Source organism: Strongylocentrotus purpuratus, unplaced genomic scaffold (assembly GCF_000002235.5).
Source record: "Strongylocentrotus purpuratus isolate Spur 01 unplaced genomic scaffold, Spur_5.0 spur5_scaffold_2, whole genome shotgun sequence".
NCBI lineage: Eukaryota > Metazoa > Echinodermata > Echinoidea > Camarodonta > Strongylocentrotidae > Strongylocentrotus > Strongylocentrotus purpuratus.
This window is the reverse complement of record NW_022145605.1, coordinates 38837799-38909887: the sequence shown is the minus strand read 5'-3', so window position 1 is coordinate 38909887 and position 72089 is coordinate 38837799. Positions and strand designations below refer to the sequence as shown.

At 38.3% G+C, this 72089-nt stretch overlaps 3 protein-coding genes and 1 long non-coding RNA gene across 4 annotated transcripts in view; 2 read left to right on the top strand and 2 right to left on the bottom strand.

Moving 5' to 3' along the window:
- The first annotated feature begins 22202 nt into the window (after positions 1 to 22202).
- LOC588031 (organic cation transporter protein) lies at positions 22203 to 47846 on the top strand. The gene is made up of 12 exons (XM_030992393.1): positions 22203 to 22453; positions 30992 to 31122; positions 31680 to 31851; positions 34172 to 34275; positions 39262 to 39416; positions 40512 to 40680; positions 43491 to 43632; positions 44123 to 44238; positions 44616 to 44830; positions 45410 to 45518; positions 46358 to 46567; positions 47349 to 47846. Exons 1-12 carry the CDS (start codon positions 22304 to 22306, stop codon positions 47446 to 47448), a joined length of 1773 nt encoding a protein of 590 aa, XP_030848253.1. The 5' UTR covers positions 22203 to 22303; the 3' UTR covers positions 47449 to 47846.
- Positions 47847 to 51808: 3962 nt separating this feature from the next.
- On the bottom strand, positions 51809 to 56501 carry LOC764232 (protein CutA homolog). The gene is made up of 2 exons (XM_030992392.1): positions 56203 to 56501; positions 51809 to 53875 (listed from the first exon to the last, which is right to left on the bottom strand). The coding sequence occupies exons 1-2, from the start codon at positions 56436 to 56438 to the stop codon at positions 53620 to 53622; spliced, it is 492 nt and encodes a 163-aa protein (XP_030848252.1). The 5' UTR covers positions 56439 to 56501; the 3' UTR covers positions 51809 to 53619.
- A 7608-nt stretch (positions 56502 to 64109) lies between these two features.
- Positions 64110 to 65930, top strand: LOC115926864. Its single transcript, XR_004065317.1, has 3 exons — positions 64110 to 64259; positions 64629 to 64802; positions 65913 to 65930. It is a non-coding gene; the product is annotated as an uncharacterized LOC115926864 (long non-coding RNA).
- Positions 65931 to 70192: 4262 nt separating this feature from the next.
- LOC753985 (anaphase-promoting complex subunit 7) overlaps positions 70193 to 72089 on the bottom strand; it is a 23229-nt gene continuing 21332 nt past the window's right edge. Inside the window, exon 15 of the mRNA XM_030992391.1 lies at positions 70193 to 70461. Coding sequence (XP_030848251.1) covers positions 70450 to 70461 — 12 coding nt within the window. The 3' untranslated portion in view covers positions 70193 to 70449. The remainder of the gene's footprint in view (positions 70462 to 72089) is intronic.

The following is a 72089-nucleotide window of genomic DNA, read 5'->3' as shown; positions in this document are numbered from 1 at the left end:
CTTTCATAATATTCCACATATTCTTACAAACAAATTGATACCATGTTTGTCTCTTTATGACTATAAATAATTGAATAATCGACCGTTTAACATAAATTTCAATGCGCGCGAGCTCTTGTAATACATAGCATATATGGGCAAAAACATGCCTTTGCAAAATCCATTATAGCTCTTTAGGATGCAAGGTGACCCCAATTTTTTTTTCATATTTTGAGCGAGTATGAATCAGAGATATGATTTCATGTCTCATTTGACCCTCAATTAACTCATGACGTCATCATAATGGCCTCCGAACTCAAAATTTCAATTGGCCTATTATGACGTCAGCATTTTTTTGGAAAATTGATTGTATCTTTCTAAAAATTGATTAATTTTCTTTAAAATTTTGATATGTTCTAGCTGAGACAATTCTCTACAAATCCAGTTGTCACAATTTTTCATTTTGACAAAGGCATCATGGCGTATTTTTGCAATTAAAGGAGGCAAGCTAATTTTTTGACATTTTGCGTGTATTCTCTATGGGACATGACTTTTTCTCAAAACTTGATTCTACATTCCCGTCTTTCGCGAGCAATATCTACGTCGTTTTAGCTTCATTTACGCTGAACTCCGAATATGTTGTAGCTGAGACAAAAAGCTATTTCAAATGTACCCTTTATTTTGTCTCAATTTTTTGTTGGATCAGCCCACCTATACTTGTTCCAAACAAGTATTACAAATCTAGTTGTATTTTTATTTGTGTTATATTTTGAAGTTACCCGCACACTTGCACTTCGTACACACACAAACGCACCAGCATCACACATGCAGTTGTTCATCCTCCAAATTTTCGGTACTTTACATAATACGTATCGTTAAATGAATTCGCACGCGCACACTCCCGATATTCTTGTCGACGATATAAACGAGAGCAAATACTACACACCCCAAGAATTCAAAAATTCATTTTCTTACAAACCAGACAATATTTCACTTTTACATATAAACTCCAGAAGTCTGAACAAAAATTTCGAATACGTTGAAAACCTTTTACACTCTTTAAATAATTTTGCATTTTCCGTCATTGGAATAAGTGAGACATGGTTACATCAGAATTCTCCAGATATGTTCAATTTGCCTAATTATAAGTTGATTAGGGCGGACCGCAAAGGAAGAAGAGGTGGCGGTGTTGCGTTTTATATTACACAAAACATAAACTTCAAAATCCGTTCAGATATTAAACTAACACAAGCTGAATCTTTATTTATCGAAATTAATAACTCAAATGCCAAAAATGTCATCATAGGTTTGATTTATAGACCCCCTGATTCTAATTGTGATTTATTCTGTGACGAACTGGATTTTTATCTTCATAAAATAGGGGATGAAAATAAACACAATTTTATCCTTGGTGACTTTAATATCAACTTCTCACCCTCATCTGATAACAGTAACTCAACCAATTGTATGCAGTTGATGCATTCATACGGCTTTTTTTCGATTATTAATAAACCCACCAGAATAAATCCACATTCATCAACTCAGATTGACAATATTTTTTCAAACGTACATAACAACAAAACCATCGGTGGAATATTGTGTTCTGAAGTGTCGGATCACCTACCCATATTTTTAACTTGTGAATGCAAACTATCTGGCCGTAAATCATTTGATGAGCTTATATATCGCAAAGAATCCAAACGTAATATAGAATTGCTGAAACAGGATTTATTTTTCGAGGGATGGGCTGAGGTATATAGTGTAAATGATGTCAATACTGCATATAAACATTTTAGTAACAAATTGCAATATTATTATGAAAAGAATATTCCTTTAGGCAAAAGGAGTAATAAGCGAAATAAACCCAGGAATCCTTGGATAACTAAAGGTTTATTGAAATCAATACAAACACGCAATCGCCTCTACAAATTACATTTACACAATCCAACTGACACTAACCTAAACACATATAAAATTTATCGAAACAAATTAACAAAACTTATCCGTACATCCCGTAGATTGCATTTTTCTAATAAAATAAAAAAGGCCAGTTCAAACACAACTGCAACTTGGAAAATTATCAAAGAGGTAATGGGAAAAAAAACGAATCCCCCACCCACGGATAATATCACATTAAATGGCACTAAAATACATGATCCTAGTCTTCATGCAAATTCATTTAACTCATTTTTTACGAATATCGGCCCTGAACTCGCCAACAAAATTAATAGAACTCACGCTCACTTTAAAGACTATCTTTCCAATCAAAACCAAGAGTCTCTCTTTTTAAATCCGACAAATCCTAGCGAAATTATTAACATTACCCACTCTCTTAACAACTCAAAATCGCACGGTTTTGATAAAATAAGTATGTCTCTCCTAAAAGAAATAATGTATCCACTTGCAAAGCCTTTAACTCACATATTTAATCACTCGTTATCGCAATGTGTTTTCCCTGATCTATTAAATCTAGCTAAAGTCAACCCCATTCTCAAAAAAGATGATCCTCACGAAATTAGTAACTATCGTCCAATTTCCCTACTCCCAAGTATATCTAAAGTCTTAGAAAAGATCGTTCATAATAGGCTACACAAATTTATCACTAAACACAAAATACTCAATTCAAATCAATATGGCTTCAGAAAAAATTACTCAACTGACTTAGCATTAATTCAAATTTATGACAAAATTACAAGTGCCATAGCTAACAAAGAGCATGTTATAGGTATATTCTGTGACTTGAGTAAAGCATTTGATACGCTCAATCACGCTATTCTACTCTCCAAACTCAGTCATTACGGAATTCGGGGTCAGCCACTCTTATGGTTTAAAGATTATTTAACAAACAGAAGACAATATGTTACATTTAATAGTTATGATTCTGATCCTCTTTTAATTCAATGCGGTGTTCCTCAAGGCTCCATCTTAGGTCCACTGTTATTTCTTCTTTATGTAAATGATATTATCAATACATCCCCCCTTCTTTCTTTTATCTTATTTGCCGATGATACAAATATCTTTTATTCCCATAAAGATCTTAATTCGTTAAACAATACTTTGAATTATGAAATTAACAAAGTATCAGATTGGTTTAAATCCAATAAACTTTCACTTAATACAAAAAAGACTCATTTCATGTATTTTAAACATCATTCTCATAATACAGAAACACCTATATATATTAAAATCGATGGTATGCTACTAGAGAAGAAAACTAATTCCAAGTTTTTGGGTGTTCTTATAGATGAAACCTTGACTTGGAATGATCATTTACACCAAGTTACAATGTGCATTTCCAAAAGTATTGGAATAATCTCCAAGTTAAAGTTTCTTCTACCCCATGCAACCTTATTCCTACTATATAATTCGCTAGTTCTCCCGTATATAACATATTGTAATAGTGTATGGGCAAATTGTGGTTCGACAAAAATCAATTCTATTTTCAAACTGCAAAAGAAAGCCATACGTATTTGTACAGGTTCGCATTTCTTAGCTCACACTGATCCTTTATTCTATAAACTTAAAACACTAAAAATTTTCGATCTGAACACTACTCAAGTAGCAGTTATTATGTTTAAGTACATTAATAATCTGCTTCCACCATCCTTTGATAACATGTTTAGGTTTAATAATTCCGTTCATTCATACTCTACTCGCATATCTGGAAACTTCCATCTTACAAACCCCAAATTATCAATAACACACAAATCTGTTAGACATTCTGGCCCGGACATTTGGATTGATTTACCCGACAACATAAAGTCTTGTTCAACCATCTACTCCTTAAAAGCTACACTTAAACGACAAATAATACAATCATATGCTCCCCCTCTCTAAATTAGTATAACAAAACCGTGACTTATTTATTCTTTATCATGCAACTGCTCACAGCACCTGCACTTGCACCGCACCCTCTTGGTCACTCAGTTTTTCGAAGAGAGTTATGTCGCCAATTCTTTTTACGAGGCCGCCATCCATCTCCAGCCTAACCGCTCACGATGGTGGTCTCCTGCGTTCCGAATTACCTCTCTAATTTATTGAAAATATTTCATATTTCTTATGTTATTGTATGCTTCGTACATGTTTATCGAATGATATAATTGAACATGATTTTTCATTTAATTACTTTTGTAAACATTGTATTCATTGTATTTGTTATTGTTCGAAATTTTGTACTTTGACTTTGAATTTGTATATTTTTGAACGCAGAAATAAAATCAAGCAAACAAACAAAGAAACAAACAAACAAACAAATATATTGCACATCAGTTGGGTAAAACATTAAACATTTGCTGGGTAAATTTTTAGCCAACCACCCCTGTGTCAAATTTTACCCAACAAACATGCATGTTCCCTTTTTACCCTCGTAAAGTGTAAAATTTTACCTAATATTGGGTATCTTTTTTTTAGAGTGTAAGAGGTGAAAATGAAGCATTTTTTCACCTGAAAAGAGGCACTCACCAGTGATGAAAAAGAGGCGTTTACGAAAATGGGAAATAGGCATTTGTTGACGGAAAAGGGGCATCCATCAGATTTTGATAGGGGTACTTATAAGAGGTGAAAAGGGGATAGGTCCCTTATTAGAAAGGAAAAGGGGCATGTATCATTAAAAGGGGAATTATCAGAGTTGAAAAGGGGCACTGACCAGATATGAAAAGGGACACTTATAATGAAGGAAAATGTGCATTTGTTGAATGAAAAGGGGGCACCGTTCAGATTTTTAAAAGGGGCAGTTATGAGAAGGGGAAGGAGCTCTTTCTTTTTAATGGGGGCACTTATCAAAAGGAAAAGGGCACTTATTAGAAAGGGAAAGGGGTAGTTATGAGAAGGGGAAGGAGCTCTCTCTTTTTAATGGGGGCACTTATCATAAGGAAAAGGGGCACTTATTAGAAAATAAGAGGGGCACATGTTAAAATGAAAGGTGTGCTCATCCGAGTTTAAAAAAGAGGTAGTTATTAAAAGGAGAAGAGGCACTTCTTACAAAGGAAAAAAAGGGGAAGTTGTCAAAGTAAAAGGAGCACCTCTCAGTTTTAAATAGGGCAGTTATCAGGGGTGAAGGGGACACTTATTAAAAATGAAAAGGGGCACTTCTCGTACCTGAAAAGAGGCACTTACTAGAGATTAAAATGGGCACTTATTCAAGATATTTTCAAGATTTATGAGAATTTAAAAATGGACACTTATTGCAAAGGAAAATGGGAACATGTCGAAGGAAAAGGGCCACGTGTCAAAAATAAAAAGGGCACTCGTCAGAGGTGAAAAGGGGGAAGGGGCACTTTAATTAAGTAATAGGGGCACTTGTCAAAGTAAAAGGGGCACCTTTCCTATGTAAAAGGGGCACTTCTTATAAAATAAAAGGGGCACTTTTCCTATGTAAAAAGGGGCACTTTTGGGGTATCTGAAAAAGTGGGGGGCACTGTGCCCCCTGCCCCCCGGGAGGGCCGCCTCTGTGTAGGACCTGTTTGGTGTGTTTACATCTAGTTTTAAAGTTAAACTTGAACTAAAACCTCTGATCGCCATGTATTTGGTATCAAAAGATGGATGATTAAAATACCTTCATTCTGATATCAATTTCAATGAGTGATGTATAGTGTGTGAAATATAAATTTTGAGCCAAAAAGGTGCTTTATTGTAGATATTCCTCTCAGCCTTCTTGCCAGTATATCGGTATATTAACTGGAAAAACGTGATTAGACATTTAGTAGTGCAGAAAGTTCAACAGTTTGGGATTGGGAAAGGGGGCAAACATTCCAGGGGGCTCACCTTTCAGGGGCAGTGGCGTAATGAGCAAAAACGTTTTTTTGGGGTAGAAGAAAACTCTGCACCACCACCACTCTTACACGTTACATGCCGGCCCCGCGGAACGTTTTTCAAAGTGGAGTATTAACGATCAGGTAGAGCGGAGCCAGTGCAGCGTAAATTGGCGTGGGGTCCAGTGTCTTTGCCCCGGCGGGGTCAAGAGGCGAAGCCCTCGGAAGCTGCACGGGTTTTAGGCATTAAATACGGTCAGATAAGCATATTAAGATACCTTATTTGCAGCGCTCAAAATACACGGGGGCGGTGGGCGATTCGCCCCCGTGAGCTACATAATCGCCCCGTCAGGTTGCTCACGGGGGCGATTGCAAAATTAAAAATCGCCCCCGTGGAATTATAAAATAAAGATTATCTTTTCTGTTATAACTTTAACACAATATTGAGTTTCAATTTTCAAACATGAAACCAATGAAACCCAACTTAGATTAGCGTGCAAGATTTCTCGTTCTATGAGTAGGCCTATTATTACCGATTCAGCTTGCAGTGCAGTGCCGCCGTCAGCAGTGGTTACAGGCCTACTGCGCCGTTAGTAACGGTACGTGTGCACGCTACCGCGCCATGTCTGCTGGAGCTGGAGGCGATCGCGCAATGGCAGAAACATGGTCATGGAGAAGTTTTTCGTTGTGAAAGCGTGAACGCTGAAATCTGGTGATTTCAAATGACCAGCAAATAATGAACCTCGACCGGTAAATCAATATTAGGGACTTTTAGATTTGCACGATAAGAACGTGGATGCAACGTGTGACCTCCTTTTAAGACACTGCCAGTGCTTAAAAGGAAGTCACATGTGACTGTCAGTGCCTTAAAAGGACGTAACACGTCCACGCCCACGCAAATCTAAAAGTCCCTATTGAGAAGAAGAGGAAGACCAAGATGTCGTGGAATGATATGGTAACATGAGCAGATCTACGGGGGGGGGGGGGGGGGGGGGGGTTAGGGGGTTTAATCCCCTCCTCCCCCAGTCCCCTTGGGCAGCCAAGTGATGTGATGTGCAAATGTGATTTGCATAGAAAAACGCCATTATGTGTCCAGATCGACCCAAACAGTAAGATGTTAGTAGATGCCAGGAAAACGGGTCAATGTCGCTATTCATAAGGACCGCTATTCATAAGGTTCGCTATTCATAAGGGCAACTATTCATAAGGACCGCTATTCATAAGGTCCGCTTTTCATAATTGGAGAAAAGGTCATTATTCATGAGGGTCATTATTCATAATGAACGCATGCATCATTAATTTTGTATAATAATCAGAAGATTCAGCCCACGAATCCAGTCATAAAAATCATCGTTTAAAACCATATGAATAATTATGCGTACCAATTTGTCACTAGCTGCAGTCAAAACTCTTCTGAATCCAAGATATAAGACGGCGACGTCGCGTCGTCGATCGGGAATTCAAATATAGCTCGAGAATGCGCATTTTGGATGACGTCACGAAAGCATGCGCGCGCATGCATACAGCCTCACTTTCAAGTTGACTCACTTTTTTCTTCTAAAATGCTCTTATGTCGATCTTGACTCATTTTTTACGACCATGTGAGTCAGTCGAAGCATTTTGCAAATGCGTCAGCTCATGATTGACACACTGGTGAAATATAAATGAGTCAATAGAGACTCATTGGTTGTTACTAATGAGTCAATTTACACCTGACTCACGAAAATTATGCTTAAATGTGTCAAATGACTCACTTTTTGTTGTGGGTGTCTTTTTCTAATAATTAAAGAAAGTTCAAAGCTTTCGCGTTATGAATAGCGACCCTCATTTCGTATTATAAATAGCGACCCTCTTCTACTATTATGAATAGCGAAACTCTACTCCTATTATGAATAGCGACCCTCTTCTCCTATTATGAATAGCGACCCCTACCCCTATTATGAATAGCGACCCTTTTCTCCTACTATGAATAGCGACCCTCTTCTCCTATTATAAATAGCGACCCTCTTCTCCAATTATATATAGCAACCCTCTTCTCTTATTATGAATAGCGACCCTCTTCTCCAATTATGAATAGCAACCCTCTTCTCCTATTATGAATAACGACCCTCATTTCGTATTATGAATAGCGACCCTCTTCTCCTATTATGAATAGCGACCCTCTTCTCCTATTATGAATAGCGACCCTCTTCTCCAATTATGAATAGCAACCCTCTTCTCTTATTATGAATAGCGACCCTTATTTCGTATTATGAATAGCGACCCTCTTCTCCTATTATGAATAGCGACCCTCTTCTCCTATCATGAATAGCGACCCTCTTCTCCTATTATGAATAGCGACCCTCTTCTCCAATTATGAATAGCAACCCTCTTCTCTTATTATGAAAAGCGACCCTCTTCTCCTATTATGAATAACGACCCTCTTCTCCAATTATGAATAGCAACCCTCTTCTCCTATTATGAATAACGACCCTCATTTCGTATTATGAATAGCGACCCTCTTATCCTATTATGAATAGCAACCCTCTTCTCCTATCATGAATAGCGACCCTCATTTCGTATTATGAATAGCGACCCTCTTCTCCTATTATGAATAGCAACCTTCTTCTCCTATTATGAATAGCGACCCTCTTCTCCTATTATGAATAGCGACCCTCTTCTCCTATTATGAATAGCGGCCCCCTACCTCTATTATCAATAGTGACCCTCTTTTCTTATTATGAATAGCGACCCTCTTCTCCTATTATGAATAGGGACCCTCTTCTCCTATTATGAATACCAACCCTCATTTCGTATTATGAATAGCGACCCTCTTCTCCTATTATGAATAGCGACCCTCTTCTCCTATTATGAATAGCGACCCTCTTCTCCAATTATGAATAGCAACCCTCTTCTCTTATTATGATTAACGACCCTCTTCTCCAATTATGAATAGCAACCCTCTTCTCCTATTATGAATGACGACCCTCATTTCGTATTATGAATAGCGACCCTCTTATCCTATCATGAATAGCAACCCTCTTCTCCTATTATGAATAGCGACCCTCATTTCGTATTATGAATAGCGACCCTCTTCTCCTATTATGAATAGCAACCTTCTTCTCCTATTATGAATAGCGACCCTCTTCTCCTATTATGAATAGCGACCCTCTTCTCCTATCATGAATAGCGGCCCCCTACCTCTATTATCAATAGCGACCCTCTTTTCTTATTATGAATAGCGACCCTCTTCTCCTATTATGAATAGCGACCCTCTTCTTGTATTATTAATAGCGACCCTCTTCTCCTATTATGAATACCAACCCTCTTCTCATATTATAAAATAGCGACCCTCATTTCGTATTATGAATAGCGACCCTCTTCCCGTTTTATGAATAGCGACCCTGACGAGTAATGAACCTCATTTCGTATTTTGAATAGCGACCCTCTTCTTGTATTATGAATAGCGACCCTCTTCTCCTATTATGAATAGCGACCCTCTTCTCCAATTATGAATAGCAACCCTCTTCTCTAATTATGAATAGCGTCCCTCTTCTCCTATTATGAATAGCGACCCTTATTTCGTATTATGAATAGCGACCCTCTTCTCCTATTATGAATAGCGACCCTCTTCTCCAATTATGAATAGCAAACCTCTTCTTTTATTATGAATAGCGACCTTCTTCTCCTATTATGAATAAAGACCCTCTTCTCCAATTATGAATAGCAACCCTCTTCTCCTATTATGAATAACGACCCTCATTACGTATTATGAATAGCGACCCTCTGATCCTATCATGAATAGCAACCTTCTTCTCCTATTATGAATAGCGACCCTCTTCTCCTATTATGAATAGCGGCCCCCTACCTCTATTATCAATAGCGACCCTTTTCTCCTATGAATAGCGACCCTCTTCTCCTATTATGAATACCAACCCTCTTCTCATATTATAAAATAGCGACCCTCATTTGGTATTATGGATAGCGACCCTCTTCCCGTTTTATGAATAGCGACCCTCTTCTCCTATTATGAATACCAACCCTCTTCTCATATTATAAAATAGCGACCCTCATTTCGTATTATGAATTGCGACCCTCTTCTCCTATTATGAATAGCGACCCTCTTCTCCAATTATGAATAGCAACCCTTATTTCGTATTATGAATAGCGACCCTCTTCTCCTATTATGAATAACGACCCTCTCCTCCTATTATGAATAGCGACCCTCTTCTCCAATTATGAATAGCAACCCTCTTCTCTTATTATGAATAGCGACCCTCTTCTCCTATTATGAATAACGACCCTCTTCTCCAATTATGAATAGCAACCCTCTTCTCCTATTATGAATAACGACCCTCATTTCGTATTATGAATAGCGACCCTCTTATCCTATCATGAATTGCAACCCTCTTCTCCTATTATGAATAGCGACCCTTCTTCTGCTATTATGAATAGCGACCCTCTTCTCCTATTATGAATAGCGACCCTCTTCTCCTATTATGAATAGCGGCCCCCTACCTCTATTATCAATAGCGACCCTTTTTTCTTATTATGAATAGCGACCCTCTTCTCCTATTATGAATAGCGACCCTCTTCTCCTATTATGAATACCAACCCTCTTCTCATATTATAAAATAGCGACCCTCATTTCGTATTATGAATAGCGACCTTCTTCCCGTTTTATGAATAGCGACACTTACGAGTAATGAACCTCATTTGGTATTATGAATAGCGACCCTCTTCTTGTATTATGAATAGCGACCCTGATTTCATATTATGAATAGCGACCCTTACGAGGATTGAACCTCATTTCGTATTATGAATAGCGACCCTCATCTCACGTTATGAATAGCGGTCCTTATGATTAACGAACCTTATTTCTTTATGAATAATGCCCCTATTTTACCATTATGAATAGCGGACCTGCAGGTATGGGAAGTCGCACGTTATCAATAGCGGTCCTTACGAATAACGGTCCTAATGAATAGCGAATGGACCCCAGGAAAACAACACGGGGGTTCAAAATAGCACAAAAAAAATCGCCTCGCCGCTATGCGGCTCGTGGACGATGCTTCGCATGTAAGTAGATGCCAGGAAAACATCACTTACGGGGGTCCAAAATCAGGAGCGGATCCAGCCGGTGGCAAGGGGGGGGGGGGGGGGGGGGCAAATCTTGAGAAAATATTTAGCGGCGAATCAGCCAGCCGGCGATCGGCGAATGAGCGGGGTGGGGGGGGGGGGGGGGGGAGGGGGGATAAATGCACTTTTGGGGTCCAGTTTTTGGGCCGACTCAGCCGGCCGGTGAATATTAAAGCGGGGGGGGGGGGATGCTGGAGAGGAGGACCACTAATCTATTTTATTTTTTTCAGGGGGGGGGGGGGGAGGTGAAGCGCCGTTTTAGCATGACTTTCTTTTTAACTCTTACTTTCACCTATCTCAGATAACACTAAGTTTTTGGTTGCTGCTTTAGTTGATAATGAATGATTAAAATAAAGAGAGAGAGAGAGAGAGAGAGAGAACCACCATCATTTTGCAATGGTTCAGGGTTTGTGTAATGTAACATTTATTAGCGTCTCAACCTTAAAAAAAAATAGCAAAACTATTTTTGAGGAAAAGCATTATACTGAACTCAATAAACAATAATAGCTTTATATTGACTCATACTAATACTGATACGGGCATAATGACATTCTGATAATCAACATTTTGTTCTGGTATCATATGTATATACGCATAATACAACTGATCTTTATGATTTCTTAACGTGACATAACTTCTTCTCCCTCTGCAAACAAAAAAGAAAACAAGGTTATTTAATAAAAGGATCATGCGACAAATAATCATTGTGATTCAATCGATGCAAGGATTTTTTTGAATAAGCAATGCTTTTCACCAGAATCTTCCTTATAAAAACAACTTTTACAAATCACAACCATGCAAATCTGCCACTGTGTTGTAAGATCACTTTCAGATTAGGAGAAGTGTATTCTTTAATGAGTATTTTACATTGAATGTAACGTCTCAACTCAGTAAGCATGGCTGAGATTTGTAAAAGTTGTTTTTACAAAGAAGATTCGGGTGAATAGCAGTGCTTATTCAAAAAACTATTGCATCAATTTGAATCACAATCATTATTTGTCGCTTAATCCCTTTTATTAAGAAGATATGTCACGTTAAAGACATCATATAGTGTTGTATGCGTATATATTATATACACAGGCCCCGCGGAACGTTTATCAAAGTGGGGGGCTAAAGTATTTACGATCAGGTAGAGGGTAGCGAGCGTAAATTGGTGTGTGTGTGTGGGGGGGGGGGGGGGAGGGGGGCTCAGGGGTTTTAGGCATTTAATTACGGTCAGAGAAGCACAAATATTTTGATGCCACATTTGTGTCACTGGCAGGTCAGGGGAGGGGGGTGCGTTTTTTTATTTTATTGTTTAAGGTAAAAATTTACGTTACTATCCTTTTTTTTTACCGGTTTTAGAGGCTGGGGGGGGGGGGGGGGGGCAGTAGAATCGGCCCGTGGATCCGCGCCTGTCCAAAATAGCACACACACAAAATCGCCTCGCCGCTACGCGGCTCAGTAAAGAAAGAATGTAAAGGTTGCTCCGAATAATGAGCAGGAAATTATGTGCAGAACGGGAAAAAAATCGAGAGACTGTCATCACGGGATAAAAGTCAGTAACAGCTATGTAGCTTATAAATTTGTAAGAGGGAAAATGTTGATTAAAATGATAATGATGAAATAGCAAATAATTGAGGAGTATCATAGGTACCAATTTAATGGATATTTGTATAAAATAGAGCCCCCGTCAGTACTAAAAGAGCCCCGTGGACAAAAAATTAATTTGAGCCCTGTTTATTTGTGACACTAGCATGTCACTAATTGAAGTAGGGTCCAAAGGGCTGTGTCCCATGAAGCTCAGCGTGTAAGGCATTTAATTATGGTCAGATGAGCATTCAGGGACCCGTCTTAGTGCCCTTGGTGAGGTCCAGGCTGTGGAGCCCACGGAAGATCAGGGGTTTCAGGTATTTAATTACGGTCAGAAGAGCATATTTGATACCTCATTTGTGACACTGGCAAGTCACTCATTCTTTCTCTCTCTCTCTCTCTTTCTTTCTTTTTCTCTTTAACATACTTTTTCAAAAAAGTGAGGAGGGCTCGAGCCCTACCGTTCTGCAGGCCCTGACATGAATGCTTCTAAATAAGCATATTTTTTTGCCTAATTGTAAATTTGGGAGACTTGTCATTTTCCAACAAAGGCATACAAAAGTATAATTTACCTCCAAAAAAGAGAAAAAAATACCAGAAAATCATGTCATTTCAGCAACATGTTCGAAAAGACCATATGATTTATGCAACAGGCATGATAGAACTCTAATGTAGACGGTGATGTGTTGTCAAAATTATAAGCTGGTACCTAATGACATTTTCCAATCATCAAATCGTGAGATCCTTAGAAGTTCAAGGAGTTAGTAACGATTTTACATTATTCATGGTTAAGCAGAAACGATTTCAAATTGATCTCAATTGTAGTTCTGGAACTTCCTATTTGAAACACACAAAGATAAACTGAGATTCAATCGAATCAAGTAGTTTCAAAATGTTCCTTCGATTTTTGTACCGAATTACTTGTAATCAAGAGAAAAAATAAATTTGCATACCTAGCCGAAACTATTTTTTGAGAAAATTTATGTCATTCTAATCTTTAGCAATAGGAATTATGCGGAGTATTGGTTGCTTACATGCATACACGTGCTTTCTTTAAGTAGTCAGGCAAAATAAACCATTAAACCAAATATGGCGATATTATATTATATTCATGTTAATCGATGCACTAACTTGTCTTGGGCATTGGCAAGATTATGACAAGCGGCTGGAAGGGGCGGGGGGGGGAGGGGCAACTGCCAATGCCCACATTTCCTGAAACATCCCAGAGTACAGGAGAAGTACTTATTAATTACACTCAGCACTCCAAACCCTTTAAACTTTCTGCACTAATTTCATTTCTTTTCATTTCTAATCACTTTTGTCCAGTTAATATACCGATATTCTAGAAAAAATCAGCGAAATATCTACAATAAAGCACCCTTTTTTGGCTCAAAATTTATATTTCACACACTACATCACTCATTGAAATTGATATCAGAAAAAGGGTATTTTAATTATCCATCTTTTGACACCAAATACATGGTGATTAGAGGTTTAAGTTCAAAGTTATCTTTAAAACTCGATTTAACCACACCAAACAGGTCCTGCACTAATGCACGTACATGTACACTGTATATGCATACAGTTATTACGCATGTGGGCAAAAATGTTGTTTTTGTGGAAATCAAATCAATAACTTTGGATTGCTATAACTTTTTATTGAAACGATATATAAACCTATCACTCGCACAGGATATTGTCGTTGTACATAAGCAAATTTCTGGAAAGTTATGAACAAATGCAATTCTCCAATTTTGATATAATTATGGAAAATAATGTTTTTAATCAAACTAAATTTTTCGAAAAAAAAATCACAAAAATCATGTTTTTTACTTAAATTTGTAATGTTAATTAATCCAAAATTCTTTGAAGTTGGTATCAAAATGTAGATAATTTAACTCTCTTTCATATGACACCAAACTCATAGTGGTTCAAGGTTTTCTTAAAATATTACTTACACAATACTATTTTGTCGACAAAAGGGACACTTTGTTGGGGGCGTCCCCCTGGCCTCACCCACCACTTAGAACATGCCAGACGGCTAAATTGTTATGTGAAGCTATGCGATCTTTACATCTGTGCACATGAAAATTGGTTTCCTTCCCAGCTAGGTTGACCCCCCTGGCTCCCGGTCTAGGACCCCCAGGAAATGAAGGAGGGGTCTGAAAAATTGGACCCTATCATTTTGGGCCAATTGGGACCCTTTTGAAACCAAACCAACGAAAAAATCAACTTTGGCACAAAAATCCTACGGGATTACATACCATACCGCACTTTAAAGGTGAAATTCAAAGAAAATCACAAATAATTATGTCAACTATGTATCACTAGAAACTGGTAAGCTAACAGGTGGCCATCGTACACGTTTTAGGTCAACTACATATCGGATGATTTATAAAAAAATACAAATACAAACACCTCCATAGCAGCTGGGATAAACGAGAGATATAACGATGTTTTAATTACGTCACTATATGGACCAATACTGCCCAAGCAGACGACATCCCATAAAGAATGAACATAATTGCAAAGCTATCTTTTGTCAAATTATAATGAATTTAGTGTATCTAAATGTAATGGCATGTCAAACCAATTAAAAAGGGGATATGACCCGATTCTGATAACTAAAATATTTTGCTTGTAAATACACAGGATATGGGTTTATAATTAACAATCAAAGAAACCAGACTTTCGAAATTGAAAAACGCCCCGAATGATACTAAGGACCGTATTTGTTCCCTCTTGAAACGCCGAACATACCGCGGTGTGTGCAGCTGAATATACAATGGCGTCTTTTCTTCTTTTTTTTACAAGCGACAGATTCCTTTATTTTTGTATCGCTGCATTTGTCATCAAAATAAAACCATGCGCGGGGTTTAGAGTGAGGCAATAGATTATACATTTGGCCAGAAGATAGTAAAGTAAGAGAAAGAAATCAAGAGAAGATGAAAACACAGGCACTGAAAATGTGTGAGATGTCATGGGACATCGTCTGCTTGTACAAATCATGTCCATACTGTGATCTCACATCTCAGCAGCGTTCGGAGAGCTCTTCAGGTGCTATGCCGGGGTTGTATTTAAGCGTTTTGTAATTTATGATAATCGTTACTTCGAATGTTTCCAAGCATTGAATTTTGATAACCTTGTCAAATCAAAGTTTCAACTTTGCAATAATGAAAATAACTCAATGAATATATACTTTAATAAATTTGTCGATATTATTGGTTTCTAGTTTTGTCGGCTATTGGTGGCCTCTACACCTCTTTTAACCAATCAGAAGGCCTCTCTGAAGTGCCGGTGGACATTAATGCACCAAATGTGGTTCTCAAATTGCAAAAGATACCTACCATTGGAGGGGAAGGAGAAATCAATTTTACGTAATATTACTCCAGAAAGTACCTGAAAAGCACATGATTTGGTTCTAAAGTTGCAAATGCTTCCTACTCAGGGAGGGGGTTCTGACTCCCTCCTACATCCAGCCCCGCTTGATTGCTCCGCTCTGTCGCTTTGCTCCATCGTTTTTCGTATATTTCACCTCATGCGATTTTGTGCCCCTCCCCCCGGTAAGAAATTCCTGGATCTGCCACTGGTATAGATCCTCTTCTTTCATCAATAATTTGCCAACAATCGTTTTTTAATTCGACAACTCGTTGTGTAGCTACATTGGTAAGAGACCCAAACACTACCAGATGTAAAATCCAACTTTGTAAAGAAAAATGACTGCAGTCTTGCTAATGGCCAATATGTTGCCACCATAATGTTAGGAGTTTCGGGAGCGCGTGTTTCACTTCAGAAGGATAACTCTAAGCAAACTCAGCCGCACATATTTATTGTGTTTTAGAAGATTTTATCATAACACTTCTCTAAATAAATTTCATATCTATGCATAGTCCGATCGAAGAGAATTTGAAGTGCTGGTTGACAAGGGAAATAATTTGTGAGTTAGGTAAGTAATTCTATATAATGCCTATGATATACCATAAAACGGACTGCTCTTGAAGTGCTCTCATATAAATATTTCAAATAGGGCTAAAATATATATTTTGAAAACCACAAATTTTGTTCAGCGCTTTTTATTAGTGTTTGTGATATTCGATACAATTTGATGAAATGTTATGGTTCCAAAGTTGAGACATCTCTTCATATAAACTTCCTATTTACTATAGATAACCAACCTTCGAGAAGAAATTTTATATATGCTATATAGGTTTTTCGGTAAACTTCGCATTTTTAAAAAATTCGTTTGATGAAGCGTTCATCATTTTCGGCAGAGACCGTCATCCAAAAATACCTGAAAAATACCTGAAAATGGCCACCATCACTCCAAAATATGACATGACATAACCGATGCGTGCATGCCCATATGCAGCAGGGCCCTGTTCAATGTCATGTCCAATATATTAAAGGGCCCATGACCTCAAAATACAAGTGTATTCCTGTGGTGTGCAGTCCTGCATACATGAGCATATACGTTGCTATGTCAGACATGTCAGACTAAACTATAATTCTAGAATAGACAATGGTATGTAATTTCCTCCAGCTTAGCACACGTTCATAATAGAATTGCTTGCTTCCATACATAATGTACAATACATCATCATTGCCTTTGCCTTCCTGGGGCTGATACAGCATGTCTGACTTAGCAACTTGTATGTTGCTATTGTATCACGTATTGTAACAGGTGGTCGACTTCGGCAAAGATACATATCACTTTCTCAAGTGAGCTCATTGATGACTGACAGATGATGTCACAAGGGGAATGAGATCTGGAGGTTTTTGGGGTGGAGCTTCGCAAGTTTGAAAAAAAAATGTTTAATTTTTTTTTTTAAATCTATGAAAAAAAATCAGAAATTTACATATCAAAATATGAGATGTATGCAGGACTGCACACCAACAGGAATACACTGGTATTTCGATGTCATGGCCCTTTAATAGGTTTATGCACGCTGTAGTGACTCGTTAAGGCATTTGAATCCAATGCATGATCGTACCAGAAGTACACGCTGCTTTCTTCAAGTTAACCCTGAGAATACATTGTGAGGTATTCTCTAGGAATATCCAAGAGTTCACGGTAAAATGATTTAAGACTCGAACAGACATTTGTATTCAATGCATCGCCAACAGTAGCCTTCTTCAGTTGAATCCTGATTGTACATTGAGAGGTATTTTATAGGCATATCCAACAGGGGGAAAATCTGCGATTGAAGATGAAATTTGATGATGTACTCGTTATTCTCGGGGAGTTCGGCCCCTATCAGAGAAGAATGTACGCATTGGTGTGTCTTATGGTGATTCCATCAGCTTGGACCAGCCTGATTCAAGTTTTTGCCATGGGAAACTCGGACCACTGGTGCCAGGTAAAGCATTTCAGCTCTTCTATCTTTTAGTTGTCCAATGCAGTGGCGTATCTTCGAAGGAGCCCCTTCCCTATTTACGCAACTTTCTCCATTGATACAATGAAAATTATGCATTTACTCAGAAAATTTTAAGAATATATATCCCCTATGATAAAGTATTTTGCAGAGAAATTTTAGTCGAATACTGATTTAATAATTACACTCATCAGTGGATGATATGAGTATAGAATGTCCTGAGGAACTTGCAACTTCATAATTCAACCAATTCAGATCAGTCATTGAAAGTGAAGTGGCGAAGTTCACCACTACTTCTCTTTCAACAACATAATTATGTGAACTCGACCCTGTTCCAACTTCACTTATGAAGACATTTCTTGCTGAATTATTACCCTTTATGACACAGATGATTAATGATTCATTCATGTCTGGTACTTTCCCAGAAAGCTTTAGTGCAAAATATTCTACCTAGATTGAGAAGTTCAGCCACCAATGTTGAAGATTAACAACAGTTATCGTCCCAATGCAAATCTGAGGTTATTTGATAAACTTTAGAATTACTTACAGCATTTCAGTTACTGCAGCATTTGAGTACTTTCAATTTGTATGCAAAGTCAAAATCTGGTTACCGCTCGTTTCATAGTAAAACTGCTCTTTGGGAGAAACGAATTCCATCCTTTTATCTCTTGATAAAGAAGAAGTGGAAGTCATCTTTGTGCTGCCAGATTGGTCATGCGCGTTCGACACCATTAAGTATCAAATCTTGTTGCAACCCTCACTATGAATATGACTGACAAAGAAAGCGGACAAAATATACAGTTCTTCAGGTAGACAAAGGAACATCCCTTCAATGCTATTATGTAAGAATGTGTAGAACAGGTGCCACATGCATATTCACCTGTTCTACACATTTTTGAGAGAGACCCTCCTCTACTATTATGAATAGCGACCCTCTACTCCTATTATGAATAGCGACCCTCTTCTACTATTATGAATAGCGACCCTCTACTCCTATTATGAATAGCGACCCTCTTCTCCTATTATGATTAGCGACCCTCCTCATCGATTATGAATAATGACTTTTATGAATAATGGCCCTTATGAATAGCGACCCTTATTTTGCATTATGAATACCGACCCTCATTTCGTATTATGAATAGCGACCCTCTTCTACTATTATGAATAGCGACCCTCTTTCTGTGTTATGAATACCGACCCTTTTGTAATATTATGAATAGGGACCCTTATGAATAACGACCCCGATTTCGTATTATGAATAGCGACCCTCTTCTAATATTATGTATACCGACCCTCTTCTTTGATTATGAATAGCGGTCCTTATGAATAATGACCCTCATGAATAATGACCTTTTCTCCAATTATGAAAAGCGGACCTTATGAATAGCGGTCCTTATGAATAGTTGCCCTTATGAATAGCGAACCTTATGAATAGCGGTCCTTATGAATAGCGACATTGACCCGTTTTCCTGGCATCTACTAACATCTTACTGTGTGGGTCGATCTGGACACATAATGGCGTTTTTCTATGCACATCACATTTTCACTTGGCTGCCCAATGGGGCCCGAAAGAGGAGGGGGTTAAACCCCCTAACCCCCCCCCCCCGTAGATCTGCCCATGTTACCATATCATTCCACGACATCTTGGTCTTCCTCTTTTTCTCAATAGGGACTTTTAGATTTGCGTGGGCGTGGACGTGTTACGTCCTTTTAAGGCACTGACAGTCACATGTGACGTCCTTTTAAACACTGGCAGTGCCTTAAAAGGAAGTCACACGTTGCATCCACGTTCTCATCGTGCAAATCTTAAAGTCCCTAATATTGATTTACCGGTCGAGGTTCATTATTTGCTGGTCATTTGAAATCACCAGATTTCAGCGGGTTTACGCTTTCACAACGAAAAACTTCTCCATGACCATGTTTCTGCCCTTGCGCGATCGCCTCCAGCTCCAGCAGACATGGCGCGGCAGCGTGCACACGTACCGTTACTAACGGGCGCAGTAGGCCTGTAACCACTGCTGACGGCGGCACTGCACTGCGAGCTGAATCGGTAATAATAGGCCTACTCATAGAACGAGAAATCTTGCACGCTAATCTAAGTTCCGTTTCATTGGTTTCATGTTTGAAAATTGAAGCTCAAAATTGTGTTAAAGTTATAACAGAAAAGATAATCTTTATTTTATAATTCCACGGGGCGATTTTTAATTTTGCAATCGCCCCCGTGAGCAACCTGACGGGGGCGATTATGTAGCTCACGGGGGCGAATCGCCCACCGCCCCCGTGTATTTTGAGCGCCGGCCTCAATACAAATTATTTCATTAACCTGATAAGAATAATAGTAATTCAATAGTCAATATGCAAACTGCTTATATCAAGTGTTGCTAGGTAGGTCAAGTCATAATGTTTGTCCAAACTGGCAACAACTAATGTATGCAGTTGGGATTATCTCTATTGAAATACTATTATTCTTACCAGGTGGATGAAATAATTTGTATTGAGGCACTTCACAAAGGGACGAGGAGCAGTGGCGACTGTGGCGTAATGAGCAGGAAAAAAAGATCCGCATCACCACCACTCTTACATGTTACGCAGGCTCTGGGGGCTTATGCCGAAAAGGTGGGTAGCGTCGCGTACCGGCGCGTTGACTTCAACGCGACAATTCGTCCAAAGCCCCTCGGTTTGGCCAAAAGGGTGCGTTGACTAGTCTTCCACATAAGTCGTTTATAATAGAATTTACGGAATAGTAATTTAATTCGTTTATATTCAAATAATCAAGATAGAAACAGATTAAAAATAAATCAAAGCTAAAGTATTTACGATCGGGCAGAGCAAAGCGAGCGAAGCAAGTGGCTCGTAAATTGGCGTGGAGTCCAGGGGCGGAGCCCATGAAGCTCAGGGTGTTTTAGGCATTTAATTACAGTCAGATGAGCATATTCTAATAACTTATTTGTGACACTGGCATGAAGGTCACTATTGGGGGGGGTCTAGGGGGCGGAGCCCTCAGAAGCTCAGGGGTTTTAGGCATTACGATCAGATGAGCATCCAGGGACCGCCTTAGGGCCCTTGTTGGGGTCCAAGAGGCAGAGCCCCCGGAAGCCCAGGGAAAAAATCATGCTATTTCAGCAACATTTGTAAATCAATGGTATCGAACTAGAAATAACCACGTTTACATTTTATTTGGGGGAACTCCCCCAAGCCCCCCTCCTCCATCAGTACGCAAGTGCGAGGGAGCATACTGAAAGAGGGGTGAAGGTGACGAAAGTGACTACCCCCACACAGGTTTTTTAAAGTTTTGTTGTATTAAACACTTACATTCCTCAGCAAAACTAAAGCATAAAAACAAGCAATGTACTTTTTTCACACTTCGATTTTTCCGGTATTTACTTGTACATTTTGAAGGATATTGTGCGATGTAGCGAAGCTACCGGATACGAAGATTTTTGCATTTTATTTGCCCAAACGCTGCACTCTTGGGCCCCTCAGAACCTAAAAGTGTGTATTGCAGTTTTTAGTCATATTTGCACTTTTTCAAATTTTGAGGGGGGACCATCCCCCGCCCCTAAAAAAATGAGGGGGGGGGGACGTGTCCCCCGTCCCCCCGGATCGCCGACCCTGTCCATGTTCATGTTGTTATAGTTCAGAAACATTAATCGAGAAAAAAAATTCACCGAAGAGCCTTTCGCGTTGAAATTCGCCATCATTCGTTTTTAAAACGACAGAACTCCCATACCATCTATGGTACGAGCTCGCTGATTGGCTGTTTATTCACTTTGGGCGTCATTGAGAACGCCCGTAGATTTGGCCAAAAACTGTTCTGGATTTTAGTACCTCAGCGGTCACCCTGCTGTATAGTAGCTTTTCGATTTTGCACACGAATATTATAGAGCAGTATCCATAACCCCAAAATATGGCATCATATGACCTGATGACATAACCGATTTGTTTATGCCCATATGCAGCAGTAGGCGCGTACAAAGGGGGGGGGGGGGGTTTTGGGGGTTGAACCCCCTCTTTGGTATTTTTTTTTGTGTAAACCCCCCCCCCCTAAATCTCTCCAAACCCCCCCCCCCCCCCCTTTGGATTTTTTTTTTTTTTGCTGACCTCAAAAAGATGACCCCCCCCCCCCGCTTATTCATCGGTCGGCTGAAAAAAGTGACCCCCCCCCCCCCCCCCCCCCCCCCCCCCCCCCCCGCTTATTCAGCGGCTGGCTGGCTGAGTCGTTGCGAAATTTTCAGCCCGATTTATAAATGTTAAACCAGCAGGGCACTGGATTGTAAGCATCCAGATCCAGGTCACAAGTTCAGCAACCTGTAAAGAGTATCGAATGACTATTCAAATAATAAGCCTCGTTATCGTGTACAATATCATAATAGGCTTTAGTGACTCATTCAGGCATTTTAATTCAATACATCGCCAACAGTAGTCACACTGCCTTCTTCAGTTGAATCCTGATTGTACGTTGAGAGGTATTTTATAGGCATATCCAAACAGGGGTAAAATCTGCGATTGAAGATGAAATTTGATGATGTACTCGTTATTCTCGGGGAGTTCGGCCCCTATCAGAGAAGAATGTACGCATTGGTGTGTCTTATGGTGATTCCATCAGCTTGGACCAGCCTGATTCAAGTTTTTGCCATGGGAAACTCGGACCACTGGTGCCAGGTAAAGCATTTCAGCTCTTCTATCTTTTAGTTGTCCAATGCAGTGGCGTATCTTCGAAGGAGCCCCTTCCCTATTTACGCATCTTTCTCCATTGATACAATGAAAATTATGCATTTACTCAGAAAATTTTAAGAATATAATCCCTATGATAAAGTATTTTGCAGAGAAAGTTTAATCGATTACTGATTTAATAATTACACTCATCAGTGGATGATATGAGTATAGAATGTCCTGAGGAACTTGCAACTTCATAATTCAACCAATTCAGATCAGTCATTGAAAGTGAAGTGGCGAAGTTCACCACTACTTCTCTTTCAACAACATAATTATGTGAACTCGACCCTGTTCCAACTTCACTTATGAAGACATTTCTTGCTGAATTATTACCTTTTATGACACAGATGATTAATGATTCATTCATGACTGGTACTTTCCCAGAAAGCTTTAGTGCAAAATATTCGACCTAGATTGAGAAGTTCAGCCACCAATGTTGAAGATTAACAACAGTTATCGTCCCAATGCAAATCTGAGGTTATTTGATAAACTTTAGAATTACTTACAGCATTTCAGTTACTGCAGCATTTGAGTACTTTCAATTGTGTACAAAGTCAAAATCTGGCTACTGCTCGTTTCATAGTAAAACTGCTCCTTTGCGAGTAACGAAAAATAAAATATCCTTTTATCTCTTGATAAAGAAGTGGAAGTCATCTTTGTGCTGCCAGATTGGTCATGCGCGTTCGACACCATTAAGTATCAAATCTTGTTAACAACAGTTAACAACTATATTATTCTCTCTTTGTAAATTTGATGATTTTGTTTGTACTTTTCGTAAGTCAAGAATGAAAGATGGACAGGTTAAGTTAGGGTTTTTGTTGAATACTATAAGATGTTAGTTTGAATATGTTACATTATCAAGAAGTAATTAAGGAAAAATCAATTTTTCACATACTTCAATAATTACAAAAATTGGTAAGGGTGTGAATATTTTAATTGTTAACTGTATGTGGATAGAGTCATACTTATCTTTGCATACTCACACTGTAGATTGCGTATACAAAAGGTGTACCCAAGTTTGGTAGCTCCTAATCAAAAACTTATAACACATGTGACTGTGAATCAAATTTCATGATAAAGGGTAACTGATACACTGTGTATTAATGATACCATTTTCATATATGTGCTGCCATGGATGAATGAGCAGCAGGATTTAGAAATCGTGTTTAAGGGAGGTTTGTACACTAGGTGCGATCTTTATTTCTACACAGCAGATCACACAATATGGTGTGGGAATTCGCCGAAGATGATATTTGCCTTGCAGCGTGCGTGACCGGAATTTGGCTAGCCTTTTGTTATACTAGTATTCTATAGCAGTATACACTATGACCATGACTGACAAAGAAAGCGGACACAATATACAGTTCCTCAGGTAGACAAAGGAACATCCCTTCAATGCTATTATGTAAAAATGTGTAGAACAGGTGTCACATGCATATTCACCTTTTTACATAATAGCAGTGAAGGGATGTTCCTTTGTCTACCTGAGGAACTGTATATTTTGTCCGCTTTCTTTGTCTGTCATGTTCATAGTGATACTAGTAATGATAATGAGTTATCTAGTTATCTACCTTGAATAGTCCTTTTATATTATATTATGCCCTTTTAAATTTACTATGTCCCATTTGCAGGCCCATAAAAATCGTGAGAAAATATTTAGCGCTGAATCAACACCACCCCCCCCCTTTGCACCAGGGGGAGAGGGCCTATCGTTTTTTAATTAAAAAAAGGTTACATTGACCTGTTTGGGGACCAGGGGAGGGCCCCCTATAGATCCTTCACTGGATGTAGTCGCCGCAGATGCGGCTAGTCACGATTTTCGTGTACAAGAATATTATCAATTTCTGATTTTCTTCTTAATGCTTTTTCCCTTAGGGCACTACTCAAAATAAAATGTGGATAGCATATTTATCTATGGATCCTCTAAAGTAAAAAGACCTTGCAGAGTCATACACACTATAAATATAACTGACAAAGAAAGCAGACAAAATATACAGTTCCTCAGGTACACAAAGGAACATCCCTTCACTGCTATCATGTAAAAATGTGTAGAACAGGTGTCACATGCATATTCACCTTTTTACATAATAGCAGTGAAGGGATGTTCCTTTGTCTACCTGAGGAACTGTATATTTTGTCCGCTTTCTTTGTCTGTCATATTCATAGTGACATTTTTGAAAATTGATATTTTAGTCATTTTGTGTGTTTAGAACAAAATGGGAAAGTTGCCCGACTCTAGATCATAGAAACATTACTGATTAAGCCACTTTGAAGAGCCAATACCTATAGTAATCATAATTTCTATTTAAAAAAAAACACAACTTTTAAAAGAAATTGTCCAATTTTATTCAAACTGTAGCGCATTTTAAGAAATGTAAAACAGTTAGTTTTTTTGTATACCCGGTATATGAAAATAAAAAACAAATGAGTTTACATGCAGATATTGATTTAACAAATCTTGCCCAAAAAAAGTGGAATTAGGCTCAACTAATAATACTTTTGATAATTTCTAGTTCCCATAAACAACTTAACCTTCGTATTAGTAATACACTTATTAGTTATACGTGGATATTTTGTACATCAAATGGTATGTAGATCTAAATATGTCTAAATATCGTCTTAAAGTCTTGACTGTCCAATCAAAATAACTCTTCCTCTATGTATTCATGTATCATTATTATTCTTTGCATTGTATGATTGTTCATATACTGTAATCATTGCTTATAAATTCAATTTATTTCAATTCAATTTAATTCGAGTGTTTCTATGTGTGCATTGTTAAAGGCTGTCTGTTACACTACTGACGGTCAAGTTAACTTTAGAAAATCAAGGTTTTTCATTGAGGTGAATATTGAATTGAATTAAAATTTATTGTCCCTTTCAGTAAATTCTCTTTTAATAATAATAATAATAATAATAGTAATAATAATAATAATAATAATAATAGTGGGGTCTTGTATAGCGCTCATGTCGGTCAGATTTGAAGAAAAACATAATACAATAATAAAAAATGTACATCGTCATAAACATAATAACATTCTGAAAATAATATTTACATTGGAAACGGAACGATATATACGTTGATTGCAGTAAACGCATGAACTGTTTCTATATATGTCACCATTTAAAGTGAAAAATCGAACATTAAGCTTACTGTGTGTTTATTTGAAAATGTAGGTAAGTTTAGTATTGTGAGCCCTAACAAAAATCAAATTAACACAAATACACGTAATAAGTTGAGACCAGTTTTTACGTTTGAGTTCCAGACTTCCGGGCTTGTGCGTTAAAGAGGTGAATGGCGTTGGGGACAAAAGATTGCCTGAAACAGGTTTTCTGTGTGCGCGGGTGCGCACAGACATATACCTGAACGGTTAAATTTAAAGCTCTCGTTTTGGTGGGTGGGGTCCTCCATAATCTGTCTCAGGCGCGTACGCAGGGGGGGGGGGGGGGGGGTGTTTTGGGTTTTTTGTGTATGTTTTGTGTATGTTTTTTGTGAACCCCCCCCCCCAATTATGACAATGGCTGATCTAAAAAAGGTGACCTTACCTCCCCCCCCCCCCCAACCGAACATAGTGTCAAATTTTCAAATTTCGAGACCAAAAACAAAAGAAAAAAAGTGTCATCTTACCCCTGAGCGACTTTTCAGCTGGCTGAGTCGTTGCGTTTTTTTTTTTGGACTACCAAAAAAAAAAAAAAATCCGCTTACCCCGGCTCCGTGTAAAAATGTCAGAGGAAAAAATGTCAGAGGTAAAAATGTCAGAGGTAAAATGTCAGAGGTATAAATGTTAGAGGTATACAATAAAAACAAAAGCATGTGACAAGCTTGTTATAATTACACCCGGGTTATATATTTAATTAGGCTTATCGAAAAAGAACAGCGAGGGATATTCTGCAGTCGTTATTTCACCGCTGCTTTATTTTCCACTTTCCCAGTTTAAATTTATTTACCTTTCGGCCCAAAATTGTGACTTTTTGCCCGATTATTGCCGAAGGAAGACGGGGGGGGGGGGAGGGTATTCTTCTTCTGGGGCACGGTGACCCGGCTGCTCTCCCCTTCCTCTTATATATATGCTTTGCTTTATATATCCTTCCGAACAGTGGTCAATGCCTAGGCAGAGCAGGCAGACTAATGGGACATGGTTTCTACTCCGAGTTTCGCGCCTTGCAAGCAGTCATCAGGCAACTGATAGCATTCTTAAAAGTACATGATTATCCTACAACCTTGGTACAAATACCTCTAAAAGACTAAAGACTTAACTAATAAAAATACAATTGGAATTACTCATGAGTATTCTTATTGCATTGTATTCAGGTATTGTAGTCTTATTTTTCATTTCATTTCATTTATTTTCATATTTCTCATAAACATACATTTATTTCAAATGAAGTACAAAATTGTTTTTATTTTAATAACAAATAATAATAACAAAGATAAGTGGTCAATATGAATTTGTGATTTAACTAAGAGAAATATGATGGGACCTACATGAAAGCAAGCTTGTAAGGCTGTAGGCCCCAGTAAAGTAATTGTGGTAATAAATGGAGGACGGATATACATGTATTGTATAGCTCTTATTTTGAGCGTATTTGTACCAAGGTTGTAGAGGAATCATGTACTTTGATGAATGCTATCAGTAATTTGTCTGATGATCGCTTGCAAGGCATGAAACTCGGAGTAGCAACCATGCATGTCCCATTATTCTGCCTAGTTCAATATTTATTTACCGGTATATTATGCTTTTGTATAAGCAAATGGTACTGGTACACTGAGCAAACTTCCGGGGGGAAAGATTTCTAAAATCGAGAAGTTTGGCCATGTTTTATAGGCTGAGTTGTCGCTCCATGGTGTAATCATTAAATAAAAAGAAAAGTCAGTACAGCCCACAAAATAGGATCAGATATCTATGAACCTCCCCCCCCCCCCCCCCCCACTTCTCCTTCACTTTTGAAGATTGTTGGACATTTCAACTGCGTGGCAATGACTACTATTATATGTAATTTCCAATAAATGCATATTTCCGACAATTCCACTTTCTTGTGGGCTTGGTATTTTGATACTCTGAAAGTAGGGTCCATGCTGAAACAAAGCAGAAAGCCATGTTATCAGTGCTAACCGCACCATCACATTCCCGAAGTGCGCACGTTGCAATAAAATATTGTCGATTACTATTGCGGTATAAAATAGTCTGGGAAAAATCAATAAGCAGCTTTGTTACTCCGATACAAAGCAGAAAGCCGCCCACGTTACATCAATTAAAGAGAAGGTTGAGTTCTGGGGAAAAGTGAACAATAATGTGAGCGTTTGTTATCATTCTTATTATGCAAGTGTGGAAGAACATCAAAGAAAAAAGTTATTCCTTGAAAATCTATTTCAAATGACTTCATATCCCAGATATGACAAGTAAAAGCTTTAAAATGAGGCCCGATTTGTATGCCATATGTTTGTGTAGTCCCATATCAATATCTTTCTGTGTACAGTGCTTGTTACTTTACCAAGACTGAGCCAAAGATTTTATCATTTTGATGACTCCAAAACCTTGCACTACACACCAATACTTACATGTTTATGCTAGATGATCAACCTTTTCTGATTGCTTCCACACCGTTTCTTTCACAATGCAACTTCGCAAGACCAGAACTCAACTTTATCTTTAAATGCCAACCGCACCATCACATTTTAGAGAAGTGCGCGCTTTGCAGAGGTTCGGTTTAAATGACATCGTTATTTATAATTGTCGGAGAGTTTAAAATGGGGATGAGCTTCTAAATCGAGACAGTCTTTTACTTTTTGGAGCGGGTTTTTAGTTTTCGGAGCGACTTTTTACTTTTCGGAGCGACTTCTTGATTTTCTTATTCTTACTCCACTTCCTTTGCCGCCATTAGGTGCTAAAAGCTTTAGCAGAGTTCGGGGCGCCCAGCCCTTATATGTAACTTTTCGTGATTCCTCGGGATTATGTAACTATTTTGTACTAAATGCACTACTCACTTTAACACTTGACTTTTGTCGAGAATTTTCATTTCTTCGTTTGGACTTTGTTGCAGGCTGCCACCGGCCAAACCGGTCCGTTTCACAAACATTAACACATCAACCAAATCAAAATATCAAAAAAATGTTAGACATTCATTATATGCAAGCCTGATCACAACAAAATAAATTTCAAAATCTATTTTCCACATTGTATTATCCTCAGGACATGTACGAAACACTTTGCTAATTTTTTTGCTTGTACCTCTGACATTTTTACGACTGACATTTTTTCCTCTGACATTTTTACGACTGACATTTTTACCTCTGACATTTTTACCTCTGACATTTTTACCTCTGACATTTTTACCTCTGACATTTTTTTCCTCTGACAATTTTACCTCTGACATTTTTACCTCTGACATTTTTACCTCTGACATTTTTTCCTCTGACATTTTTACCTCTGACATTTTTACCTGGCACCGCTATTCTACTCTCCAAACTCAGTCATTACGGAATTCGGGGTCAGCCACTCTTATGGTTTAAAGATTATTTAACAAACAGAAGACAATATGTTACATTTAATAGTTATGATTCTGATCCTCTTTTAATTCAATGCGGTGTTCCTCAAGGCTCCATCTTAGGTCCACTGTTATTTCTTCTTTACGTAAATGATATTATCAATACATCCCCCTTCTTTCTTTTATCTTATTTGCCGATGATACAAATATCTTTTATTCCCATAAAGACCTTAATTCGTTAAACAATACTTTGAATTATGAAATTAACAAAGTATCAGATTGGTTTAAATCCAATAAACTTTCACTTAATACAAAAAAGACTCATTTCATGTATTTTAAACATCATTCTCATAATACAGAAACACCTATATATATCAAAATCGATGGTATGCTACTAGAGAAGAAAACTAATTCCAAGTTTTTGGGTGTTCTTATAGATGAAACCTTGACTTGGAATGATCATTTACACCAAGTTACAATGTGCATTTCCAAAAGTATTGGAATAATCTCCAAGTTAAAGTTTCTTCTACCCCATGCAACTTTATTCCTACTATATAAATTGCTAGTTCTCCCGTATATAACATATTGTAATAGTGTATGGGCAAATTGTGGTTCGACAAAAATCAATTCTATTTTCAAACTGCAAAAGAAAGCCGTACGTATTTGTACAGGTTCGCATTTCTTAGCTCACACTGATCCTTTATTCTATAAACTTAAAAAACTAAAAATTTTCGATCTGAACACTACTCAAATAGCAGTTATTATGTTTAAGTACATTAATAATCTGCTTCCACCATCATTTGATAACATGTTTAGGTTTAATAATTCCGTTCATTCATACTCTACTCGCATATCTGGAAACTTCCATCTTACAAACCCCAAATTATCAATAACACACAAATCTGTTAGACATTCTGGCCCAGACATTTGGAATGATTTACCCGACAACATAAAGTCTTGTTCAACCATCTACTCCTTAAAAGCTACACTTAAACTACAAATAATACAATCATATGCTCCCCTCTCTAAATTAGTATAACAAAACCGTGACTTATTTATTCTTTATCATGCAACTGCTCACTGCACCTGCACTTGCACCGCACCCTCTTGATCACTCAGTTTTTCGAAGAGAGTTATGTCGCCAATTCTTTTTACGAGGCCGCCATCCATTTCCAGCCTAACCGCTCACGATGGTGGTCTCCTGCGTTCCGAATTACCTCTCTAATTTATTGAAAATATTTCATATTTCTTATGTTATTGTATGCTTCGTACATGTTTATCGAATGATATAATTGTACATGATTTTTCATTTAATTACTTTTGTAAACATTGTATTCATTGTATTTGTTATTGTTCGAAATTTTGTACTTTGACTTTGAATTTGTATATTTTTGAACGCAGAAATAAAATCAATCAAACAAAATCAAACAAAGACAACCTCCATTTGGCTTGTCCATCATATTTTGAAATATGTGAAAATTACAAAAGCATCCAAAACATATTCACGTTATTTCGAACATTATTCTTATTTGATTTATTTTGTTTATATATGTTATTCATACATATTTATACAGGTACACAAGATCAGAAATAAATCTCTTTTACATTTTGGAGCTGGTATTAACATTTGATATGTATAAGGTATTAAAATAATCATAACGTCGAATTCACAGAAGTCTTTGCTAAAGTCTTTTGCGATAAAATGGCCAACAAAAGGGAAAAGGAAAGAGCTTGAGAGAAAGAGAGAGTGAGAGAGAGAGATAGAGGGGGGGGGGCAGAAGTCAATATAAAAATAATACTAAATACTACCAATTCCTCACTTGATTTACTTGTTCAAAAACAGAAATTAATTATATGTTTGTACACGGCAAATGGGAGAGTTATCAAAGTTCTACGTCACGACCGCCACTGTTCACGATAAGATCAACGCGTTAAATACGTATACTTTCTATAATACTTTTAAATCTCTCTCTTTCTCTTCTTTATTCTAATTATTAGGTGCCAGGGTGGAATGACACAGTGTGCGAGGAGGAGTATGGGGCGCCATGTAATCTCATCACCAAGAAGACGTTTAACATTCCATTTGTGGAAGCGAATGGAAGTAAACCAGAGTTTCAAAAATGCACACGGTTAGTGATCAGGACAGTCTTTATTATAAAAACTTGAGTGGCCATTGTATTTATTTCGCTTTTTAATAACCACAATTAGAGTAATTTTAGCCAGCTGCATCCGTGTTGTGAGGGTGTGCGTGTACGTGTGCGTGTGTGTGTACGTGTGCGTTTGTGTGTGTGTGTGTGTGTGTGTGTGAGGGGGTAGGGAAATGATCCTCCATCTCATACGCAGGATGATCAGCAATTATGAAACTTGGATAGGCACATTGATTTTATACAAAATATACTCTGCCTTTGGGGTTGGAGGTTACACTATGTTTCCTGAGGGTGGGGGGGGGGGGGGGAGGGGTGGAGGCAGCCCCGAAGCAAATGGTTCTATATTACCATCAATAAACATCTATCTATCTAAGTAGGCCTATGTTCTTCCAGTTCGGGGGTTGATTGCGATAGATTTCTTGACATTCATGCATAATCATATAGACCAAACTCTTCACTTTTGACTTTTACAATTTCCATTAACATATCAAATATAAATTGCTATTTAGTTTGTATTCGAAATATTTTTTATTGCACAGGAAAAACATATCTGACTTCTCGGGGCTCTCTGTTGCTATTAATGAAACCACTAGATCCGGGTACGGCTCCTTGATCCAGGACCTAGGTGCTGATGGTACCCCGGATGTAATCCCATGTGATGCTGGTTGGGAGTATGACAGGAGCCAGTACACACGGACTTTCGTCCAAGAGGTAATGCATGGTAGCTACATTTCACACCTGTCCATTCAGTTCAACTGTTAATACTTCTATATCAATGGGAAGATGATAACAAGACCGTTACCTAACTTTTAGCTCTTTAATAGATGTGATAACATAGCGGGGCGGGATGGATACCCAAGAACAAGAAAAGTCCTGGGTATGATCATATTGGGAACGAACTTATTAAGCAAGTTATTGTTGGTATCCTTCAACCACTAGTTCATATTTTTAATTTGTCTATGTCAAGCGGAGTTGTATCGATAAACATGAAGATCGCAAAAGTTGTACCAATTTTTAAAAAAGGTGACTCTCAATTACTGACAAATTATCGTCCAATTTCTATGTTAACCTGTTTTTCAAAAATTCTGGAAAAAATTATTTATGTAAGAACTATAAATTTTTTAAACAAAACATGTGTCTTCAGTAATTATCAGTTTGGTTTTCGGGAGAAGCATACAACAACACATGCAATCTTACACCTTATAGATAAACTTGCTTCTGCCTTAGATAGTCGCTTACACACCATTGGTACATTTTTAGACTTTTCCAAGGCCTTTGATACTGTAGACCATGAAATTCTCTTAAGTAAATTATGTCATTATGGTGTCAGGGGAGTCGCCTTGGATTGGTTTAGAAGTTATCTAACTGATAGAAAGCAATATGTGTCCTTAAATGGAATTGACTTTAGTCCCCAAAAAGTAACATGTGGTGTTCCCCAGGGATCCATTTTGGGACCACTTTTATTCATCTTGTATATTAATGATTTTCAACGCTCATCAAGTGTATTATCATTCATATTTTTTGCTGATGACTCAAGTGTATTTTTTTCTCATAGATGTCCACAAACATTGTTGAAAACTGTTAATGAAGAGTTTCGAAAAGTAATGAAGTGGATTAATGCTAATAAGTTATCCTTGAATCTTCAGAAAACTAATTATATACTGTTCAGTAATTCAGTTAATATTTTGCCAGGCGAAGTGGCATTCAATAATAACCCAATTGAGAGAGTAACTTCAACGAAATTTCTTGGAATATACATAGACGAGAAACTGAATTGGAAAACTCATGTGGACAAATTAAGTAAAGTGGTGTCAAAAAATACTGGTGTTATTTATAAGTTGAGATCATGTATACCTCAAGAGGTATTGTTCATTTTGTACTCTACTCTTATGTTATCATATATTAATTATGGTATGTTGGCATGGGGCAAATCATCCAAAACTCAAATCCACAGGCTTTTTGTTGTGCAGAAGCGGGTTATTAGAATAATTTGTAAAGCAAATTATCGTGCACATACAAATCTACTTTATTATGAAAACAGTATTCTAAAACTAGAAGATCTCTATTCAATGCAACTTGGAATGCTCATGTTTAGCATTCACTCTGGAGACCTCCCTCCTGCCCTTGCTCAAATCTTTAGAAGAAATAACCAAATTCACAGCTATAATACTAGACAGGCTTCTGCTCTCCATTTACCATATGCAAGGACAACCTTCACTTTGAATACACTAATGTCCACTGGCCCCAGGTTCTGGAATTCACTTGATACTACTATAACAAATGCTTCAAGTATCTCAGTTTTTAAACGTAGACTTAAGTCATATTTTCTTGACAAGTATGTCGATGACACATGAATGTGTTATCAAGCTTTATTGTTAGTGTACTGTAGCATATTTAACTCTACTCTTGATCTTTTTTTCGTTAATTCTTGACTTTGACATATAACCCCCTTTATCCCTTTTCTTTTTTCTTCTTCTTTCTCATCTGTACATACTACATATACCATATATTCCTACTTGACCTCTGCACTCAGAGAGCAATAACTAATTGATGTCTCGACTTGGTGTCGGCTTGGGTTTGTCCATATTAGATCATATTAGATGCAACGTTGGGTAGTTGTTCTCTGAGAGTATTTTGTAAATAGTTTTATATGTTCCATATTTGTTGTTGTATTCATAAATAAGTTATCTTTGTCACATCATATGAGGGGGCCTTAACTTAACAAGCTGTGCTTCAACCAAGGTCTCCTCGTCTTCCTTTGTTCTACATTGTACTGTTATGATTATACTCTATTATATTTTGTCACATGTGTTTTCTGGAAGACAAATAAACTTGATACTTGATACTTGATACTTGATTTGGGCGGCAAATCTTCCCCTAAATGTCCAACTATATAATCTTATATAATGTTATGATATAATTTTGTAATGTTTTAGTAGCCAAAATTACTTTAGCCTCAACTGTTGTGATAAATGCAAACTTTTAAAAAGATGATTGAGGAGACAGTGTTTTAATTTCATCCTTGGTTTAGATGGATTTGGTGTGTGCTGACGCGAAGTACATCCAGTTTCCTCAGTCGTTCTACTATGGAGGTTACTTGGTAGGAAGTATGGTGTTTGGTATCCTTGGAGACAGGTAAGAAGGCCATCATATAACGACGGATGCAGACCGGGAGAGGGGGAGAGGGGGTGGTACTCAGATTTGATTTGGACGGGGATGGGCGGCTGAAGCGTCTAAACCCAAACCAATTTTTTAAAGGTCATTTTGGCAGAAAATGGTACCCTTTATTTGGGGACTGTGGATGAAATGACTTCAATTATTTTTGCGGGAATTTGCATCTTCCCTCAGTAGAATGTGCTAGTGCTTGTAGAGACTTTAGTCTAAAATCCACTACTCCAACTATCCAACATTTCTTATAGGATATACTTGACATGGTTATACAATGTAGGTCAATTGTACCTGTTTTCTCATTTCCGTGACCGGCTGATGCACAGGATTTCCCTATTTCACACGGCTGGGGCATTTGAAATCTCGTCCATTTTTGGTTTTACTTTGGTCGGGTTGTCGCGTTTTATTTATCGTGTATTGCTCTCGTTCGGGGGTTGGGGGGGGGGGGGCGAGCAAAAACAATTTTCAATATAGAAATAATTACCTCTGAAATTAGGCCCTATTCTTTTTTTTTTAAGGTGATGGGGATGCCCTCCCCCTAGCCTCCGGAAACGCTTGTTTGAATCATGAAGACAGGAGAATGGTTTGGATACTAAGACATTCAGTATGAAAGTGAGCTAGTGATTCCTTTAGGAAACTATAAAAACCGATATCGGCTCTGGCGACTACATGTATATGCCCGCTGGCAAATGCTCAGTCTTTGTATTGCATTGTATGAAAATATGTTGATTATATCAATACACATTATGACCAAACGTAATCGCCCACTAATGCGTCATGACTTGTGCGTGTCATTATTGCACGAAAGCTTGACTCTCTTTTAACCTTTGATTTTTTTCAACAATGAAAACTTGTGTTGGAACCTCAAATTTTCCCAAATGTCACTTAAATTGTATCATAATGTGTAAGAGGATGTCATTTAAGACACACTTCTGCAAAGACCCCCCAAATGTGTTTGAAGAAAACCTAAATGTTGTATTCTTTCATCAATAATAACAAACACATTTGTTTTGAAATCCTTGCAAAAATGTATCTTTATTGACATCCTCTTTCACAATTATGATACAATTATTGTAGTGAAATCTGGCCATCAAAAACACTTTTGGGGAGCTTTGAGCTCATTTCTACGGAAGCGTTAAAGTGCCATTCTACTTGACGACATGACGAGATATTTCATCTTGTCAAGTCGACTTAATATCCATATCATGTCGACATGTAAAGATATTTAACCTACCATGTCGACTTATCAACTTTTATTTGTCGACATGGCGAAATAAATTATCTTGCCAAGTCGACTTCACAAAAAATTCATGTGGTCATGGCGACATATATTATCTTACCAAGTCGACTACCCAAAAAGTAATGTCGACATGGCGACATAAATTATCTTGCCAAGTCGACTTCACAACAAAGTTCATCTCGTAATAGCGACATAAATTATCTCACCAAGTCGACTTCCCAAAAAGTATATGTCGTCATGGCGAGATATGTAGTGTGACGACTATTTCATGCAGCGCGCGTATATGGCAAGCCCTTTGTGTAAAAACCAGATGAACTCTGTTTTTCTCAGATAAACTCAGTTTTTCTCAGATAAACTCAGTTTTTCTCAGATAAACTCAATTTATCAGAAAAACTGTGTTTATCAATGATAAACTCAGTTAATCAACAGATAAACAGAGTTTATCAGTTGATAAACTGAGTTTATCAGAAAAACTCAGTTTATCAACTTAGAAACATTGTATTAAGCGCATTATAAATGTAATGTATTATTATTATTATTATTATTTTCTGATAAACTGTGTTTAACTGTTGATAAACTGAGTTTATCTGAGAAAAACAGAGTTTATCTGAGAAAAACAGAGTTTATCTGAGAAAAACAGAGTTTATCTGAGAAAAACAGAGTTTATCTGGTTTTTACACAAAGGGCTTGCCCATATACGCGCGCTGCATGAAATAGTCGTCACACTACATATCTCGCCATGACGACATATACTTTTTGGGAAGTCGACTTGGTGAGATAATTTATGTCGCTATTACGAGATGAACTTTTTTGTGAAGTCGACTTGGCAAGATAATACATGTCGCCATGACGACATGAACTTTTTGTGAAGTCGACTTTGCAAGATAATTTATTTCGCCATGTCGACATTACTTTTTGGGTAGTCGACTTGGTAAGATAATATATGTCGCCATGACGACATGTATTTTTTTAGAAGTCGACTTGGTAAGATAACTTATGTCGCCATGACGACATGAACTTTTTGTGAAGTCGACTTGGCAAGATAATTTATTTCGCCATGTCGACTAATAAAAGTTGATAAGTCGACATGGTAGGTTAAATATCTTTACATGTCGACATGATATGGATATTAAGTCGACTAGACAAGATGAAATATCTCGTCATGTCGTCAAGTAGAATGGCACTTTAACGCTTCCGTACATTTCTTCCTTTCTGAATTTGAATCATGTACATGTACCATGTGTTCTCCTGTGTTATGAGAACGGAAAAAGATCTGCATAGAACTTGACGCACTCATGGTAGACCCGTATAATTTCGCACAAAGAGTCCCTGGTAATGCGGATGTCATTAATACATTCATTTAATGTATTAGAGAGAAGGAAGGAAAGCAAAGAAAGAGAGAAAGAGAAAATAAGGAGGATAGAGAGGGAGAGAGAGAGAGAGAGGGGGTATAGGTATGGGGATGATGATTAAAGAAGAGTGGATGTGCGCGTGTGTGCATTGGGTGTGTGCGTTGTGTGTGTGTGTGTGTGTGTATGTGAACGTTTTTGTGCGTGTGTATGTGAACGTTTTTGTGCGTGTGTGTGTGAACGTTTTTGTGCGTGTGTATGTGAACGTTTTTGTGCGTAGGGTGCCGTGGGTGTTGCATGATAATGATAATGATAGTTATGATGATAATAATATACATCAATAGAGCGCAGACACTATGCAAATCAGTTTCTACTGCGCTTACAGCCCCAAGGTGTGCTTAAATAAACATGAAGTTAAATGAAAAGACGTGATGTTAAGTTTGATAGGAAAGGACAGATTCGTAGTGGTATATTTACGAAAAATATCGAGAGAGAGAGAGAGAGAGGGGGGGGGGGGGGTGTATAGATGGGTGTGCGCGTGAGAATGTGTGTTCTGGACATAACTTTATTTCCGAGGGAGGAATGACTGTGTTGAGAGGCTGTTCACACCGGCAGTGATAGCGCGGTCTTGCGGTGTGAACACGCCCTAGATAGTAAGCAAATATTAATTGACTACGAGGGTAATGGTACAAACTATCATCACCGAGGCGATGATAGTTTGTATCCATTGCCGGAGTAAAGGAGGTTAATATTTGTTTTATATCCAACATCGGCAATAAGGTATATTTAAAGTGAATTTTACATGATTAAAAGAATTGATTCTGCAGACAGTTAGCTTCGGCTAGATTTTACAAAGCACAACACGCATACCTGTAATACAGTCGATGCGCGCTCATTTGACATTAACATTGATATTTCGCGCAACGTACTTTGCTACGCTTATTCACTGGGCAAGTGGGGCAGCAGCAAAAAATTACGGTACAAAAGTCCTATCGCAGGGAGATAGTACTTATCTATCATTGATCATGTGACCTCGTTTAGACCAATCAGATTGCAAGATTCTTAGTATGCGGGATATAATGTTAAATGTATTATTATTATTATTATTAGAGGAAGGGAAAGAAATAGAAGGGGAATCGACAATCCAGTTCTATGAACATAATGGGGATGGTATTGGGAAGAGAAATCTGTGAAAGGAACTGTCGAGGCGTTAAAGTCAAGTATACAGTCACAGAAACACGATTATACGTGAGTGAGCTTAAAGCTAATCTTGAACTCTGATATGGAAATCGTATTTCGAGAGAAAATTGCTTTGATTTATTCTGGATAATCCATATATTCTGCAGTAGATCGGTTGTTTGAACCAGTGAGATGAAGAAAAAAAACGCACAAAAATTACTGAGCATCATCTTCGATAAAAACCACACCTCCTATATTTTGCACACAGTGACCTCGGGCCTGCTTCCATGATTTTCTAATCTTTCTATGCTCATTACTCAGCTACTATTATACCGAAATTGTTTAGCATATGTCATTTATAAATGTGATCTAGAACATTCAGTGTAAGTTTCGTTGGATTCTGTGATAATTTATTTTCTATATTTACCAGAACCAGAAAGTATTTGTGACTATGATCTATTATTAAAAGATTAGGAACCAACAATTCGTCAAAATTGGGTTATTTTGTAAACTGATGAAGATTTAACTCCGAGACAGGGGGGGGGGGGGGGGGTTTGTGGTCAAAATCTCCCGGGTTATGGAAGCCATACTTGTCCCTAGAGGGGTTGTTAATATTGTTCTTTTCAGAAAAGTTGAATTATTACAAAGAAAAGATACTTTATGCGGTGCTTCTTGTGGTACGAACCTTTATTATCTTCTTCAGGTTTAATTTTAATCCAAAGCTGGGTTTAACTTTGGTCTAGTTTTATAAATGTGTGTAGACCAATCGATGATTAAGTTTCCCCTTTGTTTAAACCAGGGAGATCTTATTGACTATGTCGGGTTGTCGAGTCGGGTTAACTTATTTTAATAGTCTATGACCCAATGATCGTTTACTAAAAGCGTAGTAATATTTGTTATAAGTCGGCCTGAGTGAAAACTGAAAAGTGGGTTAAACAAAATGAGTGAATGTTTGAGATAAATAAGAGAATTAGGAACAATTGAATGTAGAGATGAAAATATGAAGATCCTCCCATTAATAAGAGGTGCTGTGTGCACTATTATTTAAGGATTCGATTTCAAAATTATATTAACATGCATGATGAATCCAAAAAGAGTGATTTTTTTCTCTTCTGCATGAAGAAAGTACCAATTCTGAAAAAAGTGACCTGAGAATCATATTGTGGATGCGTTTTCTTCTTCCAGGTTTGGACGGCATCGAATGCTCATCTTCACCACAGTCTTACGTATCATTTCTGGGTATGCCCTAGTATTGGTTCATAATTACTGGCTATTTGCCGTGGTGAGATTCTTTCAAGGCGTCTTCCAAATGGGAACCTACATCCTTACGTTTGTGCTAGGTAAGCTCTGGACAACACATGGTGAAGGGGGGAACCGAACGAGAGATAGAGAGAGAGAGAGAGAGAGAGAGGGAGAGAGATAGAGGGAGAGAGAGAGAGAGAGGGAGAGAGAGAGGGCGAGAGGGAGAGAGAGAGAGAGAGCGAGAGCGAGAGGGAGAGAGAGAGAGAGAGAGGGAGAGAGGGCGAGAGGGAGAGAGAGAGAGAGAGGAGAGAGAGAGAGCGAGAGAGAGAGGGAGAGAGAGAGTGTGTGTGGCTTAAAGGGACAAAACGTAAAAAAGTGAGATAAAAATGATCCATTCTACACCCTCCCCCTAATCAGTGGCTTTGAAAATTTGCATGTAATCCAAAAGACGGTTGCCCCAATTATGCCAGTGCCCCCAATTATGCCAGTGCCCCCTCCAAATACTGATCCAACGCTTTGCCATTGTAAGTGGTATATTATATTGGGACTTTTATGGCATGGTATACTAATTCCAAATTGTTTACTGTTAATGTGTTGTTGTGTGGTCATTACGGTGCTAGTAATAAACACATGTCGAATGATGATATGAACTAATTTTCCTTTTCGTAAAAAAAAAAGGAGAAAATTGAGGATGAATAAGATGCCCTATATATTATATAAGGGCACGACGAGACACATTTCTCAGAGTGGCCCATTAGCGAATGTATCGTCATATCGAGTAAGGATAAATCTCCCAACTGTTTAAAATTTGGAAATATTCATGTGTCTCTATCATGTTCCAAAATCCAAGGAAGGAGGGGGGGGGGGGGAGAGGTCAATTGGCCTCCTGTCCGTTTTGATTCATAATTACTAGGCATTTGTCCTGCTTAGATTATTTCAAGTAATCTATGATCTTGGTATTAATGTCTACATTCATAGTGTGCTTTGAGATAGAGGACTCTTTATATACTTCACATTAAATTTCATTATTTAACTTCATTATTATACATGTTGCGTTTAAACATTTAAGTTTGTGTATTTAATACAGGATGCACTAGTTGTTACATGCTAGAACACTTTTTTGACAGCGGGTTTTCGTTTGATGTTTCGTAATTAGGTATTCTTATCATTTAAATACCTCTTCTTTTCAATAGGTACCGAGTTTGTCGGCATCTCTAAGCGAAATTTTTCCGGCAACTTTATCAATATTCCATACGCAGTGGGATATATGCTGCTAGCTGGAATAGCCTATTGGATTCGAGACTGGAGGATGCTTCAAGTTGCTTTGGTCACACCTTTATTCATCCTTTTCATTTTCTTGATGTACGTTCTGGAACATTTTCAGTCAATCTAAAGTCCTTAAGCGATGCCTTGTATCCACATTGCTTAGCTCCACCCAGGTGTTGTATGGGTATCCGGTAGGATGCAGAAGTTATTGGAGTTTGCTCAGCATTGTGAGCGTCTGTAAAATAGCGCTGGCTGGAATGCTCCTGAAGGAGTGGAGAAGGAGTGGAGAATGTGCAAACATTGCGCGCAAACAGGCATGATTCCGAATACCGGGGTAACATCGTAGAATAATAAAGCACTCATGAACACAGAATATTATTATCATTATTATTATTATCACCATCATCATCTTCATCATCATCATCATCATCATCATCATCAACTATAGTTACGGTCAATGGTGTAACTGCTTATTGTATACACCGATACGGGCGAATTTTCATGGATGTGAGCCCTCTACGTTTATCATTACACGCTGGGGGGCTTCTATCAGCTTGCGCTTTCATCTTGCATGCAACGATCATTGCTTTCTCACAGACAAACCACTTATTATTCCTTGCCGCTTTCGGACATTTCAACTTCATTTTGTCTAAATTTATTTCATTTACGATGGATGAATGGGTAGATGATGTCCGTCATTGGCCTAAATTGGAGTTTCAAGGCATGTTATTGCGATTTAGAGGCGAGTTTTGCGTGCGTTTTCGGCAATCGAAGTTTGGGAGACGCCGTTGTAACGGTGTCCCACATATTCATTATCGTGTATGTTAACATGCAGATGATTTTATTGAATTGAAGAGAGTGAGAGACGGAATGATTTAGAGTTAAAATATAAATAATTCAAGGAATTTTAGCCTTTAAAATGTAGGGCTTAATTGCAGAATACCCTACCATATCGTTAGTCTTCATATATTAGCCGTAGATATAGATTGTGATTTTATTATTTGTGATAACGGTGATACAGCCATTGAAGATTGTATAATGCAAGTGTTTGAATTCATTTGGTGGATGAAAAGTTGAATTTTACGCGGTTTTGTGCGTCATTGCAGCGCTGAATTTGGTGTGTTTGTCGCTAATTTGTGACAAATTTAGATGGCTTTCCTGATGGTATTTCATGCAAAATGTCTGTTATATTGATAAGCACTGATTCTTGTCCTTACCTTTGTCTTGTTTATTGTCTGTCATTTAATAGATGAATTACTTGAATTCTAAGCACATTTCAGTAACACAAAATGTCCAGCCCGTACATAGTCCCACACACGTATTTGTTTGTACCTTGTGCCCTCTCTTACACTGCTAGTCTGCTTTCTAAGACCCTATTAGATATTTTAATCAACAAGTAATGTCTCGTTCTAAAAATACAAAAGAAAAATAATAGTGTTGTGCTTTTTTAATCAACAAGTGATGTCTCGTTCTAAAAATACAAAAGAAAAATAATAGTTTTGTGCTTATAACAGTGGAATGTCTCGTGCTAAAAATACAAAAGAAAAAATTAGCTTTGTGCTTAGACTAGACTAGTATTGGTGGGTGGTCGATGGTCGTTGGTCGTTGGCCTCATTTTTAATATTTGGGAGTCCTTGGTCGATGGTCGTTGGTCGTTGGCTTCTTTTTTAATATTTGGGAGTCCTTGGTCGATGGTCGTTGGTCGTTGGCTCTTTTAAACAAATATGCCTCACTATTTGGTCGATGGTCGTTGGTCTCTTTTTCTAATATTTGTCAGACTGTTGGTCGATGGTCGTTGGACTCTTCCATTCAATAGTATTTGGTCGATGGTCGTTGGTTTCAATTTCTAATATATTTGTCAGACTGTTGGTCGATGGTCGTTGGAATTTGGCTTCTAGACCTAGACTCTAGTTCTAGACTATATTTCTAATATTTGTCAGACTGTTATAGACTAGTTACTTCTAGATCTAATTCTGTAAAACCGTGGTAGGGTATTCTGCAATTGTTCCAAATGTAGGACGGAGTTTGCTCCTCGGAATTTCATACAATAAATGTAGATGCGGGCCTAAGTACGAACGAGCTCTCGCTCATTCAACTTTCCCATTCAGGTGCTATCCAGAAGCCCCCCAGCTGCCCCCCAACTGTAGCGCCACTTACGGCGGCTTGCGTGGAAGGTCGCCCAAAGTGTATTTGTGTATAGGGTCCAGTCATATTGTCTCAATCTATCTTCAATAGTTAAGTGACAAATTCCAGTCTAGTTATTATTATCATTTTCATTTTCAATCACCAGATGTATTCAATGTTTAGTTTGATATTATGTGAAGTACACTATTTTTCATGTTTGAAGATTTTTAAACCGATTAATGTTAATTCAAGTATCATATATATACTTTGCCGTCCTTTGCCATATCTTCTTATTCACTTGTTAGCGTACCTCGCCCACTATCGATGGGCTACATTTCAAATTCGAAAGAAGTTGAAAATTACACTTTCAGTTTCAATTTGCTACGCAGATTCGTCTGGATGAAATTGTTACTCACATAATTTTTTTTTTTTTTTTTTTTTTTTTTTTTTTTTGGGGGGGGGGGGCATTAGTTCCAAGATTTATGGGGTTTAAAGCATGTCTATGATGGCACCCAAGACAAGCACCCCCCCCCCGAAAACAAATGTAGGCCTATATACAAATAAATAAATGAATAAATATTTATTCACAAATATTTAGATCTACAGATTAGTAAAATAGCTTTGTGATGATATTGTATCATTACTGACAGAAAATTAACTACATAAGAATCTTCCGAGATTACAGTCACTCAAGTCGTTCTGTATCAATATTTCCCACCACCCACAACCTTACAACCACGCCCTACCAACCACGCCCTAATAACCAATCCCTCCCTCTTCAGTATCCTCCCAGAGTCACCCCGGTGGTTGATAAGCCAAGGTGAAACAGAGAAGGCGAAGAAGATCATCAAACATGCTGCAAAGGTTAATAAGGTCCAGCTTCCCGAAGATTTCCTCGACGAGCATGATGACGTCAACAAAAACGTGAGCTTTATCAGTAACTTTAAAATTCGGAATACTCCCCAGGGAGCGGAGGGTGTGCATTAGCATGTGTGGGTTAGCAATTAAACGCAATGACCAGGGTATTAATGATTACAATGTACAGCACTAGAAATCTATTTATAAGCGCTATGCAAATGTGACTTTTATATTTCTACCGGCCCTGTAGTTATTCTGTGGCGGAACCCTTTTTTTGATAGTTTGAATGAAATGTAAACTCATATATTATAAAAGTGCAGATAAAGAGGGAAACAATTTTCCAGAGAACAGAGCCATACAGAGAGAGATAGATAGAAAGACAGAGAGAGAGAGAGAGAGAGAGAAGGCGGATATTTATTTAATCTCCTTTCGGCTAACTTGTACTGGTGATACAGTCACGTCTGACACATTGGCTCATAAATACGAGGGAAAAAACTCTTTCAGATTATTTTCCAATCTTTACCATTTTCTTCATTTCATTTTTGTTAAATATTAGTTGAATGGTGATACACAGAAGGATGATACACAGGAGAAAGAACGGCGGCCAAACGTCACTGATATATTCCGTCATAGGAATATGCGCAGGCGCACACTCATCCTCATGTATATATGGTAATATATTCATATTTTGTAAAGGAAATCTAGCTTTGACTCCAAAATATACACAGATCTTTAAAAAATTAAGTGTTCCTTAAAGAAAAGTCACTCCAGAAGTGAAAGAGATACTTCATGAATAACTTTTTTTTAGAAAGAAATAATCATTTTAGTAATGACTTTGTTCAGATACAAGTAAGTACTAATAAAGTTCTAGAAACAAATCTTCTACAATCGCGCCCTGATAGGACCTCAATCAAATCATGAAGCTGGGACAACTATAGACGAAATCGTCAAATAATACCAGTGATGACTTATGAAATGGAGAAAAAAAGACAATTTATAGAAAAATGTTCGAAATGATAACCGTATTAATTTTGTCTCTGTCTAACCAGGTCGGTTTGTGCAGTGGTCTACCATGGGTTTAACCTCAGTACTTCAACCCTAGGCATCAATGTTTACATATCGTTCTTTGTGTCTGCTGCCATCGAGATCCCCGCCTATACCTTAGATATCTTCATCGTTCAGCACCCTTGGTTGGGGAGGAGGAGAAGCATGGTCTTGACGCTGTTACTTGGCGGAGTAGCATGTCTACTTACCATCTTCATAGGTAAGCTTGCTATCATATCAGTGAAATCATATAAAACGCGTTGGCAAAGGCTTTCGAGAAATCAATATTAGGCCATCTTACTAGCCTTGTCCATTACCTTTAAAAAATATGGAAATATATATTGCGATGAAGTAGTAAACATAGTAACCTAGAGATGATTTCTGTAGCGGGATATTGATCTTGAGGTGGTATCTTGAAAGTCTTGTAGATCGGGTCAGATTATCTTCTTGTTATTCTGTTGTGTAGTTCGACACTTGACTAAACCGACAATCCACAATGCCTGTCTCTTGGGCGTTTTTGCCATTTTTCAAAGGATTAGCTAGACGGACGGCCCACGAGAACTACAGTCCACAAAACCGACAATTTTCTATCTTCCATAATTAATTTTTTGTTTTGTCGGTCTCATAATGCTGTCTGACACCATGGACGTATGTCTACCTCGTTGTTAGTAAGAAAAATGCATTATGAATTGTCTTCTTAAAATTCTTAATTGATAAAACAGGAAATTTGAAAAAGCGAAAAAGAAATAAAGGTGGCTTTTTGTCTTATTCTTAATTCTCTGTTTTTCTTCCTTTGTAGCTCCTGGTCCATTTAGAGCTGGAGTCGCCTTCATTGGGAAATTTGGAATCTCAGCTGCATTTGGTCTCATATACCTCTACACAATAGAACTATTCCCGACGTCATTGAGGTATATTGCACCACTATTTATCAATGGTGGATCCAGGGGTCACCGGGGTGCATGGGCAACATACACTTTCCCGATGAATCACTTAGTTATGAGCTACTACATCTAGAAGATTCTCTCATGGTTACATTTTTCAAAATTTAACTCCGTGTTGATAGAATTTATGGGATCTTTTCTGCATACAAACTCAAAGCCACAAGTAAGACGATCGTACAACGTTTCCTAAAAAGGAAAATCCATTGAACGCAATTTCGGTAGTCTTGTGCATCACACTTGAAAATGTGAACTTTAAAGCCCCACTCTCCTACTTGTAGCTACTTGCTCCCTCTATATAGAAAACTTTCCAAACCCGTGCCTGTTGGTCCCACATCATCCTCTTTTTCTTATGTTAGTTGAGACAAGAAGTTACTAGTAACTTCTTGGTTGAGAGCTGAGTTAATGAGATAGCCACCTGTCAGTGACCTCGCTGTGTGGTCTAATCCCTTCTGGCCCAGTAGTAATGACGGTCTTTAAAGCTTATCTGCCGTAGTTTACAGGAGGGATTAGAGCGCCCTGCAAGGTCACTGGACAGGTGGTTATCTCATCAACTCAGCCTTCAGTTAACATAAGAAAAAGAGGATCATGAGGGACCAATGGTCACCGATTAGGCATTGTTTGTTATATAGAGGGCGCAAGTAGCTAAAAGTAGTGCAGTGGGCCTTTAAAGTAACCTATTTTACAATCCGAACATGGTTTCTTTAAGCAATATCCAGTTAATTAAATTTGTTGAAGTCTTTGCAATCGTCAGAGGTTTAATCTTGAAGATTAACGATGTGGTTTTTGTTGTCGTTTTTTCCCCCAAGGACCGCCGGGTTGGGGATCTGCTCTATGACAGGACGCATCGCTAACATCCTAGCCCCCTTGATACTCCTAACAACAGAATACTGGATCCACACTCCACTTGTTATATTTGGCAGCTGTACAATCCTAGCCGGTATCCTGTGTCTCTTCTTACCAGAGACCAGGGGCAAGAAACTACCGGAGACCATTGAAGATGGCGAGAACTTTGGAAAGTAAGCGTTAACAGTAGAGCTTATACCCATTGACTATCGGATCTGAGATGGTCCTAAACATTAAGCCTACGGGGCATGAGAACTCAGTAGACAACGGGTTAACATGATGGCTCAGTGGTACGGTATAGAAAGAGTGGTGGAGTAAAAGTGATTTGGTAGGCCAATGGTAGACCAACACTCTACCTAGCCCTTACCCTAAAGCAAACCACATCTAAAAACCCAAATTGTAGCCGTAGCAATAATAATTTTTATTGAACAATCTTTGACCAAAATATAGATGATTCACTATACTAGATCAACGCTCCATCTCAGATCGACAGCTTAGGAGATTGACATTGCTTTATTTTGCCATTATGTCGGCTCATGAAATACAGGGGCTGATCTAGGGGGTTAGGGGATCCAACAAAAAAAGGAAAACATTTTTTTTTAATGTCGGGGGCAAAAATGATTTTTGTTGTTGTAGTGCTTGGTACCCCCCCCCCCCCACCCCCGAAATATTGGTCGGCACCTTTTTAAAATGTCGGCCCCCCCCCCCTCTTGGAAAATCCTGGATCCGCCACTGGGTCAATCTCCCCCCCCCCCCCCCTTAGCAAAAAGCTAGAACCGCCCCTGAAATATCGGTCTCGTAGACCTTTTCAAAATGTCGATCTTATGGGTCGTCGCGGTTTCCTAGCCTGTCGGTCTATTGAGAGGAACCAATTTTCAATTCATCATATTGTGGGCTTCTTTATTAAATCAATATTTTTTGTTTTGACTCCCCCCCCCCCCCCCCGTTTTTCAGGTTACCAGCAGAAACTGAAACATTCTTGTCCTACCCAATGAACGGATTTGACAGCTTGGATGTCGCGAATGGCTCGAAGGGTGACAAACTTGGAGTTTAATTCGCATAGTCGCTTTGCAGTCTGACGGCCTTTTAGTTTTACCCGAAAAAAAAAAATATACAGCCGACTGAGCTCTATTTTATGTGATAATTGAAACACCCTATCGTTCAATTACATTTCATTTATTTGAACTGGGATGGTATGCGTCGCTAAAAGGGGGTGAGAGGGGGGAGGGGGAGGTAGTGTTGAGAAGGATGTGTGAAGAATTAATTGTACGAAGATGGGTAATCAGGGTGTGGTACCCCTGCCCCCTCTAAGGCCATTAAAATGTTTTCTCAGGAAAAATCTGGCGGTTGCTTTAGAGCTTTGCCGTAAATCGCAAAACAAATTGGCGCTTCTTAGCTTTTCGGAGATGTTTTGTGACGTCAGTCGGCATAACCCCCCCCCCCCCCCCCCCCTGTCTTCCAGTAGTTTACAATGCATTTATTTCAAAATCTGGGGACCAATTTTCTTTAAAATGTTCGAATTGCTCGTTGGAATATATTTTGATCCGCACCACCCCCCCCCCACCCCGTTCAAAGTGGGGTAGCGTCGCCCATGTGTAAAAAACGTTATCATTGTTTGTTATCAACATACGGTCAAACCTGACCATTGAGGCTGCTCATGGAGTATTTACAGTGGACACGCACTTTCTCAGTGTCTGGAAACCGAGAAAGTGCATGACCACTGTAAATACTTAGGTAATTTTCTATAGAGGTTCAACCATTTATTTTCGAGGGAGACAAAACGCATGCTCACTAGAGGTGGCCACTTATAGACAGGTTTGACTCATGGGTGTCGATCCCGGGGGGGGGGGGGGGGGATGGGGGGATATATCCCCCCCCCAATATTTCAGGTGGGGGGGGGGATGGCCTGTACAATCATCCCCCCTCCCCCCCCCCCAATAATTCACCATCAAAAAAAAAAAAAAAATGAAGAGAAGAATTAATGATGAGAGCCCGATGAGAGTAGTTAATGGTTATTACTCGCAAGATGACCATCAATATACACATTTTGCTATCTCATTTTCATAATACATACATAATATACGAAGTAAATGAGACAACCGTATATGAGACAAGAATAAATTGAATTCTCGCTCATACGGCTTCATCAGGAATTGATGAATTTATTCAATTTGTTCAATCAACAGCATCATAGAAATGCAGTGCGCCAAATGCAAAGACACAGCGTTAAAAAGCAACGAGCTAAATGTTAAGCGCGAAGCGCAAAAGTAGAAATCTGCAATGCACATCAGACAATCCTGGACAGTGTAAACATAGATGAACTCTGTGACGAATTCGTGATGATTTCGGAGACGAGGAGAAAGCTTCCGCGCTTCGCGCGGGAGCGGGGAAACTGAATTCATACAAGGATTTAGAGTCGAGAATGGTACAACGAATCGTTTTCTTTCTCTAATAATCTAATGAAACGTCAAAGCTTCCGCACTTTGCGCGGGTGGAACTGAATTCAGACAAGGATTAAGAGTCGAGAATGGTACAACGAATCGTTTTCTTTCTATAATAATCTAATGAAACGTCAAAGCTTCCGCGCTTCGCGCGGGTGGAACTGAATTCAGACAAGGATTAAGAGTCGAGAATGGTACAACGAATCGTTTTCTTTCTATAATAATCTAATGAAACGTCAAAGCTTCCGCGCTTCGCGCGGGAGCGGGGAAACAGAATTCAGACAAGGATTTAGAGTTGAGAACGGTACAAGGAATCGTCTTCTTTCTATAATAATTTAATGAAATGTTGAAGCTTCCGCACTTCGCGCGGGAGGGGGGGGGGGGGGGGACTGAATTTAGACCGAAAGATTAAGAGTCGAGAATGGTACAACGAATCGTTTTCTTTTTTTAAATAATCTAATGAAACGTCAAAGCTTCCGGGCTTTGCGCGAGGGCGGGGAAACTGAATTCAGACAAGGATTTAGAGTTGAGAACGGTACAAGGAATCGTCTTCTTTCTCTAATAATTTAATGAAATGTCAAAGTTTCCGCACTTCGCGCGGGAGGGGGGGGGGGGGGGGGGACTGAATTTAGACCGAAAGATTAAGAGTCGAGAATGGTACAACGAATCGTTTTCTTTTTTTAAATAATCTAATGAAACGTCAAAGCTTCCGGGCTTTGCGCGGGGGGGAACTGATTCAGACAAGGATTAAGAGTCGAGAGTGGTACATCAAATCGTCTTCTTTCTTTAATAATCTAATGAACCGTCAGAGCTTCCGCGCCACGCGCGGAGGAAGGGGAACTTAATTCAAACAAGGATTAAGAGTCGAGAACGGTCCAACGAATCGTCTTCTTTCTCTAATAATTTAATGAAACGTCAAAGTTTCCGCGCTTCGCGGGGGAGCTAGGGGGAAAATCCTCCTCCCTGCACCTAACCCCCTAGGGAGCGCGCTTCGCGTGCTCACTACCGCCCCTTAAAATGAAATCCTGGCTACGCGCTTGGGGAGGGGGTGTAACCTGCCACACGCTTCTACCTCTTGGTTGCTTTGATCCATTGCCGAATATATTTTGGCACCTATCATCCCCCCAACCACGGATACAAATCGACACCCTTGGTTTGACTGTATGCTTTCAAAAGTATGGCATCTTAATTCTTATTATTAATATAATATGCAGCATACTACGAATATTAACTAAAGATTACAGGACTGGCATAAGGTAGACAAATAGTAGTATATGATATTCATTTTGTACATGTATTCAAATATGTTATTCAGAGATTGATTTTCAATAAAATGGCTTGTCGGAGGGTCCAAAAAATGGAGAAAAAAAACACAAGGTAGACAAATGATTTTTAATAGGATAAGGGCATGAGATGGCTCAGGCAGAGATGCCAACCTCTGGACACAAAAAACAGACTGAGTATCCTAAAAAATCAGACTTTGGAGAGAAAACTCGAAAATTCGACACTACCAATGGCCGGTTGATCCCGGGCCAGTAAAATTTCAGAAAAATGTGATACTGGTACGTACGGTCAAGTAAAATGTTTGCTCTTTCATTAACATTTTAAAAGAAAATTGTAAAGCAAAGTTTCTGTTGGGATTGCAGGGGTTTACTTGTTCATGTTTCTATGAGATTCCGTGGTTTTTATGGGTACAAAAAAATATTTTAAAAAAATATATTGTTTTAAGAGGTGATATCGTATTATCGTATTCCACTCTTATTATCGTACTAAATACGATTAAATCGTATTGGTTGGCATCTCTGCTCAGGAGTTGTCCCTGGAAGTTCTCTTGACTTTCAGCGTGCACTACATTTGCTGGATGCTGGAATGTTGTTCTTTTAAACATTTAATATAAATGCATTTATTATGAACGTAATGTGTATGTGTTGGAGAGAGCAGAGACAATCATATTGTCTTCCGTGGAGTCAATAAGTCCTGTCCTATATTCTTTTTACAGGAATTATCTTTTTAAATGTTTCTTATATTCCGTTGATGATTTTTAAAAATATATCAATATGAGTGTTGTTTTTTTTTCTTTCCAGGAGGTGCTATCATAATGTTGAACAGTAAGATTGTTGTATTAAGATTATGGGATTATTGGTGCCTCTGACATGGCTATAAATGTATTTTTCTTTGTATATTCTTGAGCAGCCTGTCACAATTCTATATTAAAATGTGTGTGATAACTGTGCTGTTAATAATGGCAATGTTCAGTTATCACAGTTGAAATTTTCACTGCCATATGATCATGTTACTGAAAATGTCACAAGTTAGTTTATGTATATTCGCATTGTACATGTAGTAAGCATATTATGGGTTCTTTTATTTTACCTCCAAAAGTAACAGAAGACTACATCCATCCTAGACTAGATGGCGGTTCAGAAAATTCATTTTGGAGGGAGGGAGTCTGATACCAAATGGAATTACGGGAAATACGGGAATTAGTATTGGTACGAGGTCTATTTTCAGTAAAGGGAACTGTGGGAAATTGAGAAAGCACTTTAAAGCAATAAAAAGTGTTGGTCAGATGGAACAATTGTCAAATGTTAGAAGTTGTTTGTTTTCGTGTCTGTATTTTGGTTTTTGTATGTTTATATATTTTCTTTTTGTTTGTTACAATTTTTTAATATTTATAAAATTTTAGAAATTTGAGAGCAAGGTAGTTGGAAATTAACCGAGAGAGAGAGAGAGAGAGAGAGAGAGAGAGGGGGGGGGGTGGGCGGGGGTGGGCGAGAGAGAGAGAGAGAGTGTGTGGGTGTGTGTGTGTGAGAAAGGGAGAGAGAGAGAGAGCCTAAGAATGAGATAGAGGGGGGGGGGGGGACATGGGTATGGAAAAGAATTACTGGGATATATTATGGGGAGAGCAATGGAAAACCAAATATCCCCCCCCCCCCCGCGAAAATCACATTTAGAGAAGAAAAAAAAATCAAATTCAAATTAGATAATTTAATGATCTCAATCCAACGTTCAAAACATATATATGATCATTCGTAACTTTGGTTTACACAAAGGATAAACAAATTAATTGTAGTGCAACAAAGATAGTTGAGAGCAACGTTCAAAACTTATAAAGACCATTTTTTCCTCATTTTTTCTGCTTTCAATTGAATTTAGTGATAATTCTTTTGTAATGAGTGACACAAAATATGTCTATCAACATATCTTAATAGGTAGAGCACCCCAAAAATAAGAATACATCACAAATATTTAATTTTGATTTTTTTATGAAATATCTCACTGAATGCTTTATTTGCTACTAACATTTTCATAAACAGGTATATGCGGTTCTTCAGAAAAACTAACAATATAGATTCTTCACCGCAAAAACCTGAGAAAATGAGGTAAGGATTACCCTTTTCCAATTTTACATGGCTTTATTTAAAGGAAATAAGTATTGACAATCCAACATGTTCATATTTTTTAACAGACGGTTATGGTGCTTCAAAGTAAAGTCAGTATCAATGACTAGACTTATTGTATTTGAACACAAAGAGTTGTCAAAAATGCCAATTTGTTCAATATTTGTTACACATCTGCAGGTGCAGAAAATAAATGTCCAACAAGTGACTAAAAGCAGCGAATTATATATTTGCAATTTGCATTTAACCATAACAAAAAGAAAACTATGATAATAGAACAAAAATGAAATGATAGGAAATGTTTACAATGCCATGAATTTCAGTACATCTATTTGAGAAGAATGCCCTTGAAAGGCAAAATGTGCTAAAGATAGAATCAAAAGGGACTTATAAAGTGCAGTAGATCCTTCTGGCAAGCGATTCAGAAAACTGAAATCAAATTGATGGCAATACAGAACATGTATTTATTTCATTATCTACTGCATGTAAAGGTTATATTCTAGGCCTCTGATTGGTCAAAAGTGTAGGCAAGAAATTCACTACTGACTACTGCGCAGTAAAGGAAAACAAAATTGACCAGGCATAGTTCTACTGCGCAATAGATATAATTATATGGGTACGCACACTTCTTTTAGACTGGCAAATTTTCCCACATTTTAAAAGACATTTTCAAATTACATTTTTCTACACAATTCAAATTTTTATATCAGAGTTCATGAACTTTGAAATAAAAATTTGGCTGCAAGTGAAAGAAAAATACACAGGACTGCAGAGCAGTTTAGCTCTTGAAAGCTCAAGCGTTCTAGATATCTCACCGGAGCTCTTTAAAAAAGTTACATGTCTAAACAACACTTAAAAATCACTACGATCATAACAGCAAATCCAGGACAGTTCCTGTAAAAAAAAGTGCCATTACACTGTCATGTATATCCCCCCCCCCCCATTTTTATTCAGCCCTCTTAACAATTCTTTCCTTTATTACAGCTTTAAAGCCCATAAACAAGCTTTATTAGCCACATTTGTTGAACCTATTTAGAAAAGAAAAAAAAGGGTAATAATCACTTTTTCCTTGCCAAGATCTAGAATGTGAGCTTATATATTAAGTAAAAAAAAAGTTGAACAATTGCCATTATTCTCAAGTCCCTTTCACATATTTACACTCCAAGTCATTGATAGAATATTAACATATTTGGCACATGTTTCGTATGATGTAAGCTAGAGAAACAAGGTTTTGGGTTGTCAAAATGTAACTTTTTTCATTTGAAATAAAGACTGCCCTAAATTCAGTTATAGTTCATGAAGAGTATAGACATTTGGTAGCATCAGTAATACACACTGTATGATACACAAAAATTGAATCCGCAAAAGTTCATATTTTTCATCTCATTCCGGTACAGTTTTAGCTACCCACTGCAAATAAGGCAGATTTCCATTTTCAATAGGCAGGCTGATGACCTCAGCGACATCGTAAGGATGATTTTTGCGCACAAATTCTGAGAGTTCATCGATCTTTGACCTTTTGGTCTTGATCATTAAAAGCAATTCTTGGTCCTTCTCGATCTTCCCTTCCCATTCATACACAGAGGTCAAACCAGGGATGACGTTCACACATGCTGCTAACTTCTGCTCAACAATGTCTCTGTCAAGAAATAAAGGAAGAAACAAGATGATAATAAGCTTAATTTCTTACAATTCTTTTATGTGTCAGACTGAAGATGTTTTACAATAGAATTTTTTCTTATTTCCCTTAAAATATAGAAGGAAATATTGACACTGTTAAAGCCCCACTGTCCTACTTGTAGCTACTTGCTCCTTCTATATAGAAAACTTCCCCAATCGGCGCCTGTTGGTTCCCCATGATCCTCTTTTTCTTATGTTAGTTAAGAGCTGAGTTAATGCGATAGCCACCTGTCAGTGACCTCGCTGTGTGTCTAATCTGTCCTACTTGTAGCTACTTGCTCCCTCTATATAGAAAACTTCCCCAATCGGCGCCTGTTGGTCCCCCATGATCCTCTTTTTCTTATGTTAGTTGAGAGCTGAGTTAATGCGATAGCCACCTGTCAGTGACCTCGCTGTGTGGTCTAATCCCTTCTGGCCCAGTAGTATTGACGGTCTTTAAAACAACAATTTCATTTTCACATTTAAATCATTTAGGCATTTCTAGACTATTCCTATTTCTATAATCACTCCAACCATGTCCACTCTCTCAGTCTCTCCCATGATTATTCATAACCCTATGAATTCCTTTCATTTTCTTAACTTCAATTATCTGTTGAACAAACGAGCCTGAATAAAGCAATTTTTGGTTCTCTGAGCTGAGGTCAGATGTGCATTGGATGTGTGTGTGTGTGTATCATAACAAAACCTGTTATGAAAACAAAAGAAGTCAGTAAATTTTTAAAGTAGAAAGGGGGAATTTTCATGAGGAGTCTGCTCATCATCTTTTGATTTGTAGCAGAGGTTATCCCTTTGCAGCAAATGTAAATATAGGAAATTGGTATCCCAAATAGGAGACTCCCAGTTAGGCTACCCAAATCTGGACAAAAGTCTCCCAATGTATAGCCTATAGGAGGTAGTCTCCCATATTTGGTTGTGCGCCATTAATATGATCGATGTTCGTTAGATAAAGGTTTGACATCCCAGCAATATCCACTCAGCCTAATGAATATTAATTGAGCTAGAAATAGAATATTAGTCCCTAGGTCAAGGCATATATTTATAAATCAATGGGGCAATTATAAGCTAAGAAAATGACAATGAGGGTTTGAAACCAAGTCGATGCGCTAATTTGGTAAGGCATTGATTCTCATTACCAAGTCCCTCGGAGAGGACTTAAACTAAGCCGTCAGTACCCTGGGGGCTGTTTCTCGAAACCAACTCCATGACAGTCATATCTTTGTCGCCGACCTACGGAGATGTCATGAAGCGGATAAACCGTTTCACAAAGCCATGACAGACATGATATCGATATATCGCGATACTAGCAGCTCAAGAAGATAGTCTTTGTCATGATCCATTTGATTTATGAAGAATAACCCAAAACAAGTTTTGGGGCTAAAATTGTTCAAAAAGAAATATATACATATAAATTCTCCTAAAATAAATAATAAATAGTGTCATTGTCATATTTACATCATCAAACGATTTGCATATTTCTGTAAAGATTCTTAAATTGAAGAAAAAACGGTGAGTGTTTTTTTTTTGACAGTCGAATCAAAATTTAGTTGAAGGATACCGTAATGTGATAGTTTATCAATACATACTTTTTTGTTTATTGTGATGAGGAATTTTAGGCAAAATGTCTTTTCTCAGCCAGTTTTTATTCTAGAGTCTCATAAATACTCGTTATATAATTGATTTGATATTGAAAATATAATATGGAAGAAGTAATTAGAGAGGGAATAATAATGCACATAGGCCCCAAAGGTATGACGGTACGACTATGGATCGACTATGGAAAATGGTGTGTAACATTCTTACCTCTCTTATTTATATGTTATAGTTTAATGATTTGTGATTTAATGTTTATATTCAGCTTTTTAAAGTTTCTGTATAATTTGTATTCTCACTTTTGTACATTTGCATTTTGCATCCCAGAGAATTACGTACCGAACTCGTCTATATTTTTCTCAAAATGATAGTGAAACTAATCGTCCATTTCGCGGCCCATAGAATGGCAACAAACGGACTTGTGATGGCGCTTTACAGAAATTAAAAAGATATGACAGGTTCGGAGCAGTGACAACTCGCTTGTCGCGGAAGTTGTCGCTCATCTTGGCAAAGACGGCTTCGTGAAACACTTAGCTGACAAGTTGCGCGACAGTGGCGAGATGTCGTTGATCTTGTAGTTATGACGGTTTCGAGAAACGGCCCCCTGGTTGCTAACTTACAATTTTACAAGCATACACACGTTTCCTGAGCAGTCATGTAAAAACGAACAAAGAAATAAATGTACGTGTAACTTACGAGGCCAACTTTTCAGCAACTGTAGCATCTGGGCCTGGGACCGTCACAAATGCTGCAGTCAACTTGCTTGCTGCCTCGGTGCTCGATTCGTTACTCGTCATCGTCCTCGATAAGACCAATCCCAAATTCAATTTAGTAGGAAGAATTCTCTGAAATACACCTCGAAATATCAGAGACATAGAGAGGAAACTTGTAAGACCAATCAATATAGGAATTATGACAGCAGAACACCTCATATCAACTTATTCCGATCCTGAGGAAATTACATGTAGGCCTATACTGACGTACATCATGATGGCATCGCATCTACATCTATGGAATGCTGCAAAGGACCACATTTAGTATAACATTAAATTTGTAATGACCTCTTATTTAGACATCAAGACCTCTCTTATTGTTATCAAGATTTGAACAAGTTAAAAAAATTAGACCTTCATGTATAAAGATAACAAAATTCATTTACAAATTCTTTAAACTAGTTCATATTTAAAACCCGAACAGCTTTAGCCTAAGATTGGTTTTATGCATATTGTAGCGTTCCATAAGCATAGGCAAAAGAAATAAAACTGTGGGTAGATGTAATTTGCAGGCGTAATTTCTTCATAGTAAGACAACATAAGGAAGAAAATACAGTCTATGAGTAACCTAACAGAAGAACTGTCAAAAATATTTACTTGTACACTTTTTTTCTTCATATTGATTTCTTTCCAAGAATCTTTATTCTTGATTAAACCAGGATATTAGTTAAATGTCAAAATAGAGTCTGTATACACAGGCCAAAAAAGCGCGCCACATTAAAATAAATGGGGAAAGTCCCGTGATGGCAATCCAGGGAGGAGGGGGGGGGGGGGGGGGTGGCTCTCAACATGGCTGGTAACGCACCGTACCCGTCTTCTTCAGCTATACAATGCAGTGTCGTCAACGTTTTTTGTTTTTGTTTTTACTTAAAAAGGGGAATATTTCAAGCACTGATCACACAACAAACAGAAAAAGGGTACCTTTTTAGGTTCACAGGTTGCAACGTTTTCTTTAAAAAGGGTCAATTCAGTAAAGGTGCGATACACCATTAGGGTCAATTTCAGAGGTTGATGGACACGGGGGATAGCACTTGTGTACAAGAGTGACCCCCCATTACAATAAGTTGAGGGACATCTCCATAGAGGCCAAGCGTATTCAAAACGCACCACAAAAGGGCGCACAACCAGGTATGGGCTTTTACACACACTGTCCATTTTACGAGCTCATATCTCCCCGAATATATCTTGATGTACAAAAGAACCCAATTTTAATGAAAATTCAGGTATAAGACTTGCTGTAGATGCCAAATTTGTCTACTTTTGTGAAAGTTTTACATAGGTACCTTTCGAGTTGAAAAATAGCTTACAGGGCACTTTCTAGGGCAATTAGCCTGCCACAACACGCGTTTTCACATTGACGCGAGGTGGAATATTTCCAACCGGATTTCCAACTTTGGCGGGGCGTTTCACTGTCGACACGTTGTTCATTCACAAAAAAACCTACATAGGTAGTTGCAACAGATCCTTATGCATATTCATGAGAAATTTCGTGGCAATTTGCAAAAATTCGCCATAGGTACCTTGTCAATATTCATAAACCTTGTCAATCCGACTAGCTAGCACGGCCATTTTGCCCATGCCATAGGTGTACACACAATAGCATGCGCGTGCAACAATTGTAATACGCGATGCTGATTGGATAACTATCGTTAGAGTATGATGTCGCATAAGGTTAGCGCGTGATCACTTCATAAATATTCATTCCTTATGACCTCCCAACGGCTCTCAACGACTGGCGCGCGCGTATGCAATGTGCACACTACGCGCTAATTGGTTTAATCTGTTTTACATTGCGCGTATGCGAATAAGGTCAACTCGTGATAGTTATATGAATATTCATTAATCAGTACCCCCAATGGGCTCTGATTGGCTGTATGTAAATGAAAACAAATACGTCATACCTCATTAGGTTTTGTCCCCTGACGCGTATTAACTTGTTGTAATGCCCCCCCCCCCCCCCCAACTCGACCTGGTTGAATTGTCCAGGGTATTGGGTCGGGTTGTCCAGAGTCGGGCTGTCTTTGGATCAGGCTGTCTAGGATTCATAACAAGGGGCACTAGCTTATTATATAGAAGTTAAATAATGCAAAATGATGATGCACCTAGCTAGGATTAGTATAACAAAGGGAAAAGGGGTACCTATATCAGATTGTGATAGGGGCACTTATCAGAGGTGAAAGATCAATTAAAGATGTTCAAAAAAATGATACAGAAATATTATATGTCTCGTAAATTTGTAGACGTTACAGAAAGGCCGCACTCCGTTCTATGGCAGAACACTCACATTCCTTTCAATGGAGTGCCCTTTATGATACTTGGCAGAACACTCACATTCCCTTCAGTGGGGTGCCCTTTATGATACTTGGCAGAACACTCACATTCCCTTCGGTGGGTACGTGCCCTTTATGATACTGGGCAGAACACTCACATTCCTTTCAATGGAGTGCCCTTTATGGTACTTGGCAGAACACTCACATTCCCTTCAGTGGGTACATGCCCTTTATGATACTTGGCAGAACACTCACATTCCCTTCAGTGGGGTGTCCTTTATGATACTTGGCAGAACACTCACATTCCCTTCAGTGGGGTGCCCTTTATGATACTTGGCAGAACACTCACATTCCCTTAATTCAGTGGAGTGCCCTTTATGATACTTGGCAGAACACTCACATTCCTTTCAATGGGGTGCCCTTTATGATACTTGGCAGAACACTCACATTCCCTTCAGTGGAGTGCCCTTTATGATACTTGGCAGAACACTCACATTCCCTTCAGTGGGGTGCCCTTTATGATACTTGGCAGAACACTCACATTCCCTTAATTCAGTGGAGTGCCCTTTATGATACTTGGCAGAACACTCACATTCCCTTCAGTGGGTACATGCCCTTTATGATACTTGGCAGAACACTCACATTCCCTTCAGTGGGGTGCCCTTTATGATACTTGGCAGAACACTCACATTCCTTTCAATGGGGTGCCCTTTATGATACTTGGCAGAACACTCACATTCCCTTCAGTGGAGTGCCCTTTATGATACTTGGCAGAACACTCACATTCCCTTCAATGGGGTGCCCTTTATGATACTTGGCAGAACACTCACATTCCCTTCAGTGGGGTGCCCTTTATGATACTTGGCAGAACACTCACATTCCCTTAATTCAGTGGAGTGCCCTTTATGATACTTGGCAGAACCAGGCGCGGATCCAGGATTTCTTAGGGGAGGGGGCCCAACTTCTTTTTTTTTTTGCTCCCGAAAATTTGAAAATCGCGCCGGGGGGGGGGGGGGGGTAGTGAGCACTTTTTTTTTTTGATCCTCAAAAAAATTTCAATTTGCACCCCCCCCCCCCCTTGAGCGCCAGGGGGGGGGGGCCCAACCCCCCAAAAAGGTAAAAATCACGTGATTTTACATGATTTTTTTTCTCAGGGGGGGGGGGGCCGGGCCCCCCGGCCCCCCCCCCTGGATCCGCCACTGGGCAGAACACTCACATTCCTTTCAATGGGTACGTGCCCTTTATGGTACTTGGCAGAACACTCACACCCTGATAGCAGAGACTGGTAAATATCACGTCATATTTACGTCTTGCACTACGTCTTTAAGACGACATAACACGACGTAAAAAAAACATGATTTTGCACCCGCGTACGTCGTCATGAGGACGTCATATTTTGACGTGATTTTTACGTCTTATTAGTCAAAGAAAGACGTCTTTAAGACGTCAACTTGTGCCATAGAAAGACGTCGTATGAACGTCATATTTACGTCTTTTAGTTAAAAAAAGACGTCTTTAAGACGACATAACTTTACGTCAAAAAGACATGATTTTGCACCCGCGTACGTCGTCGTGAGGACGTCATATTTTGACGTGATGTTTACGTCTTATTAGTTAAAGAAAGACGTCTTTAAGACGTCAACTTGTACTACAGGAAGACATCGTAGGGACGTCATATTTTGTCGTGATTTTAACGTCTTATTAGTCAAAGAAAGACATCTTTAAGACGTCAACTTTTACCCAAGAAAGACGTCTGTAGGTGTATACGTTGTATGGACATCAAATTTTGACGTGATATTTACATCTTACTGGTCATTTCGATGTACCTTTTATCCCTTCATGATCTTTACGTCTTCTTTGTCCTCTAAATGACATCTATATGACCACCTGATCAAGGAAGAAAGTGTAAAAGTCACTTCATGAATACATTCTGAACATTCACACAATAAAAATAGAGCAACTAATATTGCATCACATAATATATACACATGCCAGACAGAAAGTAATTTTCATATTTTTAATGTACATGTATATGGTATCAAAATGGATAATAAAAATATAGAATATTTATTTTTATACCTTCTTCTATTTAACTTGTCTTCTATACATACAGAATCTTTCCATCACCATCCTGACACTTCTTCCAAAACATGCTGTATAAATACCTAGTGTATTTCTGTCAGTCTCATAATTGATTTTAAGAAAGTTAACAGGCCATCACAAAGATATTTGTTTTGTTATAAATTGTGCTACTTCATTTCAAATTTAATTCAGTTACAAGAAACTATGACATATATTGGCTTACCTGGTAACTTATAAGTCTAGCGGTTGTGAGAAGCAGGTTAGCAGCATAGAGACTAGGTAAAGCTACACTGATACCCGCAGTTGTTTAGTAGACAAGAAAACAGCAGACTTGGGAAGTTCCTCATATTCAGCAAAACAGCACAGTGGAAAGCTGGGCATTCATCAGTGCAGCTCTACCTCGTCTCCATGCTGCAACACTGCTCCTCACAACCCCAAGACTTTAATGCAGATAAAGACTATTACATAAAACAAAAGGTTGTTGGAAACAATTCCTGAGCATGAAAGATCAATACTTGTTAAATAAAAGGGGAATATCTAAGTTTATGGCAAGAATTCAGTATAAAGTATAAAACTATACAATCTAAATCACACACAAGAGAAAAATGGCACAAATGATAAACACATGGCTTAGCTAAGTTATTTCTTACACTCAAAAGGAACAAGTTGACAGCAAGGGGAACAGGGACAGCTTCACTGATACCTGCAGAGTTTTCTGATGATGGTTGCTTGCCCGTTGAAACCACGATGTTCACATTTGGCGATACAGCATATTTGAAAACTGTGCAGAAATCAGCTCAACTGTACCTATTCTCTGTGCTAGAAACCTGCTTCTTACTGGCACATGACTTAAATACAAGAAAAGGCATTGGTGGCAACATTCATATTTTATAAATATAGGTATCATCAAAAAACATTTTGTTGCAAAATAAGTTCAAGTATAAAAATACAATTTCTATCAGATAACATTCCCGCCAGTACGAGTGGCTCTGATTCCCTTCAGTGGGTACATGCCCTTTATGATACTTGGCAGAACACTCACATTCCCTTCAGTGGGTACATGCCTATGATACTTGGCAGAACACTCACATTCCTTTCAATGGGGTGCCCTTTATGATACTTGGCAGAACACTCACATTCCCTTCAGTGGAGTGCCCTTTATGATACTTGGCAGAACACTCACATTCCCTTCAGTGGGGTGCCCTTTATGATACTTGGCAGAACACTCACATTCCCTTCAGTGGGTACATGCCCTTTATGATACTTGGCAGAACACTCACATTCCTTTCAATGGGTACATGCCCTTTATGATACTTGGCAGAACACTCACATTCCCTTCAGTGGGGTGCCCTTTATGATACTTGGCAGAACACTCACATTCCCTTCAGTGGGTACATGCCCTTTATGGTACTTGGCAGAACACTCACATTCCCTTCAGTGGGTACATGCCCTTTATGATACTTGGCAGAACACTCACGTTCCCTTCAGTGGGTACATGCCCTTTATGATACTTGGCAGAACACTCACATTCCTTTCAATGGGGTGCCCTTTATGATACTTGGCAGAACACTCACATTCCCTTCGGTGGGTACATGCCCTTTATGATACTTGGCAGAACACTCACATTCCCTTCAGTGGGTACATGCCCTTTATGATACTTGGCAGAACACTCACGTTCCCTTCAGTGGGTACATGCCCTTTATGATACTTGGCAGAACACTCACGTTCCCTTCAGTGGGTACATGCCCTTTATGATACTTGGCAGAACACTCACATTCCCTTCAGTGGGTACATGCCCTTTATGATACTTGGCAGAACACTCACGTTCCCTTCAGTGGGTACATGCCCTTTATGATACTTGGCAGAACACTCACATTCCTTTCAATGGGGTGCCCTTTATGATACTTGGCAGAACACTCACATTCCCTTCGGTGGGTACATGCCCTTTATGATACTTGGCAGAACACTCACATTCCCTCCAGTGGGTACATGCCCTTTATGATACTTGGCAGAACACTCACGTTCCCTTCAGTGGGTACATGCCCTTTATGATACTTGGCAGAACACTCACATTCCCTTAAATCAGTGGAGTGCCCTTTATGATACTTGGCAGAACACTCACATTCCCTTCAATGGGGTGCCCTTTATGATACTGGGCAGAACACTCGCTCTCCCTTCAGTGGGGTGCCCTTTATGATACTGGGCAGAACACTCACATTCCCTTCAATGGGGTGCCCTTTATGATACTTGGCAGAACACTCACATTCCCTTCAGTGGAGTGCCCTTTATGATACTTGGCAGAACACTCACATTCCCTTCAGTGGGTACGTGCCCTTTATGATACTTGGCTCAAAAGTTTTGATTTGCCAGCACGGAACCGTTGATAATATCTATAAAAAGGTGGCATATAAAGAGAGAACTAAAGTAAGTATATATTATATGCTACACATCTTCCTTTAAATTACAGCTAAATTATCAATATTATTTAAAAATTGGGCGCAATCTTTATAATAGTAATAACAATGATTATGTTGATGATGATTATAATAATAATAATAATAATAATAATAATAATAATAATAATAATAATAATAATAATAATGATATGAATAATATGAATAATAATAACAAAAAAGTAGCAAAATACAAATAAAATACAATAATGTTTATATTATAAAACATTTTCAACTCAATCCAATTTGTTTACTTTTTCAAAGATGGAAATCAAAAATTCTGAAAGGGTATATATTTGACGTCTTAATATGAAAATTAACCATATCCCTGAATCATGCATCTTTTTTTCGAAAGGTTCAGTCGTGTCCCTCTGTCCCTCGGACAGGACGTAAAATGGAGGCCCCGTATAGAGGAGAGTTACCACCTTTGAACATTAAGAACTCATTACACTTTTAGTATAAGAGTAGGGAGAAACCATGTTGTAGTGGCCGGCCGGTCCACCTGCACACCCCAACCAGGCCGAGTATATATATGGCATCTGCAAGAATCTTCAGTATGGAAGGAGGCAGATTATCTTGAAGAAGAAGAAGAAAAAAATGAGAGTGATAGAGATGACCAATCAAAGATGCAGTGAATGTGCATTCCTAAGAGGACACTTTTTTTTTTGGGGGGGGGGGGGGTCTCGAAATTTGAAAATTTGACATTTTGTTCCGTTGGGGGGGGGGTTAAGGTCACCTTTTTTTAGGTCAGCCATTGGCATAACTTTTTTTTTTTTTTTATATACAAAAAAAAATAAAAATAAACTCAAAGGGGGGGGGGGGGTTTCACAAAAAACATACACAAAACATACGCATAAAAAACTCAAGGTGGGGTTGGGGGTAGTAATGAGGAGGAGGAGGAGGAGGAGGAGGAGGAAGAGGAGTGCCTTTAATTCAATATTTTATTAATTTAGGTTGCCTATATCTTCTTGATATAAATGAGCATGCGTTTGTAAGAACCTAACTAAAACAAATGATATATTTCCTGCAGATTGAAGTCGATACGAAAAAAACGTCGCAATGTGAAATCGGCTGCTTTGAGGCGAGAGCTGACGGAAGGTACTGTGAAGCAGGGGAGATCTGTCTACATTTGTCTTCCAACTCTTGAAGATCACGTGGGTTACACAGTTGGAAGGGTATTTCTGTTTTTATCACATTTATCCTTTGTTTAACAAGTACAAATAGATTATACAATTCAATTTGCAGAGATGACATAATCATGATGTTGCTACTTTAGTAGTGAAACCTGCATTTTCTTTGTCGATTTTTTTTCTTGTGAATAGCATGTAAAATCACAACGATGATATCCCTGTGACAGATGGCCTTTTCAGGTACTAGAAATGTCCATTACCACCTCTGATAAGTGCCCATTCACCTCTTATATTTGCCCGTTTTCAAACCCGAGAGTTGTCAATTTTATATCAACAGTTTTAAGTGCCTCTTTTCATTTCCAATGAGGCCGTACCCTTAAAAAAATAGTTTGGTCTCTCAATTTTCCTCTCTAGTCATGTCTCTGATATTTTGAGGTGTTTTCAGAGAATTCTTCCTACTAAATCGAATGTTGGACTGGTCTCATCGAGGACGATGACGAGTAACGAATCAAGCACCGAGGCAGCAAGCAAGTTGACTGCAGCATTTGTGACGGTCCCAGATGCTAAAGTTGCTGAAAAGTTGGCCTCGTAAGTTACACGTGCATTTGTTTGTTTGTTTGTTTGTTTGTTTGTTTTTACCTGACTGCTAAAGAAGCAGGTGTATGCTTGTTAGTAAGCAACCAGGGGACCGATGGCTTTAAGTCCTCTCCGAGGGACTTGGTAATGAGACTCACTGCCTTACCAAAGACTAAGAGAGCACTAGCGCATCGACTTGGTTTCAAACCCTCCTTAGCTTATTGTTATTTTCTTACCTTGCTCCATTGGCATTAATACACCTTGGCCATATCCCTAGGGACTAATATTCTATTTCTAGCTTAATTAATATTCATTAGGATGAGTGGATATTGCTGGGATGTCAAACCTTTATCTAACGAACATCGGTCATATTAACGGCGCACAACCAAATATGGGAGACTACCTCCTATAGGCTATACATTGGGAGACTTTTGTCCAGATTTGGGTAGCCTAACTGGGAGTCTCCCATTTGGGATACCAATTTCCTATATTTACATTTGCTGCAAAGGGATTATCTCTGCTACAAATCAAAAGATGATGAGCAGAATCCTCATGAAAAACTACCATTTTTGACACTCTACTTTAAAAATTCACTGACTACTTTTGTTTTCATAACAGGTTTTGTTACAATACACACACAAATCCAAGCACTCCTGACCTCAGCTCAGAGATGCAAAAATTGCTTTATTCAGGCTCGTTTGTTCAACAGATAATTGAAGTTATGAAAAGAGTTATCATAAATAATCATGGAGAGAGACAGAGAGTGGACATGGTTGGCCGTTGGAGTGATCATAGAAATAAGAATAGTCTAGAAATGTCGATATGATTTAAATGTGAAAATGAAATTGTTGTTTTAAAAGTGTCAATATTTCCTTTTATATTGTAAACTAATACAAATAACCTCTCACCAATCTATCTCTAAAACACCAATCATCCAAAACCACTGCCAAACTCGCTCATTTCCTCACATAAATCCTCTCTCCTACGTCTCCAACATAAAAGGGAAATAAGAAAAAAAGTCTACTGTAAAACATTTTCATTCTGACACTTGTCATACAGCCAAAGAATTGCAAGAAATTAAGCATTTTTATCATATTTGTTTCTTCCTTTATTTCTTGACAGAGACATTGTTGAGCAGCATGTGTCAACATCATCCCTGGTTTGACCTCTGTGTATGAATGGGAAGGGAAGATCGAGAAGGACCAAGAACTGCTTTTAATGATCAAGACCAAAAGGACAAAGGTCGATGAACTCTCAGAATTTGTGCGCAAAAATCATCCTTACGATGTCGCTGAGGTCATCAGCCTGCCTATTGAAAATGGAAATCTGCCTTATTTGCAGTGGGTAGCTAAAACTGTACCGGAATGAGATGAAAAATATGAACTTTTGCGGATTCAATTTTTGTGTATCGTACAGTATGTTTTACTGATGCTATCAAATTTCTATACTCTTCATGAACTATAACTGAATTAAGGGCAGTCTTTCTTTCAAATAAAACAAATTACATTTTGACAAACAAAATACCCTGTATTTCTAGCTTGTATCACAAGATCCTTGTGCTCAATATGTTGATGTTCTATCACTGACTTTGTATGAATTCTTAGTGGAAATATCTGACAGGGACTTATAAAATTAAGGCAATCAGTCAACTCTTTTTTCACTGAAGCCCACCATACTAGTCTCACATTTTAGATCCTGACAAGGAAACAAAGATTTTCAACTAAATGGGTGAACACATATGTCAAACATTTGTTTGTCAATTAATTTTTCGTTCATTCATGCATTAAAAAAAAACATTTGTTTAATTTTCAATTTTTTATTTTGTGGTCATTTATTTATTTTCATTATTATTATAATTATTATATCATCTTGTATATAAATATGAACTGCTGAGTTGTTGTTTTCTTAGCCAAGAACGTGTTGACTTATGTTTATCACTCTTGGGTCATTGATTATTTTGTATGAATATCCTTGTAAATCACAGTAGTATAAAGAGCAAATAAAAACACATAATTTCATAAATTTGTGATTTTTTAAATTTCATCTTTTCTTTAATAGGTACTTCACATGTAGTCTACAATTTACATATTTACATATAGATAACCATTAAGGCTTGTTCAGATATCATATGGCGTGGAAAAGAGCCGCAGAAAAGCTGTGTTAATGAATGGCGACTGGACGCAATAAAGGACTTGTGAGTATTCACTGAACTCTGTATTATAAGATAGTGCTGAAGATAAAGGAATGCGAAGCGTACAACACTTCACATCATTAACAAAAAAATGCCGCATTTTGTCACTTCATATTTGAACGAGCCTTTAATGTAATTTCTATTCCCTTTATATTCCATGTATTTGTTTGAATTACAAATACATATACATGTACATATGTTACTTTGGTATCTGCTATCAAACCAGCCTGTTATCAAACCAGAAATCTCTAAATGCATGAAATGTTTTCCCTGAAATTTCACAAGTGCTTCAGATGTGCGAAAGTTTTATGCCATGATATAATTGATACGAATTTGACACAACATGAAATTTTGCAATTCATAAAAACTTTTTGCTGTGAACATGCAGGGCCATACCAGTACTTACAACTCACAAAAAATTCATGTCATGAACATTTTGAGGGTTCAGTGACACAAAGACGTAACTCCATATTTTGCCAAGATTAGTATTTGATATCAAAATGTTCAGAAAAATGTGGGCTTTCCAGGAAACACAAAGACTTAACTCCACCCAACACCCCATTGAAGTCAATGGCTAGTGAAACATAGACTTAACTCATTAAGGCCCAAGTGCTCAGTGACACATAAACCTCTTTTTCTGGAGTTGCGTCTTTGTGTCACTGACCCCTCGATTTGTGGTTTTACATTATACTGACGACATAGGAGGACCTGTCAAACTAGCCACAATAAACGGGTGGTCTTTCTAGGCAGGGATGATGATACAAACATCTCATAGAGGGAACAAAAGTGACCACTATAGACAGGTGGTCCCTCCCTTTCTCTATAAAGACTATATAGATGCAGCAGGTATCCTGTATAGGTCTTTCTTGCATCCACGTATTGTTTTGCATAACATCAACAATAATATTTGATTTGATCAGTCATGGCGATTCTTCTAGTTATTAAAGGGAGTGTATCATGGCAAATACTAGTTAATGCCATCTACGTCTCCTTTTTGGACAACTGCACGTAAACGAATGGACTTGATTAACTGGGTCAGCGCGCGATAGTGTTCACGAAAAAGCCTGAAGTTTTCCTCATGCTTCGGTTTCGCATATGTTGCATGCACGTGCATGCTGCGGTCGCATCGTCCGTAGTTGTATTATCCCTGATTGGCCCCGGGTAGGGCCACGGGAAAGACACATAGTTTCGTCATGACACAATCCCTTTAACTACGACATAGGAACTAACTTTAACAACTTTCAGTACAGTTAAAATCTTTACAATGAGGGACTATGTGTGTAACAATGTTACTGACATCTTTCTTGTTAACCAAGTTGGTCCTTGAAAAGTAACTGAAAATATATAGAAAAATCACATTTTAGGAAGAATTACAAATCAGATGTTCTGAAGTTTTCATTTGCTAGTAATATTTTTGCCATAACAATTCATATTACATGTTTTAAAATGAGAAGATCATAATTTAACAGACTTTTTACAAACTCCAAAATCCATCAACTTCAGACCAGCTGACCAGCTGACCAGCTTCAAATTTTGGCCAATGAATAACTTAAAATTAAATGTTACAAGATTATACTTTTAGCAGTCTACGAAGTAAAGAAGACTTCTCAATCACTGACCATACACATATGTCTGAAATTCTGAATACAATTTATCATGTCAGACACTAAAACTTGTGTGATTTAAACAAAAAAATGATTTCTACAATTACCCATTTTGACATCAAAAACAGAAATGACCACTGACTAATGGTTCTTTCTGGGGAGTGTTTCACAAAGACTAAGATACAACTTTAGGTTAGACTAACTATGGCAGGCAGTTCGTGCCACTGTGTGCTCCCGCCATTTACTGGCATTGGTCTCTCAAGGGACGTACAAATCGTAGTGACAAATCCACATTTCATGATAATTCATTATTGAAGGAAAAAACATGGCATAAACGGCCTGCTATAGTTAAGTCCAACTTAAAGTCGATCTTAGTCTTTGTGAAACTCCCCAGGCTTCTTGCATCACTAACATTATTTGATGGTTATATCAAGAGAGATTTCATTTTTCAGACGTACGTCCTACAGGGCACATTGCATAGAATAGCCTTTTTGTGCATTATATGCTACATCTAGGCCCTGTCTTGATATAAAGAGCTGCGATTGATTCAAAGCGATCTCAACTTGAAATTAAGTGTTACAATTTATCTTCCATGTTATTTGGTCTGATTCAAGCTCTGGTAGGGTTGTGCACTTGATAAAATCATTAACGTTTACAAACACTGGTGATGGTGACCGTAAAGAAAGGGACAAAGCACCTTGGACTTGTCCTGTTAAAGCACCAGGACCCTGTTTCATGAAACTTGTTATCAATGACGAGATGTGATAATTGTTAAGAGATACTGAAATACTCACACTTGATTGGCTTTGAGCAGATTTGTGACAGATCTGTGGCTCTTGTTAGTGATAATAAGTTTGATGAAACAGGGTCCTGAATTACTTGCTGAACAATTACAAATCTACATCAACTTTAAATTTCCTACTATTCGCGATTCAGAGATCAGAATCTTAAAGTACCCCTTCAAACATTTAGATCCTAAAGAGTAAGAGTAAGAAAGTTGATGGTACAATTTGTACATCCCAGAACTGCATATCACTGTCTAACGAGACCCATAAGCTGCTTCTCAATTACAAAGTACTTGGTAAAAGCTCATTCATAGGTACCGGATAGGCCGAAAATATGGTAGCTTAGCAGAAATTGGTGGCACGAAAAGAGCCATCCGGAATGAAAAGTGCATAATTGTTGAAAAATCATAATGTTTTCACGTAGATGTAAATGTCGAATCGTACTGTTAGGATATGGAGCTGGTAAATGCATGCACAATCTTGATTAGGCTTAATGTTACCTAACTTTTATTCGGATGTGCCAAAGAATAACTTTGAATTCACAATCACTACAAACTAATACTGCTTTTGCATTCAAGGGGGGTGTTTCACAAAGATTCTAAGTCAAACTTAACTCTTAAGTTGGACTTAAATATTATGGAGAGCCATTTGTAGCCCTATAATGAAATATATTCAAAAGCAAAAATTCAAGTATTTTAGACTTTTCATAAATTCCACATCAAAAACATGAAATCTCCCATGATAATAGAAAATATGAATGATTTGAATCAGCATTTTATGCCTTTTAAAATAATTTTTACAAAATATTTTCAAGGATGCTAATGGCTTTCCATACTTGTTAAGTCCAACTTAGGATCTTTGTAAAACACCCCCCAGAGGCGTCTTTACATTCCAATACATTTGGCTAAGCTACCTAAATCGAACACTTGGTTGATGCCAGGCTTCATCGTCCTTCACCACTCATATCTGATGGGTTCCAACAGAAGTATTATTGGTGTCCAGTAAGAATGAATTGCTCATTCCGATCCCTCTCTCTCTCTCTCTCTCACTCTCTTACTGGATCTGGGGGAGAGGTCTCATCAGCTTAACCACTGTAAACAAGAGAAAGTCATATGGAAGGACATCAATAATCTGTTCTTGTATAGCCAATAACACATTATGATATAACGTCCCTATGCGCTTCCGAGTAGCTTTAAGAATTATTACCCTAGCTTTAGCTCCAGCAGACGTTATTGGCGCACAGTGCATTTCAAGGAATAATCCTACCAGGTACCCATTTCAGGGGTGATAGTGAGCACTTCCCCCCCCCCCCCCCCCCCCCCCCCCCCCCCCCGGGTAAAAAAATAGGGGGGGGAAATCTGAAAAATAGGGCTAAAAATCAGGATTTTTTTTTTTTAAATGGGGGCAAAAATAAATAAAATAAAATCAGGAAAAAGTCTGGTATGTGCTAAAATACGGAAACCAATTTAAATCGGGTAATTATCAGGCCTGCCATTTACCTCACCTAGGTGGAGTGTGGCAAATGTAGTTTAAAGTCTTGACATTAGTGTTTTGGCAAGAATTTGATTGCACCCTGTACCTTGTGGTTCACAGTCCCGAGACTTATCCATTGGACCACAACACCTCTAAGTAGCGGAGAGTATGACTAACTAGATGGAATTCGACTGTGCGCAGTCGAAAATGATGCCTCCGTCATAGAGCAATTTTACAAACCGAAACGGAAGAAATTTTTCAAATTCAAGTTCAATTGTAATCCATTAACATGTTCTCAGAATATCGTGATTACAAGCAATTTCTCATATACATATATGACCCTTTGATCTTTGACCTCATGACCCTAAAATCTACTCAGTTCATTGGCTCTGCAAGATTTCCTGAGTTAAATAGTAATCCATCTGTCAGTTCTAATGAGAATGCGTCCACAAGCTATTTTTGCATACATAATGAGCCCATGACCTTTGATCTTATGAACCATTCATTGGCTCTGCAAGATACATAAATGATCTAAGTTTGGCAGGAATCCATCAATCTGTTCTAATGATATTACGATCACAAGCTATTTTTGTATACTTAATGAGCCGCATGACCTTGACCTTTACCTCATGACCCCAAAATCTAATCAGTTCATCAGCTCTGCAAGTAACATACATGACCTAAGTTTGGCAGGAATCCATCAATCGGTTCTTGAGATAAGGCGATCACAAGCTGTTTTTGCATACACAATGTGCGCTGTGACCTTTGACCTCGTGACCCCAAAATCTAATCAGTTCATTGGCTTTGCAAGATACATACATGACCAAAGTTTGGCAGGAATCCATCAATCGGTTCTTCAGATAACGCGATCACAAGCTGTTTTTGCATACATAATGAGCCCTGTGACCTTTGACCTCGTGACCCCAAAATCTAATCAGTTCATCAGCTCTGCAAGATACATACATGACCAAAGTTTGGCAGGAATCCATCAATCGGTTGTTCAGATAACGCGATCACAAGCTGTTTTTGCATACATAATGAGCCCTGTGACCTTTGACCTTTGACCTCGTGACCCAAAATGTAATCAGATTGTTTTCCTATAGTGATACACACTATCACTAAGTTTGAAGTTTAAATCTCCAGTGGTTCTTGAGATATCATGATAACAATCTCAATGTATGGAATTTCATAAGTTGACCTCTGTGACCCTTGACCTTTGACCTACGTGCTCCAAAATCTAATCAGA

Bases quoted from the DNA above. Each gene is read 5' to 3' on its own strand.
- LOC588031 (XM_030992393.1), top strand. From the start codon at position 22,304: ATGAAATTTGATGATGTACTCGTTATTCTCGGGGAGTTCGGCCCCTAT. The intron at 40,681-43,490 runs GTACGTTCTGGA...CTCCCTCTTCAG, and splicing joins ATCCTTTTCATTTTCTTGAT to TATCCTCCCAGAGTCACCCC. The intron at 44,831-45,409 runs GTAAGCTTGCTA...CTTCCTTTGTAG, and splicing joins TCTACTTACCATCTTCATAG to CTCCTGGTCCATTTAGAGCT.
- LOC764232 (XM_030992392.1), bottom strand. From the start codon at position 56,438: ATGAGGTGTTCTGCTGTCATAATTCCTATATTGATTGGTCTTACAAGT. The intron at 53,876-56,202 runs GTAAGTTACACG...ATTTCTTGACAG, and splicing joins GTTGCTGAAAAGTTGGCCTC to AGACATTGTTGAGCAGAAGT.